The sequence below is a fragment of the Ranitomeya variabilis genome, chromosome 2, assembly GCF_051348905.1.
Source record: "Ranitomeya variabilis isolate aRanVar5 chromosome 2, aRanVar5.hap1, whole genome shotgun sequence".
Taxonomy (NCBI): Eukaryota; Metazoa; Chordata; class Amphibia; order Anura; family Dendrobatidae; genus Ranitomeya; species Ranitomeya variabilis.
This window is the reverse complement of record NC_135233.1, coordinates 229,191,203-229,257,374: the sequence shown is the minus strand read 5'-3', so window position 1 is coordinate 229,257,374 and position 66,172 is coordinate 229,191,203. Positions and strand designations below refer to the sequence as shown.

Genomic DNA, 66,172 nt, shown 5'->3' with positions numbered 1-66,172 from the left:
TACAGTTGTAATCAAAATTATTCATACCCCCCACCTCACCTCCTCCTTGCATATTTGGTTTATTAGCAAAATGTATAAACCTTTTGTCGTCTGCAATAAACTAATCAAACAAACGAAAAAGTAAATTGTCCAACAGAACTACTATAACGAGACTTCTCCAAACTCAGCGCCAAGGGCAGTCTCAATTCTTCAGTAGCTGGTGTGTTCATCGTGCGTACTGCAGGTTTTATCAGCCGAGGGGGCTTTACTAAGTACTAGTGCTTGTCTTGTAGGGGATGAATAATTTTGATTCTTCAGTAGTCAATAAAAGTGACATTTTGTGCTGACTTTGAAGAAATAACTTAGTATATTAGTTGTGGAAAGTTTAAGGGTATGTGCACACGTCAGGATTTCTTGCAGAAATTTTCCTGACAAAAACCGGACATTTCTGCCAGAAATCCGCATGCGTTTTTTTTCGCGTTTTTGTGCGGGGTTTTTTTGCGTTTTTTCCCCAATTCATAGAATAGCGGGAAAAACGCGGAAAATCAGCAAAATTAATGAACATGCTGCTTTTTTTTACCGCGATGCGTTTTTTTCACGGAAAAAACGCATCATGTACACAAAACATGCAGAATGCATTCTAAATGATAGGATGCATAATGTATGCATTTTTAATGAGGTTTTATAGCGTTTTTACCGCGAAAAACTGCAAAAAAAAAAAAAACCGCGAAAAAACCTGAACATGTGCACATAGCCTAAGGAGTAACGTTTCTCCTTATGGAGAGTGACATACCAGCTGGCTTCTCAAGGTAAGGAGGCTTATTCGAATTGAGATACTGATTTGGCTTTTATCCTAAGTCATATTGCACGACTCGTTAAAGGGTTGATTGTGACTTGTAGGATCGCTACTTCCAACAGGTGGCGCTGTTGAGGGAGGATCTAAATTGATCCTTCACGGTTAACTCAGTGATTTCCAAATTAATCTACAGGGCGTTGCCGGCAACTGAAAATGACCAGACGGAGACGTGTGCCTCTGTATGGGGGATCGAGCAGATCTCTGGCCCCCGTTTTATTGTGTATGAGTTTTCATAGTCATAGAAATTATACTTCAACCAATCAGCATAAGAACACGCTCACAGTTCTTAACCTATAAGAATACAGGAAAAACTTAACCCATGAGAATACAGGAAAAATGGAAACTACAGATATGGTCATGTCTTTTTGGCATAGTATGTGTTTTTCTAACAGATGCCTCAGTCTTGTATAGTGATACACCCCCGAATCTATTATCTGGCTCGAGTCAGAAGACTCAAGGTCTTTATACCAATTATGAACCATAGCCTAGTTGCATACCAGGCTTGTGAACAACAAGATAAAATTACTTCATGGCAGCTGTAACCTTTTACCTAATTAAATAACAGAATTTAGCTTTAAGCAACAAGAAAATGGAGTCAAAAACACAAAAATGGAGAATCTAGCACAAAATGGAGAACCTTTCATAATTTGTTCCTTCACATTCCCCCCTAGATAAATTTTGTTAATTAATGTCCAGCATCAGAGGTACTATCCCAAGCTCTAAAGGTACCTTCACACTAAACGACGCTGCAGCGATATAGACAACGATCCGACCAAAACGCGATCGCTGGAGCGTCGCTGTTTAGGTCGCTGTAGAGATGTCAAACACACCAACTTACGAACGATGCAGGAGCGATACCATGACGTAACAGCGACTCACATATCGTTCTCGCTGGTTGTTGCTCCATGTCAAACAGCAGTGGTTGTAATGATGTGATAGATAGCAAACCTAGCCAGATAGGTGTGTTTCCCCGCTGGGAGACACCCAGGATGTGATGTCCCGGCATCACGGAATATAAACCACGATGCTACAGCGATTGATTCATATTGTTTCAGAGCAGCGTCCACGTTCTATAGCCTTTCCAGCGTCCTGTCCGGAACGATCCTTCGCCAGCTACGATCCTCTTCACCCGTGAACGTTCTGTCCGGAACGCCGTACTCTATACTGCCGGCGTCTTCATTGGTTCTTTTCTTCTTATCAACGGTATGTATAGTTGTATGTATGTATGTATAGTATAGTTATGGCTATGCAGCAATGCTTATCTACGTACATGGTATAATTATGTATACACCATCTCTGGCAGCCATCTTGTGCATCTGGCAAGCGGACGCACAAGATGGAGGCACTTTACGATGCGGTTTGCAAACTCTTTTGTGCTGTCTGCCATTTTTGCCACACACTATATGGAAAGGTAAACCAACTCTTTTGTGTCTGCGTTGGCTTGGCTGGCCCTGGCCTGCTCCGCTAGTAAATAAAAACAGCACACATATTAACGGTAACAATAGTTTTTTGTATTTTTTTGAATTGTTTTTGAAAAACTTAACTTTTTTTGGGGGGTGGGGTTTGCAAACAATTAGAAAATTAGAAAAACAACAAAAAAACATTTTAAATCCTCCCGTGCCTCAACAGGTGTCGCAGCGTGCGGCCATGCTGCTGTACTTGCTGCATGAGGAGAGCAACAGTTCTCTCCATCCGCTGTTGCTTGGCCAGCAGCTCTCTCACGGTGTCCGGTTCTGTGGATAGAAGATAGAAAAAGTTGGAGAAGGGACGGTGATTAAGGCTTCTTTCACACTAGCGTCTGGCTTGGCCTGCCGCAGTGCGTTGGGTCGAGGTTACCAATGCTAGCGTTGTGTGCGCCGCAAAACGGGGGCAGCGGATGCATTTTTCCTGCGCATCCGCTGCCCCATTGTGAGGTGCGGGGAGGTGGGGGAGGAGTTCCATACCGTGCATACGCTGCCGAAAATGGCAGACCTTAACATGTAACGTTTTTTGCATCCGGCATTTTTTGCATCCGGTGGTTAGCCACAACCTGGCGCAACGGTCGCACAACTATTGAGACGTGTGGCAATTCGTCGCTAATGTGACTCAATTTAGATAAATGCATCCTGCAAGCACTTTTGCAGGGTGCGTTTTTTGTCCAAAAGGACGCATTTGCGACGTATTTCAAAAAATGCTTGTGTGAAAGTAGCCAAAGCTGCAAATACGGCATGTGTTTACATACCCAGAGATTTCAGGTACCATTAAACATAACAATTTCTGTAACGATATTGTCGTTTTTTGTGACGTTGCAATGGTATCGTTAACGAAATCATTATGTGTGACAGCGACCGAAGATAAGGCCCCTGCTGGGAGATCGTCGGTCGCTGGTAATGATCAGGACTTTTTTTTTTTTTTTTGGGTCGACAATCACCCGCTGCCATCGCTGCATTGGCGTGTGGCAAAAAAAATAAAAGCAGTACATACTCACATTGCGGTGTTGGGCAAGTTCCGCGCCGACAGCTTCCCGCTGTGCTGTGCTTTACGGCCGGCGCTCACATTCAGTGCGGGAAGCTGACGGCTAGGGACGTGACAGACACCGTAATGTGAGTATGTTTTTTTTTTTTTTAACATTTACAATGGTAACCAGGGTAAATATCGGGTTACTAAGCGCAGCCCTGCGCTTAGTAACCCGATGTTTACCCTGGTTATCCGGGGGACTTCGGCATCGTTGGTTGCTGGAGAGCTGTCTGTGCTATTTTTTTGGGTTGCTTTTGTAGTTGTCAAATGTGACATCCCACCGATAACCCCTCCCACTGTCTGTATACTTACGGAGAAAGGACGCCTGTTGCTCATCACTGGAGCCGCTGACCACCCATCCCCTCGCGTGGGCCACAGCTAACGTTGCTAAAATGAAGCAAATACGTATCTGGTTAACAAATGAATTCGGTGTGGGGAAGCGCGCGCAGTTTTGGTCACTTACGACTGCTCGCCGCAGGGGAGAAAGACGCCGACCCGGGGGAGGAAGATGGGTGGCGGAAGGGCGGGGTTGTTTGCAGCGGTGGTGTAACTGCATCTGTAATGTATACAATATTTCAGCTCCCCTCTAATGTCCGGTATACTTAAAAAAATAAAAATAAATAAAAAAAAAAAAATGGCGCCATTGACAACAAAAGTTAGGAGCCAATGGAAATTGGCATGCATTTGTTATGTATACAATATTTCAGCTCCCCTCTAATGTCCCGTAAGCTGTTATAAAATTGCAATATATGACGGTTAACTTACGGGACGGTCCGGGCTGTGGGCTGCCGCTGGTGGCCGCAGTTGTGGCTGCCGCCGATGCCCGAAGCCGGTGGCGTCTCTCTACACAAAAAAAAAGAAACGCAAGGTTTAGACACCAAAACTACAGATCTCCATACTTAAAAAAAAAAAAAAAAAAATGGCGCCATTGACAGCAAAAGTTAGGAGCCAATGGAAATTGGCATGCATTTCTTATGTATACAATATTTCAGCTCCCCTCTAATGTCCCGTAAGCTGTTATAAAATTGCAATATATGACGGTTAACTTACGGGACGGTCTGGGCTGTGGGCTGCCGCTGGTGGCCGCAGTTGTGGCTGCCGCCGATGCCCGATGCCGGTGGCGTCTCTCTACACAAAAAAAAAAGAAACGCAAGGTTTAGACACCAAAACTACAGATCTCCATACTTAAAAAAAAAAAAAAAAATGGCGCCATTGACAGCAAAAGTTAGGAGCCAATGGAAATTGGCATGCATTTCTTATGTATACAATATTTCAGCTCCCCTCTAATGTCCCGTAAGCGGTTATAAAATTGCAATATATGACGGTTAACTTACGGGACGGTCCGGGCTGTGGGCTGCTGCTGGTGGCCGCAGTTGTGGCTGCCGCCGATGCCCGTTGCCGGTGTCGTCTCTCTACACAAAAAAAAAAAAAAGAAACGCAATTTTTAGACACCAAAACTACAGGGCTACAGACCCCCCAAAAAAAACCTAGGCCATTGGCGGCAAGGAGTTTAATTAAATATTGCCTCGCCAAATGTTGGCACATATATAAAAGATAGGAAGCGCCGCACGGCAGCGTGCGTCTCCTGATTCCCCCCTCCTGGCAGGGCGCGCAGTGTTGCCGACCTCCTCGTAAAGATTTCTGGACAATGTACATAACAATAGCGGACATCCATAAAAATTAAATATGGGGGGGGAGATTCTGGAACCCATGACGTGAGCACTTTATCACGGACACCGCATTTTGCTCTCAGACAATACGGACATGAGAACAAAGTGGCATGTCCAGGACAAGTTGGCAACCACGAGCACGATTATCCCAATTCCCCCCTCTCAGTACCGTGCGTCACCCAAATACCCCATACTGGTACTTGCCTCGCCTTGTCTCCGCCAGCAACTCTGCCAGAAGAAGTGGCTGCTTGTAACGGAGATCGGCCCACTTCTTCCGCAGCTGGAGCGCACTGCGGCGTTGGCCAAATCTCCGCTCCATCATACGCCCAATGCGGCGCAGGACCTCATTTTTGTGGAGATTGGGGTGGGTAGGGCGACTCTCCCGACCCTCGTAATCGAGGGCATCCATTTCTCCCACAAAAAAACGAACCTCAGTCTGCCCCAGAGGAGCAGACCGCTGTCTCGCCGCCATTTTAAGAAAATGAGATGCTCGGCAACGCCTAACCACGCCCAGAAGACGTCCTTGACTCTGCCTCGCTGCCGCGCGATCCACATCGCTATAGCGACTCCGTTTATGCACAGCGTCGCGGTTGTGACGCTGGCTCCAGAACTCTCTTTTTGGCGTTCCCATTATCAAGCCGCAGCGCTCATCGTCCTGGTTTGTTTTTCAGCGGCTTGTACAGTAATTTTTGGGTATTATATCAGTATGGCTGTTGTGTCAACATAATGTACCTTATGTATAGAAAATGTGAATGCAGCCATAAAATCGTAGAAAAAAATAAACATGTGTGAACGCTACGTAACAGTATTGGATGTCTTGTGTCAGTTTAGCTAATCATATGTACTAATTTATTTTTTTTTTTCTTTTCAGGTTGCCATGTCTACTTCAGATGTTCCTGTGCTTGTAGCGGCTGCGTTGTTGTTAGAAGCTCACAACCAGCTTGAGGCTCAAGCGCGAAAAAATCGTGCTAAGCGTCAGCGCCGCATGTGGACCAAACAGTGGCTGCAGAAGAGGGATCAATTGTCCCATATGGGCCTAATAAGGGAACTGCAGGAGAACAACCCGCATGATTTCAGGAACTACCTTCGAATGTCGGAGGATTCCTTTAATGTGCTACTTGCTGCTGTGGATCCTTATATCAGGCGGCAAAATACGAAAATGCGAGCTGCTGTCCCTGTGGATGAGAGACTGGCTGTCACGCTGCGGTTCCTGGCGACTGGCAGGTCTATGCAAGACTTGCATTACTGCGCAGCAATTTCCCGATCCCTACTCACCGTCATCATCCCAGAGACATGTAAAGCAATTATCTCTGCTTTACACCGCAATTACATGCCTTTCCCGGATCCCGGAGACCACGGATGATTGGAAACAGATTTCCCGGGGATTTCATGAGCAATGGCACTTCCCTAATTGCGGTGGGGCCTTGGATGGGAAACATGTCCGCATCACCCAACCACCACACTCCGGCTCCTTTTATTACAACTATAAGGGATATTTCAGCGTAATTCTCATGGCCCTCGTTAATGCGAACTACGAATTTATAAGTGTTTCTGTAGGGATCAATGGTAGAGTTTCTGATGGCGGAGTTTTGGAGCACACCGATTTTGGGGAACGCTTGAAAGAACAGAAACTGGCCTTGCCGCCCAACAGCGACACTACTGAAAACCTGAACTTTGTGTTTGTCGGAGATGAGGCGTTCCCACTGCATCCCAACCTTCTGAAGCCCTTTTCCCAGAAAACTCTGACACCGGAGCGGCGCATTTTTAATTACCGACTTTCCAGAGCTCGCCGCGTTGTGGAGAATGCTTTTGGCATTATGGCAAACCGATTTCGGGTTTTCCACACTTCACTAAACATGAAACTAACGTCTATTGACTCAGTGGTGCTTGCCTGTTGCGTCCTGCACAACTTTCTCCGCCGCCGTGATGCCACTGCATACAGCCCTCCACAGTATGTTGACTCTGTTGACCCTGCAAACGGAGATGTAACCCAGGGCGAATGGCGTCTAGACGAGCACAGGGTTTCTGGCTTGGAAAGTCTGGGAGCCGGAAGGAACTCTGATGATGCTATGATCTGCAGGGAGAAGTACTGTAACTTTTTCAATGGGCCAGGGGCTGTCCCATGGCAGCATCTTCAGCAGTAGCACAACTGTTGTCATTACGTGTCATAACTTTTAGCATATATTATGCACTACATTCTGTGGGGTAGATGTGCTCTCGTGTTCCATTTGGTTGAAGACCCATTAAATTCATTTTCTGTTTCAATGTCTACATGAAGATATATCTATCTATTCACAGTACTCAACTTCTGTATCAAACATAAGAATGGAGCGGGTGCAGAGAAGAGCGACCAAGGTTATTAGAGGACTGGGGGGTCTGCAATACCAAGATAGGTTATTACACTTGGGGCTATTTAGTTTGGAAAAACGAAGACTAAGGGGTGATCTTATTTTAATGTATAAATATATGAGGGGACAGTACAAAGACCTTTCTGATTATCTTTTTAATCATAGACCTGAGACAGGGACAAGGGGGCATCCTCTACGTCTGGAGGAAAGAAGGTTTAAGCATAATAACAGACGCGGATTCTTTACTGTAAGAGCAGTGAGACTATGGAACTCTCTGCCATATGATGTTGTAATGAGTGATTCATTAATTAAATTTAAGAGGGGACTGGATACCTTTCTGGAAAAGTATAATGTTACAGGGTATATACACTAGATTCCTTGATAAGGCGTTGATCCAGGGAACTAGTCTGATTGCCGTATGTGGAGTCGGGAAGGAATTTTTTTCCCCATGGTGGAGTTACTCTTTGCCACATGGTTTTTCTTTGCCTTCCTCTGGATCAACATGTTAGGGCATGTTAGGTTAGGCTATGGGTTGAACTAGATGGACTTACAGTCTTCCTTCAACCTTAATAACTATGTAACTATGTAACTATGTAAAATATATCTATGTATGCAACATACTCTAGTTCTGTATCAGACATATGAATCTTGGGAGTCCGCAGCATTGTCTGTCCTCGTGCTTTACTGATTTTAAGATATAGCCTGGTTCACTATGTATTGATTTAGGCCTTTGCCGGAATTTTTTGGAGAGTCTGAAAACTATACATTTTTGGAAAGGTTATAGTATAAGCAATACGAAAAACAATGTTTCCATTTGCCCCGAGTCCCACGTGACCGCCATATTGGATTTTACAAAATGGCTGACGTAAAACCAATTTTCGTTAATATCTCAGCTTATAAATAACATAAAAATAAAATTTGACAGCTAAACATACATTTTAGGGCTAAGAAATGCAATATTACTAGTTGCAGATGTGTTTTAGATATTTACTACAGCAGTTTTTTATAATTATTTAGTATTGACATAATAATACATAATGACAGGAATCACATGTTTTTTTTTTTCTTTTATTACAGGAGTTGAACATGACAGACAAACCACAAGCTACTGAAGTCACTTGTGAAGGTGAGGCACCTATCAACTGGAAGCTATGTATGCTCTGTCAGTCTTCCAATGGCAATGAGAAGTTGGTGCAAAATCCTCGGATACAGTCTTACCAGCGCGTTTTGGACATAGTAGCAGAGAGGGCAAGTTTACAAGATGGCAACTATGTTGATATCCATCGACGGATTAGCAACAGGAAAGACACAATCGCTACACATCAGGCAGTCTACCATCGAAGTTGTTACACAAATGCAATTAACAACGACCAAATACAACGAGCCCGGGACCGTTATGCACATGCATTAGCTACTGGTAGCCACATTACCAAGAAACGAGGATTAAAAAGAGGACGTGCTGAAATGGACGAATCAGGTTCATTAACATCTGACTCTTCATCACCATTCACGAGGTCACATACATGGCCACTGGATAAGGAAAAATGTTTCTTTTGTCAGAACGATGAGAATGAGAAGCTTTATAATGTGAGGACAGTCAACGCAGGGAAATCGTTGAAACAAGCTATTGAAACATCAGATAATTTAACACTGAAAACAAGACTGAACACATGCATTGCACCAGGGGATGCACATTCTATTGACGTCCGGTACCACAAAAGCTGTTGGACAAAGCATGTTTTTCATGGACAACGAGAACGTAGTACCAACAGAACAGACCACAAAGAACCCTTATTACAACGTGCAAGTCTGCTAGAGTTGCTAAACCTAGTGGATATTCAAACACAGAACCAATCATATCTATCTATACAAGATATCGAAACCACTTATTTGAATATGCTTGGTATAGAAGGCGTGGAAAATCACAAACCTACATTCACTAGAAAGTGGCTCAAAGAAATTATAATGAATGCCTTGCCACATCTGAAATCCTGTCTTTCAAAAAACAGAAGGGAATCAGCAGTTCTTTATTCACCAGAAGCCTGTGAGGAAATCATGGTTAATTCTGCAATGGAATGTCGTAGTGATGATGCAGACAACATGCAGACAATCTACAAAGCAGCACAGTTAATTAGGAAAAGCATTGCTAATTTTACAACGGAAGTCAATGATAAAAACACCATAACGGTCACTAGTGACATACACGACGTTCCAGCAGAATTATATTCCGCTATCCGTTGGATCATAACAGGGCCGATTAACAGCCTTGAAACTCAAAGAAGGACCAAAATTGTTGACCGAGCAGCACTCACTATGAGTCAGAACATCATGTATGAATTCAAATCAAAACGCCAGGTCAACTACAAGCCAAAAACCGAATCATCAGTATTCAGACAACCCAACGCACGAGAAAACCCACAGGTCCTGGGGCTAGCTCTGACTGTTCATCACACCACTCGCGATAAGAAATTAATTAATCTTCTTAGTTCACATGGGTTTTGTGTTCCCTATGGCCGTACCCTACGAATGGAAACTGCTTTGGCTAATGCTGTTGTAGAAAACACCCGAGAGTTAAAAGGTCTTTACGTGCCACCATTCTTGAAGAAGGGTACCTTTGTGTTCTTTGCAGTTGATAACACAGACTTTGCAGAGGATACCCCTGATGGGAAAGGAACCACACATGGAACTATTACTGCTGTATATCAGCAAGTAGATGCTGTTGGAGAACCAGTTGCACCACCCTTGAAGATAACAGATGCCCACACTTTATCTGTCACTCCATACCATGTACATATGTTGCACTGTGACAAGCCAAAAGTACAACATACCCAAAGATCAGAACACTTTGTCACAAACAAGGAAATATCAGGTTCTTCCCAACTTTCACAATTTGGATGGATTGTTGCTACTGCTGTATCCAGAATGCAGCAACTAGAGAAAGCATCGAGCAAAATTCCTGGATGGTCAGGATACAACTCACTGTTGTCCGAAAGCAAGCGATTTACCAACGTTGGAGCCTTACCACTGCTACCAGAGCTAGCACACGAGTGGTCAACCTTGCTGACTGTGATCATGCAAGCAAGTGAACTGAGGAAGTTGACTGTTGGTGAAGATCATCCCACTGTTATTTCATTTGATATGGCTCTGTATGAGAAGGTTGTCCAACTTCTAGATGCAAGACCTGATCTGAAACGCACCGTTGTTCCACGACTGGGAGAGCTACATGTTGTAATGGCTGCCCTGCGCGCTCTGGGTACCTCTACGGAGAACTCGGGTATTGATGATGCATGGATAGAAGGTGATGTGTATGGGTCTGCAACAACAAGGCAAATACTGAAATGTACCCATTACAAGCGTGCTCTTCGTGCTCACACATATACATATGTTGCTCTGTATGAACTGTTGCTGGACGAGTTCTTCATTGATAATCCAGAACTAAAACAGGTGTGTTTGATGGCAACAGAGGGAATTGAAGCTGCCTGTTCTGAGGAAAACAAGAACACAAAAAGTAAGTCAGTGAAACAAGCAAGCACTTCCCTACTAGAGGCCTTGACCACTGCTGACATAATCACAGTCTTTCAAACATGGGTGAAACAGAGATCCAAAAATGCAATGTTCAAGTCAATGATGAACTACCTACAGCGAGTGGAAACAATCCTTTTATTTATTGCTGCAACCAGGAATGCAGACCTTGAGCTTCATCTTCAAGCCGGAGAGCAGCTCAGCAAGCTCTTCTTTGCATTTGACCGGATGAAATACAAGCGATTGTGGCCAAGGTATATCACGGACATGCATGACCTTAAAATAAATCACCCTCAAACATGGGAAGAAATGAAAGCGGGTAACATTTCAGTCACGAAAAGTGCTATCCCATTTGTATCCATTGGGGCGGACCATGCATGCGAGCATCTGAACAAGCTGATGAAAATCCATGCTGGCATAGTCGGCATCTCGAACAATGCCAATGCTCGTCAGAGATTCTTCATCGCCACACCTGAACTCTCCCGAGTTGTCAAAGAATATACCAGACAGTTTGATTTAGAACGTGACAAAACCAGAGAGCATCACGATCTTGGGCCAAGTGCAGTCAAGAAGTGTCATCATGTTATTGACAAGATTAAGGAAGCAATTTTGAAACATGGCAACCCATTTGCTGTTGTAGGTGACAAGTTGCACAATGTAATCACCCATGCCTACATCCCTGATGAGTACGTAAAAATGATCCTGAATGCAGATGAGACAGGTCAAAAGCTGTATGAAGACTATGTGTTGGCGCGAATCAATGGGGATGTTAGCCTATGGGCACCAGTAAAGAAGGAGAACAACAGGATGTTCATGTCGGCAAACAAGAAAACCACAGTAAAACTCCGAGACAAGACTGTTGATCTTAAGGAGACCAAGGACTTGTATGGAAGAATGATGGTTTTGGCAAGGTCCAACAGAGACATAAACCAGAAAGTGGCCATTGGGAACTACGAATTCACTCTGACCCCAAGAGCCTTTTTTGCTCCAGATGGTACAATGTTACCATGCCATGACAAATCAAAACTGATCAGTCTCCTTAACAAGTTGGTTATAGTAGAAACTCCACAGAAAGATCTGCAGCCAGAAGATAGGATGGACACAAGATCAGATGCTCCAAGTCGCAAGATAGCCCTGGTAGATGGAATGGTTCTTCTGCAAAAGATGGCCAAGAAACCGGCAACACTAGTGACAGTCAAAGATCTCAGTTACTGCTTCAATGACAGGCTTATGTCTCTCACAGAAAATTACGATGAAATAATCCTTGTGTTTGATACGTATAGGGAAAATTCTCTCAAGGATGCTACCAGGGATAAAAGAAGAAAAGGAAAGGCACCAATTCAGTACCAGGTCAGAGATGAAACAAACATTAATCATATTCCAATGAACAGGTTCCTTTCACATGACAAGACAAAGGCTGACCTGACCAACTATCTTGCTGCAAAGACTCTAGAGTTCAACAGTTCATCACAAAAACTGGTCATCACTTGTTCTTCAGGGTGTACCAGGAGCAACAAAAACTTAGTTTTCGACGACAACAATCACGAAGAAGCAGACACACTGTTGATCTACCAAGCTGTCTTGGCAACACAACGAAACCCACCGGATGCAAGGATGGTTTTCTTCTCCCCTGATACCGATGTACTGGTGTTGGTCATAGCTAACTATGACCTCATGCTGAAGAATACATCGATTTCAATGGTCTCTGGGATGATCGAGATAGAGCCAATAAGGCGAGTCATAGGGGCAGACAGAGCAAAGGCTTTGACAGCCTTCCATGCATTCACTGGTGCTGACACAACTGGAAGGTTCTCTCGAATTGGCAAAGCAATCTGGCTGCAAGCTTACATGAACGCAACACCAGATGTAATCAGTTCTCTGCAGATGCTTTCGACTGAAAAAGAAGTGAGCGAAACTATGTTGTCAACTCTTGCTACCTTCGTATGTTTTGCTTACTCTCCAAAAGGCATTTTTATTAAGAATATTCCCGAACTGCGATGGCATCTATTTTGCAAGCATATGGCAGAAAGTGACAGGTTACCTCCTACACTCGGAGCTCTAAAACAACATGTCCTCAGAGTCCATATCCAAGCCAGAGTGTGGGGACAAGCTAACATTGCTTTGCAGGATTCTCAGCTGGATCCCGAGAAGAATGGCGATCACAAAGGGTTGGATGGACAGTTGAAACCAACCATGACAGATGTTCTTCCAGCTCCAAAAGCAATAATCGAGATGATTAGTTGTCAATGCAAACATGACTGTTCTTCTTCAAGGTGTTCGTGCCGAAAAAATAACTTATCCTGTACCGATCTTTGTCAGTGTGACAGCGAGTGTATGAATGACGAGGACACTCAGACCAAATATGAAACTGATGATGACAGTGATGGTGGCGATATGTAAAGACACTCTGGTTGTTCAAAAGTTAAAAACATTAACTCTCTGCTTTTCGAGTTCGAAAATTTGTTCAAATATAAACCGATACAATTTGTAGTCGTATATAGAGTATTTATTTGGATACCACTGCATTTCTTAGTACTCAAAATGTATGTTTAGCTGTCAAAATTTAAGTTTTACGTTACTTACAAGCTGAGATATTAACGAAAATCGATGTAAATCAGCCATTTTGTAAAATCCAAGATGGCGGCCACTTAGGACTCGGGGCAAATGGAAACATTGTTTTTCTTATTGCTTATACCATAGCCTTTCCAAAAATGTACATATTTGAAACTCTCCAGAAAATTCCGGCGAAATTACATAGTGAACCGGACTAATACATATATAAGCACCCCTGCCACTCCATATGTATCTCTCTCCCCATCACGCTCCCTATGTGTCTCACCCCTGCCATTCCATGTGTCTCTCTCCCCATCACGCTCCCTATGTGTCTCACCCCTGCCATTCCATGTGTCTCTCTCCCCATCACGCTCCCGATGTGTCTCACCCCTGCCATTCCATGTGTCTCTCTCCCCATGACGCTCCCTATGTGTCTCACCCCTGCCATTCCATATGTATCTCTCTCCCCATCACGCTCCCTATGTGTCTCACCCCTGCCATTCCATGTGTCTCTCTCCCCATCACGCTCCCGATGTGTCTCACCCCTGCCATTCCATATGTATCTCTCTCCCCATCACGCTCCCGATGTGTCTCACCCCTGCCATTCCATGTGTCTCTCTCCCCATGACGCTCCCGATGTGTCTCACCCCTGCCATTCCATATGTATCTCTCTCCCCATGACGCTCCCGATGTGTCTCACCCCTGCCATTCCATATGTATCTCTCTCCCCATGACGCTCCCGATGTGTCTCACCCCTGCCATTCCATATGTATCTCTCTCCCCATCACGCTCCCTATGTGTCTCATCCCTGCCATTCCATGTGTCTCTCTCCCCATCACGCTCCCTATGTGTCTCACCCCTGCCATTCCATGTGTCTCTCTCCCCATCACGCTCCCGATGTGTCTCACCCCTGCCATTCCATGTGTCTCTCTCCCCATGACGCTCCCGATGTGTCTCACCCCTGCCATTCCATATGTATCTCTCTCCCCATCACGCTCCCTATGTGTCTCACCCCTGCCATTCCATGTGTCTCTCTCCCCATCACGCTCCCGATGTGTCTCACCCCTGCCATTCCATATGTATCTCTCTCCCCATCACGCTCCCGATGTGTCTCACCCCTGCCATTCCATGTGTCTCTCTCCCCATCACGCTCCCGATGTGTCTCACCCCTGCCATTCCATATGTATCTCTCTCCCCATGACGCTCCCGATGTGTCTCACCCCTGCCATTCCATATGTATCTCTCTCCCCATGACGCTCCCGATGTGTCTCACCCCTGCCATTCCATATGTATCTCTCTCCCCATGACGCTCCCGATGTGTCTCACCCCTGCCATTCCATATGTATCTCTCTCCCCATCACGCTCCCTATGTGTCTCACCCCTGCCATTCCATGTGTGTCTCTCTCCCCATCTCGCTCCCGATCTGTCTCACCCCTGCCATTCCATATGTATCTCTCTCCCCATCACGCTCCCGATGTGTCTCACCTCTGCCATTCCATGTGTCTCTCTCCCCATGACGCTCCCGATGTGTCTCACCCCTGCCATTCCATATGTATCTCTCTCCCCATGACGCTCCCGATGTCTCACCCCTGCCATTCCATATGTATCTCTCTCCCCATCACGCTCCCTATGTGTCTCACCCCTGCCATTCCATATGTATCTCTCTCCCCATCACGCTCCCGATGTGTCTCACCCCTGCCATTCCATGTGTCTCTCTCCCCATCACGCTCCCTATGTGTCTCACCCCTGCCATTCCATATATATCTCTCTCCCCATGATGCTCCCCATGTGTCTCACCCCTGCTATATATATATATATATATATATATATATATATATATATATATATATATTATATATATATATTCATTCATACATTATGTGACACAGTAAACAATAAAACAATACATCAAAATAAAATGTTACATGTAAAGCTTATAAAGTTTATTAACATATTACATCCGTAACTTGGGAAAAATGTGGCTCAGTAACCAAAAGGTAAAAAAAAAACAAAAAAAACGGGAAGGCATAAAGTGCTTATGAAACGAAAGTCTATTGGTTTCTGTCCAAGAACACTACAGCTGCTGATAGTAGTTGTCCATCTCGCTGTACGGCTGTGTGTCCGTAGAAGGTCCTTGCAAATAGTCACCAAAAGAAGGGGGTGGAGGTGGTGTACGGAACTGCAAATGAGGTGGGGCCGGTCTGCGGACAGGAGTGCTGTGAATGGGCTCCTGCTGGGGCCCCCAATAAAGCTGGCCACTGGGCTGACGGTCGCCGATTGTCATCATTGAAGTATCACTCAGTTTGCCAGCGGCTGCCGCGTTCAACACCTCAAGTATCAATCTCTCCGCGTTGCTTCGCTGGGTCTGGTCCAGACTGTTTAACCGTTCCCCTACGAAGGTTGGAAATCCGGAGAGCCAGGTTGTGGCATGCTGGATAATTATCTTGTTGGCCAGTGCCAGGAGATCCACCGGTTGACCTGCAGTTGCCTTTCTTTTGCAAGATGGCCGCTTTTCACCTGTCTGCTCCTCAACACACGGGCTTGCGGAGGAATGAGGGGTATCGCTATCGGTCCCTTCCAGTGTATCGAGCTGTTCAGGAGGCACCTGCGAGTACAGGAAAAAAAATAAAAAGTCAATAACATACAAACAACACAGCCCTAGAGAGCCCCCACCTCCCCAACACCTCTATGCCCGTGCGTGGGAAGCAATGAGGAACAGTTATTATCTAGGTAGCAAACCACAGGGGTTACAGAGCTTAACTACTTTTGCCGGCTATACTGCACGATTGTGCGGAAGACAAAAAATTTACATTATAGTAGACTTTTGCAATAAGACAGCATTGTAAGGTTGGGAAGGACTGTTTGGACATAGTTATCTGAACAGGAAGTGGCAACTGTTATTATCTGGTGGATTAAACATGAAAAACGTGAATTATTATAATTGGAAACCATGCAGTCTCACATACATATAAGACACACGGCATCCTACAAGCAGGGAAGCTAGGGGGTACTTACATGCTCGTCAGGAGACTCTTCAGCTGATGGCGCACAAAGACTTGTCACAGTCTGGGCCGGGCGAGGGATTTCCTGGTCCCGTGTGAACGCCAGCAGGTCAAAGTACCACAACTTGGGCACATACACATCGTCGGCTCCGGCCCCAGACTTCTTGGACTTTTCAACCTTGTTCAGCTCTTTTTTGTAGACTGTGCGGAGAGCCTGTATCTTTTTACGCACAATGGTTTCATCCACAGATTCTGTGGGCTGATGCTCTTTGTGGAGGGCCACCAGCTTCTCGTATGCAGCTCTCTTCATGTTGCGGTTGCTATAATCCGCAGACTTTATTTTCCACAATCAGGGCAGGGAGCGGTACATATCAATGAGTGCCCGCACAAATTCGTTGTCATTGGTAGACATCTGAAAGACAGAAATAGTTAAGTTACATTAAGAAATTGAACGGTCAAAATGGCTGCCAACAAGCGCAACAGCGTAATTGTTTAAAAACTTGCAAGCTCAAACGGATCTCTGCAGAGATCTCGTATACATCACTCTACAATACACATAAATTAGCATTGCTGCATGGCAGATGAAACAAACAGCACAAAGATATGACTTACTGTTGATGCAGTTATGGGATTCAGAATGAAGACGTTGCAGAGTTCTGGTTTAGGACGCACAGGTAGCGGAGGACGCACAAGTGATTCCAAAGGCAAGACTGTATAGAGTCGCGGTTTATATTTCAGAACGCAGCTATAGATGATCCCACTATGGCCAATCAGCGTTCACAGGTAGACGGTGTCACAGCCAGTCATTCCAGGCCCATTTTAATTAATGTAATGTATTGTTATAGAGCCCCCTTAATGTACATGACACCTTCCAGGCCGTCATCTTTTGTACTGAAAAGCGTCACCTTTCTTAATTAAATGTTTTGGAAAAGCCCCCTTTTTGTAATGTACAAAGGCGTCTCGTTTTGGTATGTACTGTTATGACATCACCTTTGTTTATGTATGTCACGATAGCATCTCCTTAAAATGAAATCCTATTAAAAGGCATCCCGTTTTATAATGTCACTATTGTATGGCGTCTCCTTTTTAATGTGATTAACATTATAGCGTCTCCTTTTTAATTGAAATTGAAATGAAAAGACGTCACCTTTTGTGGCGTAATGTAAAAGGCGGGTCGATTTGTAATTTTGTCACCTCCCTTGCCATCACAACTGAGGGTGTCTCTTTTTGTAATGTTAAACGCCTACCTGGCTAGAACGAGACGCTGCGACGCCCCCTTTGATCGTTGCTGGCGTCGTTGCTTTTAATGTCAAACATGACGATACAAGCCGACCTAACAACCAAATAATGTTCTGGACCTCTAGCCCCGACCAACGATATCACAGCGGGATCCAGATCGCTGCTGCGTGTCAAACACAACGATATCGTTATTTAGGACGCTGCAACGTCACGGATCGCTATCGTTATCGTTACAAAGTTGTTTAGTGTGAAGGTACCTTAAGCTCGAGGGGTACTGGTCTTCACATGACTGGTGCCATGTTACCAGCCATGGCTGTTGCGGCATACCCGTCCCCCCTGTATACTAGAATTTACGCAGTGGGGAACACAATTTTTTAAGAGTTAGGTCAGACAACTGTTCTTAATTAATTTTTGGATGCTGAATCCAGAAATGATCTCAGTTTTTCTCTATCACGTCAAGTTTTTGAACTATAGGATTTTTGTCTTCTCAAAAATATGTAAACTACTGTACCTAAAAAGTGTTGTTTTTTTTTAAATAGTACAAATATGAACAAAAAATGAAATATATAAGAAATAGGCATGACAAATATGTTTTTTAACACTATCATGTTTTTTACAAAGGATATATATATATATATATATATATATATATATATATATATATATATATATATATATGCAAGTATTTAAGGTAAAAATGTACATTTATAGCTTTTTCTGGAGTGTTTAACTTGAGGACAATCACGTTTGATGCTCCAGCAATAGTCAGCCATCATATGTACATCCCATCTACCCTGGTAACGGTCTTCCATAACCTTCAAATCTTTTTGGCTTATCTTGATCACCGAGTTTAACTTTAAAATATGCAAAATATGCTTGTTTGACAAATGCACTGATGTTTGCCCTTTGAACTGGAATGGTGAAAACACCACAAATATAGCAGAAGGAGTCAGGGTTGTTTAGGCATTTACGACGAGAGGAAGAAGTAGCAGACATGATCTGAAACAAAGGAAATATGTACATATGTAAATAAAACACTGAGATGGAAAGTTACAAGCTTTGAAAACTAACAAAGAAAAAAATCATAAAAGATATATAAATTACAAATAAACGCCCAATGTAAAGAGAAAAGCTATCACAAATCCTATTTATTCCTACTATGATACATTTTTTGTGTAAAGATATTGATAATTATGACGTATTGGGAGCTTCACACACCTCTCACCACACTGGCTCAGTTGTGACTACTCTTACAAGTTGCCACGTAGCTCTATATGAGTCGAATTGTAATCAGATAACAAGTCTTATTACAGATATCAGTGCAATTGTGATTCTCTGGCAGGTAAGTTGTGGAGGAAAAACTTGACGTGCTAGAAAAAAACTGACTACATTTTTGGAATCAGCATGCCAATTTTAGTATAAATCAGCTCAAAAACCTAACTCAACAGAAATTTTTTTTCAAATTGTTCCCCAGTGTTATTGATAACAGTAGTGGGGATCTTTTGAAGATAGCCATGCGCTTGGCTTCAACATCTTCATCAGGTAACTTTGTGAAATCAGTGTAGAGAAGAGCAGGGGTGGCAACACTTTTGGTTCCATCATTAATTGTCTTAGTGCAGAATTTCCTAATACATACAGAAATACACCAAAAAACAAGTTTTAGTATTACATATATAACAAAAATAAAGGCAACAATATATAACTAACTTTGCAAGATTCCAGCTATCCAGCCCCCAAGTCCCTCAAATCAATTTGCTGGATTAAGAAAGGAGAAGGTGTCTGCCCACCAACTGTCCTTATTACGGTCATTGTCTTTATTATATTAATCTCTGAGTCTTTGAATAGCCTCTAAGTTTAACTTCATTGTGCTATTGGGATCTATATAATAACAGCAAGCGGGTCCAATAACCTGACACATACCACCCTGTGCTGCTGTTAAGTAATACAGTATATTGATTAGTGACTATGATAAGTTGGTTTTGGACAACAACAGTAGTATTAAGTATATCCAATATATCCCAAATTTGATCATCTAGATAGTCTGTGGCCCTAATGTCATGAATCCCCAATGGCTAGGGATAGCACAGGACAAGCAAAGTATAACAAATATCGGACGAGCTCTAGGGTGATGGAACCTGGGCTGACCGCTGCCCTACGCCTGACAAACGCAACTAGAGATAGCCAGGGAGCGTTCCTACGTTGGTTCTAGACGCCACGCACCAGCCTAAGAGCTAACTAGTACTGCAGAGAAAACAAGACCTCACTTGCCTCCAGAGGAATTTACCCCAAAGGTATAGTTGTCCCCCACATGTATTGACGGTGAAATGAGAGGAAGGCACACACATAGAGATGATGTATATAGCTTTAGCAAATAGAGGCCCGCTGAACACTAGAAAGCAGAATGATACAAAAGGGGACTGAGCGGTCAGCAAAAAACCCTAATCAAAAAAACCATCCTGAGATTACAAGAACCCATGTGCCAACTCATGGCACATGGGGAGAACCTCAGTCCACTAGAGCAACCAGCTAGCATAGAGACATTCTAAGCAAGCTGGACCAAAAACCAAACAACTGAAAATCAGCACTTAGCTTATCCTGAAAGATCTGGGAGCAGGTAGGCAGGAACCAAACAGAGCACATCTGAACACATTGATAGCCGGCAAGGGAAATGACAGAAAGGCCAGGTAAAATAGGAAACACCCAGCCTCTGATGGACAGGTGGAAACCAAAGGCCGCAACCCACCAAAGTCACCCAGTACCAGCAGTAACCACCAGAGGGAGCCCACCAACAGAATCCACAACACCCTAACCAATGTATCCCACATTTGTGTAATCATAAGGTAAATGAAAATAGAACTGACAATTTTATTGGCTATACCCATCTGTACTACTAATCTTTCATGATATTGTACAAACTTATTATTCAAAGATATTGGGGAATTTAGGCTGTCCCATGCGGTTACCAATATTATTATATGGAAATACGAAAAACCAAAACATTATGTCCCCTTATTTGCTACTAGTCTGTTTGACCAGCTTGCAGTGCGATACGTAGATCCACGTCGGCCTTCCTTCCAGCTTTACTGACATAGGAGTGATACTGAGGACTTGGTAGGGACCGTCATACAAGGGTTCTAGTCCGTGTTTTCTGACATGGCTTTTCATGACCACAAAACCACCAAACTTTAAGTTGTAATAAATGTCGGTTTCTGCTTAATCTGGAAGGGAAGAAGAAACTAAAACATGGGTGTTAGCAAGATTTTTACTAAGCTGAATAACATATTGAACAGCACGGTCAGTTTCCTCTGATAACTACTGAGGCTGGAAATTTACAACTGGGGGCCTAGCACCAAACAATATCTCATATGGGGACAGGCCATGTTTTGCCTTAGGGGTAGTACGAATGTGGTACAGTACAATGGGTAGGAGCTCTGGCCATGGAGCCGTAGTCTCCTGCATCTTTTTGGTCAATTGTCCCTTCAGTGTGCCATTCAGCCTCTCAACTTTCCCACTGGATTATGGATAGTATGGAGGGCTACAGTGGATCCAAACATTGTCAAAACTGTTGTGAATTTACCTTTTGGCTCCCTCTAGTGGCTACTAGTGATTTGACTCTGGGTATGTCATTCATCCCTTGTATGCTCACCTGGGTCGTTAGGTCAGGGGTGTTGCTATATAAGCTCCCTGGACCTTCAGTTCAATGCCTGGCAACGTTGATATCAGAGCTAATCTGTAGTGCTCTGGTCTTCTGATCCTGGTTCCTGCTTGATTAAGCTAAGTCTGCTTTCTTGCTTTTTGCTATTTGTTTTTGTTTGCATTTTTGTCCAGCTTGTATATAATCTGTTTCCTGACCTTGCTGGAAGCTCTAGGGTGGCTGGTGTTCTCCCTCCGGGCCGTTAGACGGTTCGGGGGTTCTTGAATCTCCAGCGTGGATTTTGATAGGGTTTTTGTTGACCATATAAGTTATCTTACTACATTCTGCTATTAGTAAAGTGGGCCTCTCTTTGCTAAAATCTAGTTCATCTCTGTGTTTGTCATTTCCTCTTACCTCACCGTTATTATTTGTGGGGGGCTACTTTCCTACTTTTGGGGTCTATTCTCTGGAGGCAAGAGAGGTCTTTGTTTTCCTCTTCTAGGGGTAGTTAGTCCTCCGGCTGGCGCGAGACATCTAGCGACCAACGTAGGCATGTTCCCCGGCTACTGCTAGTGTTGGCGTTAGGAGTAGATATATGGTCAACCCAGTTACCACTGCCCTATGAGCTGGATTTTTGTACGTCGCAGACTTACTTGTTTCTCTGAGACCCTCGCCATTGGGGTCATAACAGTTTGCCAGGCCAGAATTAAATGTTAAATGCATTGCAGAAGCGGGATTATAAGAAAGAAAGTTCTGAGTTTTTTTTTCTCTCTCTCATTTTTTTTTCTTTTCCCCTTTACCTCTGAGTGGCTTGTGTTTGCTGCAGACATGAATGTCCAGACCTTGATTACAAGTGTGGACCAGCTTGCTGCTCGTGTGCAGGGCATACAAGATTATGTTATCAGAAGTCCTATGTCAGAACCTAAGATACCGATTCCTGAACCGTTTTCCGGAGACCGATTTAAATTTAGAAATTTCAGGAATAATTGTAAATTGTTTTTGTCCCTGAAACCCTGTTCATCTGGAGACTCCGCTCAGCAAGTAAAGATTGTTATTTCTTTTTTACGGGGCGACCCTCAGGATTGGGCCTTCTCGCTGGCGCCAGGAGATCCGGCATTGGCTGACATTGATGCGTTTTTTCTGGCGCTCGGTTTGCTTTATGAGGAACCCAATCTTGAGATTCAGGCTGAAAAGGCCTTGCTGGCTATGTCTCAGGGCCAGGACGAGGCTGAAGTGTATTGCCAAAAATTTCGGAAATGGTCCGTGCTGACCCAGTGGAACGAGTGTGCATTGGCTGCTAATTTTAGAAATGGCCTTTCTGAAGCCATTAAGAATGTGATGGTGGGTTTTCCCATTCCCACAGGTCTGAATGATTCTATGGCCCTGGCTATTCAAATCGACCGGCGGTTGCGGGAGCGCAAAACCGCTAATTCCCTCATGGTGTTGTCTGAACAGACACCTGATTTAATGCAATGTGATAGAATCCTGACTAGAAATGAGCGGAAAATTCATAGACGCCAGAATGGCTTGTGTTACTACTGTGGTGATTCTACACATGTTATCTCAGCATGCTCTAAACGTCTTACTAAGGTTGTTAGTCCGGTCGCCATTGGTAATTTGCAACCTAAATTTATTCTATCTGTAACTTTGATTTGCTCACTGTCATCGTATCCTGTCATGGCGTTTGTGGACTCGGGTGCTGCTCTGAGCCTTATGGATCTGTCATTTGCCAAGCGCTGCGGATTTGTTCTTGAGCCATTGGAAAATCCTATCCCTCTTAGGGGTATTGATTCTACGCCATTGGCAAAAAATAAACCGCAGTTTTGGACACAGGTTACCATGTGCATGACTCCCGAACATCGGGAGGTAATACGTTTTCTTGTTCTGCATAAAATGCATGATTTGGTTGTTTTGGGTTTGCCATGGTTACAGACCCATAATCCAGTCTTGGACTGGAAGGCTATGTCAGTGTCAAGTTGGGGCTGCCATGGAATTCATGGAGATTCCCTGCCCTTGTCTATTGCTTCTTCTACGCCTTCGGAAGTTCCGGCGTATTTGTCTGATTATCAGGATGTCTTCAGCGAGTCTAAGTCCAGTGCACTGCCTCCTCATAGGGAATGTGACTGTGCAATAGATTTGATTCCTGGCAGTAAGTTTCCTAAGGGGAGACTGTTTAATCTGTCGGTACCTGAACATACCGCGATGCGTTCATATATCAAGGAGTCTCTTGAGAAGGGGCATATCCGTCCTTCTTCTTCCCCTCTTGGTGCGGGATTCTTTTTTGTGGCCAAAAAGGACGGATCTTTGAGGCCTTGTATTGACTATCGGCTTTTAAATAAGATCACTGTTAAATTTCAGTATCCTTTGCCGCTGTTGTCAGATTTGTTTGCCCAGATTAAAGGTGCCAAGTGGTTCACCAAGATAGACCTTCGTGGTGCGTACAACCTTGTGCGCATTAGGCAGGGCGATGAATGGAAAACCGCATTCAATACGCCCGAAGGTCATTTTGAGTACTTGGTGATGCCATTCGGTCTCTCTAATGCACCTTCAGTTTTTCAGTCCTTCATGCATGACATTTTCCGGAAGTATCTGGATAAATTTTTGATTGTTTATCTGGATGATATTCTGTTTTTTTCTGATGATTGGGACTCGCATGTGGAGCAGGTCAGGATGTTTTTTGAGATTCTGCGTGAAAATTCTTTGTTTGTAAAAGGCTCAAAGTGTCTCTTTGGTGTACAGAAGGTTCCCTTTTTGGGGTTCATTTTTTCCCCTTCTGCTGTGGAGATGGATCCAGTCAAGGTCCGAGCTATTCATGATTGGACTCAACCCTCGTCAGTTAAGAGTCTTCAGAAGTTCTTGGGTTTTGCTAACTTCTACCGTCGTTTTATCGCAAATTTCTCTAGCGTTGTTAAACCGCTGACGGATATGACCAAGAAAGGCTCTGATGTAGCTAACTGGGCTCCTGCTGCCGTGGAGGCTTTCCAGGAGTTAAAACGCCGGTTTACTTCGGCGCCTGTTTTGTGCCAGCCTGACATCTCACTTCCTTTTCAGGTTGAAGTGGATGCTTCGGAGATTGGGGCAGGGGCCGTTTTGTCACAGAGAGGCCCTGGTTGCTCTACTATGAGACCTTGTGCCTTTTTCTCTAGGAAGTTTTCGCCGGCAGAGCGAAATTATGATGTGGGCAATCGGGAGTTGTTGGCCATGAAGTGGGCATTTGAGGAGTGGCGTCATTGGCTCGAGGGTGCTAAGCATCGTGTGGTGGTCTTGACTGATCACAAAAATCTGATGTATCTCGAGTCTGCTAAACGCCTGAATCCTAGACAGGCCCGCTGGTCATTGTTTTTCTCCCGTTTTGACTTTGTGGTCTCGTATTTACCAGGGTCTAAGAATGTGAAGGCCGACGCTCTGTCTAGGAGCTTTGTGCCTGATGCTCCTGGAGTCGCTGAACCTGTGGGTATTCTTAAGGAAGGAGTTATCGTGTCTGCTATTTCTCCAGATCTGCGACGTGTGTTGCAGAGATTTCAGGCTGGTAGGCCTGACTCTTGTCCACCTGACAGATTGTTTGTGCCTGCTAGATGGACCAGCAGAGTCATTTCCGAGGTTCATTCCTCGGTGTTGGCAGGGCACCCGGGAATTTTTGGCACCAGAGATCTGGTGGCCAGGTCCTTTTGGTGGCCTTCCTTGTCAAGGGATGTGCGGTTATTTGTACAGTCCTGTGGTACTTGTGCTCGAGCTAAGCCTTGCTGCTCTCGTGCCAGCGGGTTGCTCTTGCCCTTGCCTGTCCCGAAGAGACCTTGGACACACATCTCTATGGATTTCATTTCTGATCTTCCGGTGTCTCAGGGCATGTCTGTCATCTGGGTGATATGTGATCGTTTCTCCAAGATGGTCCATTTGGTTCCTTTGCCTAAGCTGCCCTCTTCTTCTGATCTGGTTCCTGTGTTCTTCCAGAACGTGGTTCGTTTGCACGGCATTCCTGAGAATATTGTGTCGGACAGAGGATCCCAGTTTGTTTCCAGGTTCTGGCGATCCTTTTGTGGTAGGATGGGCATTGAGTTGTCGTTTTCATCCGCTTTCCATCCCCAGACTAACGGACAAACGGAGCGAACTAATCAGACTCTGGAGGCTTATTTGAGGTGTTTTGTCTCTTCTGATCAGGATGACTGGGTGACCTTCTTGCCGTTGGCTGAATTTGCCCTTAATAATCGGGCTAGTTCCGCCACCTTGGTTTCGCCATTTTTCTGCAACTCTGGTTTCCATCCTCGTTTTTCCTCGGGACATGTGGAGCCTTCTGACTGTCCTGGGGTGGATTCCGTGGTGGATAGGTTGCAGCGGATCTGGGGGCATGTGGTGGACAACTTGAAGTTGTCACAGGAGAAGGCTCAGCGTTTTGCCAACCGCCGCTGCGGTGTGGGTCCCCGACTTCGCGTTGGGGATTTGGTATGGCTGTCTTCTCGATTTGTTCCTATGAAGGTCTCCTCTCCCAAATTTAAGCCTCGCTTCATTGGTCCTTACAAGATATTGGAAATCATTAATCCTGTATCCTTTCGCCTGGATCTTCCGGTGTCGTTTGCCATCCACAACGTATTTCATAGGTCCTTGTTGCGGCGGTACGTTGTGCCTGTGGTTCCTTCTGCTGAGCCTCCTGCTCCGGTGTTGGTTGAGGGCGAGTTGGAGTACGTGGTGGAGAAGATCTTAGATTCTCGTCTCTCCAGGCGGAGGCTTCAGTACCTGGTCAAGTGGAAGGGCTATGGTCAGGAGGATAATTCCTGGGTGGTCGCCTCTGATGTGCATGCGGCCGATTTAGTTCATGCCTTTCACGCCGCTCATCCTGATCGCCCTGGTGGTCTTGGTGAGGGTTCGGTGACCCCTCACTAAGGGGGGGGTACTGTTGTGAATTTACCTTTTGGCTCCCTCTAGTGGCTACTAGTGATTTTACTCTGGGTATGTCATTCATCCCTTGTATGCTCACCTGGGTCATTAGGTCAGGGGTGTTGCTATATAAGCTCCCTGGACCTTCAGTTCAATGCCTGGCAACGTTGATATCAGAGCTAATCTGTAGTGCTCTGGTCTTCTGATCCTGGTTCCTGCTTGATTAAGCTAAGTCTGCTTTCTTGCTTTTTGCTATTTGTTTTTGTTTGCATTTTTGTCCAGCTTGTATATAATCTGTTTCCTGACCTTGCTGGAAGCTCTAGGGTGGCTGGTGTTCTCCCTCCGGGCCGTTAGACGGTTCGGGGGTTCTTGAATCTCCAGCGTGGATTTTGATAGGGTTTTTGTTGACCATATAAGTTATCTTACTACATTCTGCTATTAGTAAAGTGGGCCTCTCTTTGCTAAAATCTAGTTCATCTCTGTGTTTGTCATTTCCTCTTACCTCACCGTTATTATTTGTGGGGGGCTACTTTCCTACTTTTGGGGTCTATTCTCTGGAGGCAAGAGAGGTCTTTGTTTTCCTCTTCTAGGGGTAGTTAGTCCTCCGGCTGGCGCGAGACATCTAGCGACCAACGTAGGCATGTTCCCCGGCTACTGCTAGTGTTGGCGTTAGGAGTAGATATATGGTCAACCCAGTTACCACTGCCCTATGAGCTGGATTTTTGTACGTCGCAGACTTACTTGTTTCTCTGAGACCCTCGCCATTGGGGTCATAACACAAAACCTCCTGATACACATAGGACTTGGTCACTTTCAACGACTTCTGGAACACCATATCTGCATATAACTTCCATCACCAGTTTCTTCGCTGTAGTCTTTGCAGTCATGTTGGTAACCGGGAATGCTTCCGGCCAACTGGAGAACATGTCGACAACCACCAGACAATATTCATACCTTCCAGACTTAGGCAACGTGATATGGTTCACCTGGAGCCTTTGGAACAGATAGTCGGGCTTAGCAAGATGCTTCGGGGGTACATGTTGAAGTTGACTGGGATTGCAGGTCTGACAGATATTACATGCACGGTTGTGTGCTGTCAGGACTGGAGAAATACCTGGAGCCCAGTAGAATTTTTGTACTAGGGCTATGGCCTGTTTTTTTCCTCGATGTGTGGGCCCATGTGCCCACATGGCAATAGCAGGGTACATCCGCTTAGGGAGACACACAAGTTGGTCCTTTTTCCAGAGACCATTGTCCATACGTGCTCCATCAGCCTTCCACTGCTTCACCTCTTCCTTTGGGGACATTCTCTGCAGCGTCATTAAGCGGTGTCCGACAGAAAACCTCAGTCTGGCGTGGATCATCAGCTTCCTGTAGAGTCAGTGAGTCAGTGTTTCTTGTAACTGTTTACGCTGAGAGCGTGTGGTCACCATAGCTGGTATGGTCAGTTCACCGTGTAGGAGAGCAGCAGCTTTTGCTTGCATATCCACAAAGACGTTACCAACAGTGTGTGGACTGTTCCTAGGACCGTGCGCCTTAACTTTGATAATGGCCACCTGGGTAGGTAATTTGATTGAGTCCATGAGGGTTTTAACAGCTTCAGCATTCTTCACTGGAGTCCCGGCGGTAGTAATAAACCCTCGATTGGCCCATAGGGCTCCGAAATCACGAGCAATACCAAATGCATACTGTGAGTCCGTGTAAATATTAGCCCGCCTGTCTTTGGTCAGAACACATGCAGTAGACAGAGCCTGAAGTTCTGCTTCTTGTGCTGACAGTGAGGGAGGGAGTGCAGCTCCGTGCACTACAGTATCTTCCGTAGTAACAGCGTATCAGGGTGGAATCTGCCAAAATCATCAGCATATCTTGAACCGTCTTTCAGGGCATTATAGAGAAATTGCATTATGCGGGATACATCCGGTATCCACTGACGACAATAAGTACATAGTCCAAGAAAACGCTGGAGTTCAGTCTCATCTTTTGGAAAAGGAAGGGAGCTGATGGCTATTTTTCTTTCTTTTGAGAGGTGTCTGACACCCTGAAGGAGACAGTGACCCAAAAATATCACTTGACCAAGGCAGAACGGAAGTTTCGAGGCCGAAACCTGACAGTTCAGATCTGCCAGATACTTGAGAAGACTAACAGTGGCAGCAATGGCTTCCTGCTCTGTTTGTGCACACACAAAAGATCAGCCACATTATATTCATCTGCATAGGGGTTATATAACGTAAGTACCAGCTGACCATCATCTTGGAATTGTATTCTGGAGCGGAACTGTGATAATAAATCTGCCCCCAGTAAATTTACCGGACATGAGGGAGAGATTAGGAACTGAGCCATGACTTCAGGGAAGGGTCCCACAGGGATGGGCTTTGTAAGAGTATAGTTATTGGGCCTGCCATCTACTCCAATTAAAACAAGCTCTTGATCTGAGAATTGACATAACAGGGCTTGGGAGGCAGATTCCCATACATAGGGTTAAAAAAGAATATTGGAATGTGAGACTGGACTTGTGTACGATGGGAGGAGGGCAGAGCTGGAGTCTGTTACATGGGCCACTGATAAGGAATGGAGCTGCGTCCTTGCAGCTGTGAGGGGGGGTTGTATTTGGAGCGGGGAATTGCTGTGGCTACTGGTTTAACCCTTGCCTTTAGCTTGGTCTGCTAATCTATCTTGTGCCCAAACTTTTAAAGCATTACAGAAATCAACACCACTCTCATATGTTCCCCCATCCAGGTTCACATTATACATTATGCCACCCTCAATAATTGGAAAATACCCCTTCCCAGCCTTCACTTGGAGTAAGTGTAACAGATCTCTCCGGGGAGTGGAATAAATCTCTCGATTTGCTGCTATTTATCTATAGAAAACCATGGGGGAGGTTTCTGGATCGGGTAACTGGTTACAAAGGGTGTCTATCTGGGATGGAGAAAAGGGGGTATACTTTGGCCTGTCAGGAGTAGCTTTCACATCATCTTCAAATTCTGATATTACTGACTCGGGGGCGGGAGGAGGTGGCGGTACAAGAGGCATCTGCTGCGGAAGCGGGGCAGAAGGCTCTGTTACAGTTAGAGATTGTATTGCCTAATGGGCCGTTAGGCGGCTATCAAAGACAAATCGGACCTCCTCCAATTTTATGGGGTTTTCCTGTATACAGTGCTCTATTGCTGATACTATAACCATGGCGGCATCCTTCCTGTATCATGGGTCCACCTTTCTGTGAAATCACTGCAGCCAGTCCTCCAGCATGGTGGAGTTGATTATTTGCGGCATTTACTATGGCCCCAACGTGTTGTTTTGTGAGATCCCCTGTACCTATCCTAAAGAGCACATCATGACGGTGGGGTCCAGGAATAACATTAGAATACATTTCCTAGAAATCTTCTATCTCCTCTGTATATCCTGTCTCTGACCAAATAACTAAGGTAGGTGGGGGCGGATACTCATAACCACTAGCAATACTAGGCATAACAGGAGCTGGTGCTGGCGGTGGCCGATAATAGATGCTGTCAGCGTTTAGCAAGGGAAAGGTGGGGGCTACAACCCTGGATCTCCTTGCTCCACAATTGTAACAGACCTCTCTACACTGAGAATTAGTAACTCCACATACATCACAAATCCACCCGGCAGGATCATAGGGTGGGGGCGCACTAAGTTTTGGCAACCCAGTATATATTGGTGCTTTGGGATTGAGGGGCACGGAGCTTACAGTCGGGAGAAGAGGCTTGATTTCCTGGGGAGGGACCATATCATCTAACAGGGAGCCCCCCTGTTTCAGATTATTATTTTTAATTATTTGTCTTTCTAACACATTACCCTCAATCACTTTCTCAATTCCTTCTGGTACCACAAAACATCCAGTTTTTGTCATAGTAATAGACAACTTCCCTTTTTCAACGTGACAAAACAATCAGAATTCACTTCCTCTGTTGATCCTCAATTTACTATATATTAACCACTCAACTTGAAACAGGTAAATCCTTTACCAATCTTTCAATTACACTGATAATCAAACAATCACTTACAAATTTCCTTCTAAAACTAGAGACTAGATTTCACTTTCAATTTACAATATTTCTTTGTACTTCAAAACAATATTGTCGCCTTAAACAAAACACAGATCTACCAGCGCGTACTACACCAAGAAAATACAGTGAAACTCAAGAGCGCAGCCACGAGCGTGCCCCCTCCACACCAGAAACACAGCATAGATAAGAAAATCACAGCATTCCTCAGCGCAGAAGGGAGAAAGCAACAGCGCAGCTGATCGACCCCTCCCATCGGATATTTTAGAGATAAACACAGAAACGGAATACAGCAGTTCTCAGACTTAATTAATTTCTACAAAATCTTCATCACACAATTCACATGCCAGATTGAGAATATTTTCCCTGCATTCCTGACAGATTTCTTTCCCCATCTTTGGGCTAACAATATCAAATCTTCATCACACAAATTCAAAATCTTCTTCTTCTTCCACGGAAACTGATTCTCCTTTAGAGCTAAATACCCTTACTTAGTCGTGCATAATACCGACGGCCTTACGGTTTTATTCCACTGGGTCTCTCTGTCCCCCGCTGGGACAACCCAAAAACGCGGTACTCAGTGAAAGGAGGAGGGCGTCTTAGACTTCCCTCCGGACACCTCTGGATATATTTAAATCAATATATACCTGAGTTACGTATCCTACCCAATCTTCGATCACCTCACCGCGCCTGATTCTAACAGTGATCAGGAATTCAGGATATTTTGACTGTAAAGAGAATTACATCACTGGTCAATCCGGGGTGTCCGTCCCTTATGAGGTACGGTTCGAGCACTGGGCTCCCAACGGAACTACACCTCTATATGATTCCACCCAAAAATCATCCCACCTTCGGGGACAAACCTCAGATCCTCTTTGCAGCAACAAACACAGGAAAACCACACCAAACGGTCAGTCTGGACAGTATGACTGCCAACTTACCGTGGTTGTTGTGGGGGATGATCAGTCCCAATTTTCCAGTGCCTGTGTCCGGTCCGAGGGTCCTTTGTCTTGTTGTCCTCCGGGGGGCAGAGGCGTTCCTGCTTGGGGCCCCACGTTCTCGGGCGCCAACTGTTGAGGGAGGATCTAAATTGATCCTTCACGGTTAACTCAGTGATTTCCAAATTAATCTACAGGGCGTTGCTGGCAACTGAAAATGACCAGACGGAGACATGTGCCTCTGTATGGGGGATCGAGCAGATCTCTGGCCCCCGTTTTATTGTGTATGAGTTTTCATAGTCATAGAAATTATACTTCAACCAATCAGCATAAGAACACGCTCACAGTTCTTAACCTATAAGAATACAGGAAAAACTTAACCCATGAGAATACAGGAAAAATGGAAACTACAGATATGGTCATGTCTTTTTGGCATAGTATGTGTTTTTCTAACAGATGCTTCAGTCTTGTATAGTGATACACCCCCGAATCTATTATCTGGCTCGAGTCAGAAGACTCAAGGTCTTTATACCAATTATGAACCATAGCCTAGTTGCATACCAGGCTTGTGAACAACAAGATAAAATTACTTCATGGCAGCTGTAACCTTTTACCTAATTAAATAACAGAATTTATCTTTAAGCAACAAGAAAATGGAGTCAAAAACACAAAAATGGAGAATCTAGCACAAAATGGAGAACCTTTCATAATTTGTTCCTTCACAGCGCTATAGAGTTAAGTCCGCTTTTTCTCAGAAGAGGCTATTTGCATATTGTGGAAAGTTTGTAATTCATTCTAATTATCAGAATTCACAATTGGGTAAACAAATCATTACTTTAGTCATCAAAGACCAGTCTTCAGCAATATTAGTGAACTTGTCCCCAGCATTATATGAATGACCGTTGATTTAACCCCTTTACCACCTTGAGATTTTCCGTTTTCATTTTTTCTCCCCTTCTTCCTAGAGCCATAACTTATTTTTTCTTTCTGTCAAAATGGCTGTGTGAAGGCTTGTTTTTTGCGGGACAAGTTGTACTTTTTACCATATAGCGTACTGAAAACAGGAAAAAAAATTCCAAGTGCAGTGAAATTGCAAAAAAAGTGCAATCCCATAATTTTTTTTTATTTTTTTTTTTACTATGTTCACTACATGCTAAAACTGACTTGCCATTATGATTCTCCAGGTCATTACAAGTTTTCATATACCAAACAGGTGTAGGTTCCTTTTTATTTAAGTGGTGAAAAAAAAATCAAAAGTTTCTAAAAAGAAAATAAAAATAAATAAAAAGGCATCAATTTCCAAGACCTGTAGCGTCTCAATTTTTCTGGCTCAGGAGCTGGGTGAAGCTTACTTTTTGTGCACCAAGATGACGTTTTTAGCTATATAATTTTTTGGTACATACGATGTTCTGATCGCCTGATTTTGCATTTTATTGTAATGTTGCAGCGACCCAAAAAACGTAATTCTGGCCTTTTGATTTTTTTCTTGTTACACCGTTTACTGATCGGATTCCTTATTTTTATATTTTCATAGATTGGGGGTTTCTGAACGCAACAATATCAAATATGTGGTTTTGATTTTTTTTTTCTAATTGTTGTATTTTAAATGGGGCAAAAGGGGGTGTGATTTAAACTTTTTTTAAATATTTTTTTTTAAACATTTTTTACTTGCTTCAACAGTCTCCTTCGGAGACTTGAAGCTGCGATCTTCTGATCGGCCCTGCTATGTGTAGCACAATGCTCATCTATATATAGAATTGTCCGAGGGGTACTTCCGTCTGTTTGTCTGTAACTTCCGTAACGGAAATCCCGGGTTGCTGATTCAACGATATTGGGGCGGGATTTAAACGTCGCTTCACTTTTTACTATTGGTGCTGCCTATGCAGCATCAATAGTAAAAACATATAATGTTAAAAATAATAATAAACACAAAAACATATTCTCACCTTCCGGCATCCGCGGCACCCTTTCCCGCTCCGAAACGCTCCAGTCCCAAGAATGCATTGCAGCAAAGACTCGAGATCACGTAGCGGTCTCGCGAGATGATGACGTAGCGTTCTCACGAGACCGCTACATGATTGCGAGTTATTGCCGCAAGGCATTACTGGGAACGGAGCATCGTGAGGAGCATCGCTAAAGGCCTGGGCTGGATCCGGGGCCGACGGAAGGTGAGTATATAACTATTTTTTATTTTAGTTTTTTTAACAGGGATATGGTGCCCACACTGCTATATACGACGGGGGCTGTGTTATATACTATGTTGGCTGTGTTATATACTGCGTTGGCTGTGCAATATAATACGTGGACTGTTATGTACTGCGTGGGCTGTGTTATATACTACGTCGCTGTGCTATATAGTACGTGGGGTGTTTTATTTACTACATGGCTGTGCAATATACTACGTGGGGGGCTGTGTTATATACTACGTGGGCTTTGTTATATACTGCGTGGCCTGTGTTATATACTTCGTGGGCTGTGCTATATACTACATACATATTCTAGAATACCCGATGCGTTAGAATCGGGCCACCATCTAGTCTGCTATAAATGCCAGCCACGGGGCGGCGCTTATAGCAGATCTGGAATAACAAGCATGGGGCGTCTCCTGTAGACCTCCGGATTTCATGCCAACCCATCGGCGTCCCATGATCATGTGAAAGGGGCACCGAAGGGCGGGATTAGTGTCGTGCTTCCAGTGCGACCATGTTAAATCTGAGATTGACAGTGGCATTTAAAAAATTAACAGCAGCAAGTGGATCGCGATTCCACCGGCGGCTGTTAGGGCCACAAGTCAGCTGATCAAATCATCTGTCATGTGCCTGAAAGGATGCTGGCTCAGCGCTGTAGCCTGCATCAAAGGGGAAGATATGACCTATGACATATAGGTGTGCCATAGGTTGCAAAGGGGTTAAAGGGAATCTGCAGTAGGATCAGCCTTCCTAAGCCATCTATATGGGCATGTACGAATAAGACATCAGATCACAAATATCAAGGTATCATTTTTATTCAACTAGGATACTTGTTCCATAAGGACTAACCCATATTTCTGAAGGGCAAATAGTGAAAATAGGCGTTCCAGGACCTTTTATCAGGGGTTGTTATAAATGGAATGGCAACGATAAACCCCAGAAAGGCGCCTAATATCTCTATGTTCTTCATGTACACAACTGATGGCACTGTAGTGTCTCCCTATTGACATTCCATCAGGTTGATATGGATGTAAAATATGTTCTGTATATAACACTTTTTTCCTTCCAGTCGCGTCCTTGGAAGTTAGTGCAAAGCTTGAGGCCTTCCTGTGCTGTGTATTGTAAGGAAGCCGCAGCCTGGCGTCATGCCCAGCTCTGAGCACCGCCTGCTGCCTCAATTGAGCCGTGACCCTCACACATGGCGCCATGGGGACCCCCTTTGTTGTCAATGAGCGTGAAGGGGAAACATAACTTTTTTTGTTGTTGTTTAAAAATCCTTGTGTCTGACGCAGCTGAAAATTTCATTCTGATAACGACTCTTCCTAATCTGCATTTTTTTTTTCTTCATTTTTGACCCCTCCGTTGAGTCGCCCCACACAGACGTAGAGTCTGCGCCAGATGGAAAATTCCACCTCCTGCTACGTGACTCTTCTGTTTCCCCAGTGCAGTCGGCTCTTTGATTTTCAGCCAAGATGTGGAATCAAAGCACAATTTGCACTATATATATATATATATATATATATATATATATATATATACATATATATATACACTCACTGGCCACTTTATTAGGTACACCTGTCCAACTTCTTGTTAACACTTAATTTCTAATCAGCCAATCACATGGCGGCAACTCAGTGCATTTAGGCATGTAGACATGGTCAAGACAATCTCCTGCAGTTCAAACCGAGCATCAGTATGGGGAAGAAAGGTGATTTGAGTGCCTTTGAACGTGGCATGGTTGTTGGTGCCAGAAGGGCTGGTCTGAGTATTTCAGAAACTGCTGATCTACTGGGATTTTCACGCACAACCATCTCTAGGGTTTACAGAGAATGGTCCGAAAAAGAAAAAAAATCCAGTGAGCGGCAGTTCTGTGGGCGGAAATGCCTTGTTGATGCCAGAGGTCAGAGGAGAATGGGCAGACTGGTTCGAGCTGATAGAAAGGCAACAGTGACTCAAATCGCCACCCGTTACAACCAAGGTAGGCCTAAGAGCATCTCTGAACGCACAGTGCGTCGAACTTTGAGGCAGATGGGCTACAGCAGCAGAAGACCACACCGGGTACCACTCCTTTCAGCTAAGAACAGGAAACTGAGGCTACAATTTGTACAAGCTCATCGAAATTGGACAGTAGAAGATTGGAAAAACGTTGCTTGGTCTGATGAGTCTCGATTTCTGCTGCGACATTCGGATGGTAGGGTCAGAATTTGGCGTAAACAACATGAAAGCATGGATCCATCCTGCCTTGTATGGAGCATCTTTGGGATGTGCAGCCGACAAATCTGCGGCAACTGTGTGATGCCATCATGTCAATATGGACCAAAATCTCTGAGGAATGCTTCCAGCACCTTGTTGAATCTATGCCACGAAGAATTGAGGCAGTTCTGAAGGCAAAAGGGGTCCAACCCGTTACTAGCATGGTGTACCTAATAAAGTGGCCGGTGAGTGTATATATATATATATATATATATATATATATATATATATATATATATAAAATTTTCTCTCAATACGATTACATCCAGCACAGACATGCTTAACTGCTCAATATATATGGCTGCTTTATTTTTAAAGGGGTTGTCCATTACATTGATATTGCTGATCAATAGGAACATTGTCAGACATTGTCCCGTACCAGGAGGAACCTGGTGCCATTGTAGTAATCCAAGGATTTTGTCAGGGTACTGTTAGCTATCATAATTAGCTTTGAATGACCCTCCAAATTGCACGGTTTGGCCACAGCATTTCCACACTCTTTCTCATTTTTCTCATATGTCATATCCAATTAGTGTGAATTTGCTCTCATCTGAAGAGAATGTAGCTCCAGTGGTGGGCCTGTGATGCTTAAAGGGATTGTCCAATTTAAAATAAATTATAATCTATCCATTGGGTAGGTAGTAATTTAATCGATGGTGGTCCGACTATTAGGATCCATACTGATTGGAGAGCTTATATCCAAATTACAATGTATTGTGGAAAGTCGGTTGTTTGACCGTTACTCTATTCCTTGCTTTGAAAAAGCCAAGTGAAGTACTTGGCAATCCCATAACAAATGGACATTACCGATCCAATCTAATGGGGTATAAGTGCCCCTTTCTGCTGATTAGTGCTGGTCCCAGTGGTCAGACCTCCATGATCAAGAAGTTACCAGCTATCCTGTGGATAGTTGATAACTTGTTTTAACAGGACAATCCCTTTAAGTGTTCCCTTAATGTTTTCTTAGCAGGGTATGTTTATGAAAGAGAGGAAGATCCCAAAACGTACCCTTATTTACAGGGCGTATCTGGTTTTGAAAACCAACTTGTGAATATCTTATGAGCAAATTTTGAGTTATTTGAAGGTTTGGGCAGCACGGTGGCTCAGTGGTTAGCATTGCAACCTTGCAGCGCTGGAGTTTCCACAGGACAACATCTGCAAGGAGTTTGTATGTCCTCCCCGTGTTTGCATGGGTTTCCTCCCACACTCCAAAGGCATACTGATAGGTAATCTAGATTGTGGTCCCATTGGGGACAGTGATGATAGTGTGTGCAAACTGTAAAGCCCTGTGGAATATATAGCACAAGAGAACGGAGTAATAGAATCCCAAGACTCATATTAATAAAATAGTATAAATTTTATTTAGACCAATAATAACAGATTATGTCACAGTAAAAAACAGGCACATAGCCAAAAATAGGGTGTAGAGGAAACTAAAGGTACCTTCACACGAAACGACATTATAACGATATCGCTAGCAATCCGTGACGTTGCAGCGTCCTCGCTAGCGATATCGTTTCGTTTGACACGCAGCAGCGATCAGGATCCTGCTGTGATGTCGCTGGTCGCTGAATAAAGTCCAGAACTTTATTTGGTCGTCCGATCGCTGTGTATCGTTGTGTTTGAAAGCAAAAGCAACGATACCAGCGATATTTTACACTGGTAACCAGGGTAAACATCGGGTTACTAAGCGCAGGGCCGCGCTTAGTTACCCGATGTTTACCCTGGTTACTAGCGTAAAATGTAAAAAAAACAAACAGCACATACTCACATTGCGTCCCCTGCAGTCTGCTTCCTCCTCTGACTCAGCGCCGCAAAGTGAAAGTGAAAGCAGCACAGCGGTGACGTCACCGCTCTGCTCTCACTGTACGGCGCTCAGTCAGTCAGGAAGTGGACGCAGGGGGACGTGAATGTAAGTATGTGCTGTTTGTTTTTTTTAGATTTTACGCTGGTAACCAGGGTAAACATCGGGTTACTAAGCGCGGCCCTGCGCTTAGTTACCCGATGTTTACCCTGGTTACCAGGGGACCTCGGCATAGTTGATCGCTGGAGAGCGGTCTGTGTGACAGCTCTCCAGCGACCAAACAGCGACGCTGCAGCGATCGACATCGTTGTCGCTATCGCTGCAGCGTCGCTTCGTGTGAAGGTACCTTAATGGTACATGGGGAATAAGAGGAAACAATCAAAAGTTTGCATCCCGGGTTCTGCCAGAAAGGTGTTACAATCACATTAAGGACTTGTGAAAAAATCCCACAGTCCCAAGTAACTCAGTAAAAGTAACTGAGTTTTTTGGCTATGTGCCTGTTTTTTACTGTGACATAATCTGTTATTATTGGTCTAAATAAAATTTATACTATTTTATTAATATGAGTCTTGGGATTCTATTACTCCGTTCTCTTGTGCTATATGTATGTGGGAGTTTCCTGAGTGGTCCTATAGATTTGGACAGCATTATTGGAGGAGGTATACAATTGAACTCCTGGCCACAAAGTTACCGTAAGGTTTTTGGGTTTTGTGTTAGCCCTGTGGAATATGTTGGCGCTATATAAATAAAGAGATTATTATTATTATTATTATTATTATTATTTATTAAGGATTTATTATGCAGTGCAATTTCTTTGCTTTGTTGAACACAAAATTACACAGACGGAGACAAGGCGATAAATTTTAATAGTAAATGTGTAATACTTCATTTGTCCTGTGGGGGTGCTGCAGAGAAATTGAATACCTACGGAAAAGAGACCTTAGATGATCACTGTGGATACCAGCAACACCCTGCAATCAGTTAATCATTTAATGACCCTTCTGACAAAATAGGGATTGTCCGAATGTAGCTACCCCTTTAATACAAAGGCACAATGACATTATAAAAAATAAAGATCACAGGCTATAAACCATAAACCCAACATATTTCATAAAATTTTGTCACCTTCATCATAGAACGATTGGACTTAGAACAAAGACAGCGACATTTCAGTTCCTAACTGAAAAAAATCTGCAGCGCCTGTTTCATACCATAGATTTCCGGTATAAAACAATAGTCCTCACATGAATGTGAGATGATCTCGTGAAAAACAAACATTTCGACATTTTCCAGTTTGATCACGAACTCTGGAGACATTTCTTTTATCATGCCAGGATGGAGGGCAAGGGGTTAATTAGGGCAAATAAGGGCAGAGCTGTAAACTGATCTCTCAGTTCTGGAATATTCCTACGCATTTTGCATTTAAACGGAAACTGTATGTATACTATATGTTTAATTAGATAGATACATCCCGTCAGATATATCATTTTAATTTGGTATGTTGAGAAAAAAAATATTCGCCGGCCAAATTTTTATTCCATAAAACTGTTTATAGAAACAAACAAAAGCAAAATTAAATTGCGCCAAGAACAAAGGATCAAAGCCTTACAGCGCTAGGAAGGAAATTACTGCTGTGAAGAAACCAAATTCTTATGTATTATTAACTCTCTCCCTGCCTGGGGATTTGCCACTTTTGTAGTCACAAATTCATATGAGATATTACATGAATGCAGTTATATTGAACATAAAGCTTAAAAGGGAATTCCACCCAAAATGTATCTAACCTGGAGCCTAAAATTGCTAAGTGTAATGATTTTTGCTTTATATTTTATCTCGCACCCTGTGCGTCTGGGCAGAGGGACGCGACTCATTTATGACCTTCCTTTAATATTGTGCTTGATGAAATCAAAGTACCGTAATTCTATGGGTGATTTTTGTAACCCCATATTTGTGTTTTGGCTCCAACAAGGAGATATGTAGGTTGGGTGCTTTGTTTTGCACAGACTAAGAAGCATTTGCTATAGGTTAAAAATACCAATTTGGTAACGAGATTATAATATTAGGTTAGCATCTAGGCCTCTGCAAATAATTGCATACATGCAATAATTTATATACTATATATTTATTAAAGGTCTGTAAGTTATTCTCAGTGCTTATAGCACTTAGCACAGAATCCCTCATTAGTCTCAGTACGTGAATTTCTTGATTACTTTGAGTTTGAGGTTTGATCATGCTATTTACTAGACAGAAAATTTTATTAGTTTAAGTCCTAAGTCCCTCCTTTCCTTTTTCTGCACCTTTCTTAGTAGTTTTACATCTGTATTTTATCATATTTTTGATTCAATAAAAAATAATATTTTTTGAATATGGATTTAGCTTCACTCCTTTATCCTGTGGTGCTATACTGATCTGGGATGTTGTGTTAAATTTAATTTGAGTTTGGGAGTTGGCACCTATTGTAATAGGATTAACCACTTTAAATAGGACATAGTTGTGTATTAACACCTCTATATACATAGATTACTTCAGCTCCACCATTCAGAGTAAAGCTGGAGTCACACTAAACGACTTACCAACGATCACGACCAGCGATACGACAGACAGCTCTCTCCAGCGACCAACGATGCCGAAGTCCCCCTGCAGCACCCGGGTAACCAGGGTAAACATTGGGTTACTAAGTGCAGGGCCGCGCTTAGTAACCCGATATTTACCCTGGTTACCATTGTAAAAGTAAAAAAAAAAAACACTACATACTCACATTTTGATGTCTGTCACGTCCCCCGCCGGCGTCCACAGGGTTGAAACTGCTTTCGGCAAGAGCGCTGCTAATGCACGCGCTGCTGCCGAGAGCTTCCCTGCACTGAATGTGTCAGCGCCGGCAGTAACAGCGGTGACGTCACCGCTGTGCTCTGCTTTACGGCCGGCGCTGACAGTCAGTGCAGGGAAGCTCTCGGCAGCAGCGCGTGCATTAGTAGCGCTCCTGCCGAAAGCAGTTTTAACCCTGTGCATGCCGGGGGACGTGACAGACATCAGAATGTGAGTACTGTTTTTTTCTAACTTTTACAATGGTAACCAGGGTAAGTATCGGGTTACTAAGTGCGGCCCTGTGCTTAGTAACCCGATATTTACCCTGGTTACAAGTGAACACATCGCTGGATCGGTGTCACACACGCCGATCCAGTGATGACAGCGGGTGATCAGCGACCAAAAAATGGTCCTGATCATTCCCCAACGACCAACGATCTCCCAGCAGGGGCCTGATCGTTGGTCGCTGTCACACATAATGAGATCGTTAGCGGGATCGTTGCTACGTCACCAAAAGCGTGACGTTGCAACGATATCGTTAACAATATCGTTATGTGTGACTCAGCCTTAACATAGTTATTAAGGTTGAAGGAAGACTTTAAGTCCATCTAGTTCAACCCGTAGCCTAAAGCCGGGTTCACACTGCGTTAGCAGCAGCCCGTTCAGCACATACGCTAACGGACTGCTGTAACGCAAGTGCCGACGTTACATCCCGCTAGCGCAGATAGAGCATCTGCTAGCTCTATCTGTGCTAGCAGTGACGGACCCGGAAACGCTGCAGCCGGCGTCTCAGGGTCCGTCACTCAATGACGGAACATCCCTAGCGCATTGTGGGCGTGCGCTAGCGATGCGTCCGACATTTCAGTCAATGGCGGTCGTAACGGACTACGTTACACCGCGTTTATGCCGCGGTGTAACGTAGTCCGTTAGACAGACTGCCAGGACACAATGTGAACCCAGCCTAACCAAACATGCCCTAACATGTTGATCCAGAGGAAGGCAAAAAAAAACCATGTGGCAAAGAATAAGCTCCATATTGTGGAAAAAAATTCCTTCCCGACTCCACATACGGCAATCAGACTAGTTCCCTGGATCCACACTCTATCAAGGAATCTAGTATATATACCCTGTAACATTATACTTTTCAAGAAAGGCATCCAGTCCCCTCTTAAATTTAAGTAATGAATCACTCATTACAACATCATACGGCAGAGAGTTCCATAGTCTCACTGCTCTTACAGTAAAGAATCCGCATCTGTTATTATGCTTAAACCTTCTTTCCTCCAGACGTAGAGGATGCCCCCTTGTCCCTGTCTCAGGTCTATGATTAAAAAGATCATCAGAAAGGTCTTTGTACTGTCCCCTCATATATTTATACATTAACATAAGATCACCCCTTAGCCTTCGTTTTTCCAAACTAAATAGCCCCAAGTGTAATAACCTATCTTGGTATTGCAGACCCCCCAGTCCTCTAATAACCTTGGTCGCTCTTCTCTGCACCCGCTCTAGTTCAGCTATGTCTTTCTTATACACCGGAGACCAGAACTGTACACAGTATTCTAAGTGTGGTCGAACTAGTGACTTGTATAGAGGTAAAATTATGTTCTCCTCATCTATGCCTCTTTTAATGCATCCCATTATTTTATTTGCCTTTGTAGCAGCTGCCTGACACTGGCCACTGAATAGGTGATGACACAGCTCTCCTCCTCCCCCTCCTTTGACAATGACCTTTGAACAGATTAGAGCATGCTCAGATAAAGTTTCAATACAAACACACACTGTCTCAGTCAGTCTATTGCTACTAATGTCCATGTACCCAATAGGAATCTAAGGGTACTGTCACACAGTACCATTTTGATCGCTACGACGGTACGATTCGTGACGTTCTAGCGATATCGTTACGATATCGCAGTGTCTGACACGCAGCAGCGATCAGGGATCCTGCTGAGAATCGTACGTCGTAGCAGATCGTGTGGAACTTTCTTTCGTCGCTTGATCACCCGCTGACATCGCTGGATCGTTGTGTGTGACAGCGATCCAGCGATGTGTTCGCTTGTAACCAGGGTAAACATCGGGTAACTAAGCGCAGGGCCGCGCTTAGTAACCCGATGTTTACCGTGGTTACCAGCGTAAAAGTAAAAAAAAAACAAACAGTACATACTCACATTCCGGTGTCTGTCCCCGGCGTCTCAGCTTCTCTCCACTGTGTGAGCGTCTGCCAGCCGGAAAGCGAACACAGCGGTGACGTCTGACGTCACCGCTGTGCTTTCCGGCTATGGCGCTTACACAGTGGAGAGAAGCAGAACGCCGGGGACAGACACCGGAATGTAAGTATGTACTGTTTGTTTTTTTTTACTTTTACGCTGGTAACCACGGTAAACATCGGGTTACTAAGCGCGGCCCTGCGCTTAGTTACCCGATGTTTACCCTGGTTACCGGGGACTTCGGCATCGCTCCAGCGCCGTGATTGCAACGTGTGACAGCAGTCTACGACGCTGGAGCGATAATCATACGATCGCTGCGACGTCACGGATCGTGCCGTCGTAGCGATCAAAATGGTACTGTGTGACAGTACCCTAATACTAGGTCTAGTGGCCAGTGTGAAAATTGCAAGATTTTTTTTTCTTGAATTGTCTCAGGTTGCTTTGGGCTTAATAGTTTCCCCCCCACCACCACCTCTATGCCCACCACAGTAGTAGAGTCTGTGTAGTAGAGTCTGTAGTAGTAGAGTAAATTATGCTATTCCCTTTTTCTTAAGGTACCTTCACACTAAACGACTTTGCAACGATAACGATAGCGATCCATGACGTTGCAGCGTCCTGGATAGCGATATCGTTGTGTTTGACATGCAGCAGCGATCTGGATCCTGCTGTGATATCGCTGGTCGTTGCTGAAAGTCCAGAACTTTATTTGGTCGTCAGATCGGCGTGTATCGTCGTGTTTGACAGCAAAAGCAACGATGCCAGCAATGTTTTACAATGGTAACCAGGGTAAATATCGGGTTACTAAGCGCAGGGCCGTGCTTAGTAACCCGATGTTTACCCTGGTTACCATTGTAAATGTAAAAAAAAAACAGTACATACTCACCTTCTGATGTCCGTCAGGTCCCTGGCCGTCTGCTTCCCGCACTGACTGTGAGCGCCGGCCGGCCGTAAAGCACAGCACAGCGGTGACGTCACCGCTGTGCTCTGCTTTTACTTTACGGCCGGCCGGAGCTCACAGTCAGTGCGGGAAGCAGACGGCCAGGGACCTGACGGACATCAGAAGGTGAGTATGTACTGTTTTTTTTTTACATTTACAATGGTAACCAGGGTAAACATCGGGTTACTAAGCGCGGCCCTGGGCTTAGTAACCCGATGTTTACCCTGGTTACTCGGGGACTTCGGCATCGTTGGTCGCTGGAGAGCTGTCTGTGTGACAGCTCTCCAGCGACCACACAGCGACGCTGCAGCGATCGGCATCGTTGTCGATATCGCTGCAGCGTCGCTTAATGTGACGGTACCTTTAGTAGGATCCCCTGTGGGCATTGCAGATTTCCCACTGATATCATTAGGCTATCTGTATAATGCCCTGATATCATTCCCAGGCTGCTTCCTTTATCTATACCAGCATATCAACTTGTCATCGGGGGTCTCTTCCAATAACTCTGGAGGTGTCCAAACCAGACAATTTCATTTAATTCTTCCTTTCAATATATAGACATATATTCGTCTGTAATTAGTCCAGGAAATGTTACAGCGTGTTAACTTCAAGAAAACTAACACAATTGCTTTGAAGAAACATTCCAGGATATGAGCGTCGCAAATAAAGGGGGATAACATCTCAAGAATAAGGCGCCACGTTCAGTCCACTAGGACGCAGACTGCTCCAGGAGATGTCTCTGTCAGAGTCCCGACCTCGCCAGCCGCTGAGGCTGAGTCAGCTATCAGTAAAAGTGCTGGACAGCCAAACAATGCGGCACCGGGCGTTGTGTGGTTGTGTGCGGTGCCATGACTTCACGTAGCAGCCGCAGCCAAAATACAGACTTGGCTGGACTGTGCCATCTGATGTGTGCGGAAAGTTACAACAGCAGAGGCTGGAAGAACTGAAATCTGGACTCAGGACAAGTTAGTCGTCTTGTTGATGAAGATTTATTGTTTTACTATGTATTATATCATATTACCATTATGCATTAATTATCATTATGATGTGTTAGGGAGGTATTCCTGGAAGACTTGTTTCTATAGATGAATATTTTTGTGAAGGCTGCATATGGCAGCATAACGCTTGTCCATAATACCAGTGGAATGGAAAGGATTGCCAGTGCCTGGGGCAAAGCAAGTAACTTGGTCCCTCTAGCCCGTGCACTTAATGACTCTCTTCCATCAGTCCAGTATTCAATTTAGTTGTCACTCACCTGTCCCGGCTCCAGCGCTGAGCCTTGCTCCGTTCTCCTACAGCAGACTCCATCTGTACCAGCCACTGGCAAACATCTCTGATGTCATCACCCTAGACCTTTTAAGGCTGGCTTAGGCAGCCATGTGTTGCCTGAGTATTCAGGAAAGGATAGCACATCCTTTTTGAGGAATTAATCCCATCTAATTCACACTCTGCTGCAAGCAGATGGTTATCCTGCCTGCTTTACAACAATCATCTACTACTTCTACTACTAGATCAGTACAGTGAATCCTATTGGTATTGCTCTCTCAACTGCTCATCTGGCTACAAATTGCAAATTATTATGTACCTATCTGTACATATGTAAGGGTGGTGGACAATGACTGTCGCGCTCCTACCCCTGAAGACACCAATTGTGTTACGTGTTGTAATGTGAATAATGTATAGAGTTTTTTGAAAAGTACCATGTAATATGTATTGTGTCATAATTATTATTTATTGTTATAGCGCCATTTATTACATGGCACTTTACATGTGAGGAGGCGTGTACGTAATAAAAACAAGTACAGTAATCACAAAACAAGTCACCGACTGGTACAGGATGAAAGAGCGGAACCTGCCCATGAGGGCTCACAATCTACAAGGGATGGGTGAGGATACAGTAGGTGAGGGTAGAGCTGGTCGTGCAGTGGTTTGGTGGATTGGTGGTTGCTGCAGGTTGTAGGCTTGTCGGAAGAGGTAGGTCTTCAAGTTCCTTTTGAAGGTTTCCACAGTAGGCGAGAGTCTGATATGTAGGTGTAGAGAGTTCCAAAGTAGGGGGGATGAGTGGGAGAAATCTTGTATGCGATTGTGGGAAGAGTAGATAAAAGGGGAGTAGAGAAGGAAATCTTGTGAGGATCGGAGGTTGTGTGCAGATAAGTACTGAGAGACTAGGTCAAAGATATATGGAGGAGACAGGTTGTGGATGGCTTTGTATGCCATGGTTAGAATTTTTTGAGCAGGAGTCTCTCAGCAATGGGAAGCCAGTGAAGGGATTGACAGCTATGTGTAGTTCGACTATAGGGTAAGTTAAGAGCTGATAGTTGTGAATAGCCCACAGTTGCAGGGGCTAGTGTAAGGTAAAGTGACTGCTTCCTACTAGGAAGTCAGAATGGCTAGAGAGTGCAAAGTGAGCAGACTGAGAGGTTCATAATGAGCAGTGCCGCATTAGAGGGTGATCCTGAATGAGAGGAGACTGAAGAGAAGGGATAGTGAGATCCTGAGGAAAAGTGACAGAGGGACAGAGTGGCCTTCCGGAGACTGGTCCTGGGAGATGACGCCTAGCCACAAGACCTTGGGCTTGTAATGCAGATGATAATGGGCAAAACATCTGGTCATGGCAAACCAGCAGCATTGGTTACATGCAACTTGCACAGGTGTAATGCCCTCACGGCACAAGTCCACACACCCAGCCAGGACTGTTGTGAATTCCATTTCTCGGACTCCCTCCTGTGGTCATGAATGGTACTTTGGATAGTTCTGCTCTTGGACTCCCTCTGGTGGCTTTAAGCGGAACTGCTGGTCTCTGAGGTTTGTTTTCTCAGCTGCCCTCGTTTATTGTTATGCTTGCTTCCCTATTTAACTCTACTCAGATCGTTACTTCATGCCAGCTGTCAATGTTTCAGTATTGGTTCAGATCTCTCTTGGACTTCTCTGAGGACCTGTCTACTCCAGCAGAAGCTAAGTCCCTGCTAGTTCATTTGTTGTTACTGCTGCCTGAATATATTTCTTAGTACTGCTAAATTCTAGTCCAGCTTGCTATCATGATATTTCCTTGCTAGCTGGAAGCTCTGGGGGTGCAGTGTTGCACCTCCACACCGTGAGTCGGTTTGGGGGTCTTTTTGCATACTCTGCGTGGTTTTTTGTAGTTTTTTGTGCTGACCGCATAGTTTCCTTTTCTTTCCTCTGACTATTTAGTGAAGTCTGGCCTCCTTTGCTAAAACCTGTTTCATTCCTGTGTTTGTGACTTTCCTCTTAACTCACAGTCCATATATGTGGGGGGCTGCCTTTACCTTTGGGGAATTTCTCTGAGGCAAGGTTAGGCTTCTATTTCTATCTTTGGGGGTAGTTAGCTCTTAGGCTGTGAAGAGGCGTCTAGGGAGAGTTAGGTACGCTCCACGGCTATTTCTAGTGTGTGTGATAGGAGTAGGGTTTGCGGTCAGCAGAGTTCCCACTTTCCCAGAGCTTGTTCCGATTACTAGTTTACTCATCAGGTCATTCCGGGTGCTCCTAACCACCAGGTCCATAACACAGGACCTCCACTTTCATGTAATGTGCCAGGGTTCCACACCTGAGTGCCTTCCCCACGGTTACTGCCCCGCTCTAGCTTACACATACACCTCTGCTAATACTTTGGTTAACCATATTCCTGGAGAATAATTAGAATAGGAGCCATGCATGATACATGCTGTATGACAGTTGTCTCAGAAACTGTACAGTCCTGTGTGAACTTGAGCCTCTCAACACCAATGCTGGATCTGCCAGGAGAGTATGCATGAACAACCCAATCTACATTATTATTGACTTATACAAGTTCACTTACTAGATGGAAGGTTCATCTCTTGGGACTGTAACTAGACAGTCTCATTTCCCCAGTATGCTAGCATGACATCTCCCATTTGTGTGACCTTACTAGGAATGTGTTCTATCTTTCTTTTGTGTTAGTAGATTCCCATGTACACTGTAGGTGACTTACGATGAATGGTAAGATGTCTTATAATCACTGAAGGCTGGTGAGACATGTCTTCTGCCGGAGATTGTATCTAGCATGTTAAAAGGGACTTCAAGTAATAACGATCATTGGACATTCTTCCCACCACTGGCCTCCAATATCTGCCTGACTAACACAGAGAATGGTGGGAGCTCTGTGTTGCTAAAACAACCCCTCTACAATATAAGAACAGATTGATAGTGATTTGGGACCTCTTGGGTAAAGTCCCTTCAGTCTGTAAGGCTACGTTCACATTTGCGGCTAGCGCCGCAGCGTCGGGCGCCGCAGCGGCGCCGCATGCATCATGCGCCCCTATATTTAACATGGGGGCGCATGGACATGCGGTGCACTTGCTTTTTGCGCCGCATGCGTCCCTGCGGCGCCCGCGTCGGGGCGCAGAGGACGCAGCAAGTTGCATTTTTGCTGCGTCCAAAATCAATGGAAAAAAGGACGCATGCGGCGCAAAAAGCAGCGTTGTGCATGTGTTCACATTTGCGCTGTGCGTTGCGGCGGCGACGCTGCGGCGCACACCGCAAATGTGAACGTAGCCTAAGAGGGCTGAAAATGGGCTGATGGCGTTCACCCTCTTACAGAGTACTGAAGTCCTTAAGTTGTCCATCTACACTCTCCCCACTTTCTTGTGCCCATCACGTATGTTGTTCGTTCTTTTTTTTGCCATATTTTAGGCGGATAGCCTATGGATGTACTGTATATGTTTATATGTGTTCTTGCAACATGTTTTTTTTCTGCGCACTGTATCGGGCGTTGTATATTTGGGGAAACTTGTGGGCATCTGGGGCTTGGAGACTAGCTGTGGCCCTAACTGTTCTGGAGTTGTAGGGGTTTTTAATTTGGAATAAGGCTAGGCAAAGAATGCGCCCTTTGGGTTTGTATAGGGATGCAACCAGGGCCGGCGTTAGTGGCAGGCAGACCAGGCAGCTGCCTAGGGCCCCCTGCTCCCCCAGGGGCCCCCAGCCAGTCGCCTGCCACCAGCACCGACTCCCCCCACCAGCGCCGACTGCCCCCCACCAGCGCCGACTCATTCAATTATACAGGTGTCCAAGATGCCGGTACAGTTTAATGCAATGATGGAGGAGAGAGCGTCAGCTGACGCTTCCTCTCCCATCATTCCCCTCTGCCTCTGACACTGGGTGCACGGTGCTATCACATCATCGCGTACCTGCTGTGTGCCGGGCAGACTGCAGCTGCTGAGACCGGAGCCGAGCCGGGAGCAGCGCCGGGCACGAGGAAAGGTGAGGATTGTGCTTTTTAAAAAAAAATATATGAATGAGTGAGGGGAGGGGGAGTCGGCTACATTATATTCTATGGGGGGCTGTATTAGATTCTATGGGGGCCTACATTATATTCTATGGTGGGCTGTCTTAGATTCTATGGGGGCCTACAGTATATTCTATGGGGGGCCTGTATTAGATTCTATGGGGGCCTACATTACATTCTATGGGGGGCTGTATTAGATTCTATGGGGGCCTACATTATATTCTATGGGGGCTGTATTAGATTCTGTGGGGGCCTACATTATATTCTATGGGGTGCTGCATTATATTCTATGGGGGCTGTATTAGATTCTATGGGGGGCTATATTACATTCTATGGGGGGCTGTATTATATTCTGTGGGGGCCTACATTACATTCTATGGGGGGCTGTATTATATCCTGTGGGGGCCTACATTACATTCTATGGGGGGGCTGTATTATATTCTATGGGGGGCTGTATTATATTCTATGAGAGGGCTGTATTATATTCTATGGGGGGCTGTATTATATTCTATGGGGGAGGATTGCATCAAACTCTTTGAAGAGGCTACATTATATTCTATGGGTAGGTGGGCAGTATTATATTCTCTGGGGGCTACATTATATTCTATGTATTACATTTATTTATTACATTTATTATATTCTATGAGGGGTGATTGCATCATACTCTATGAGGGGGCTGCATTGTATTCTATGGGGGCTTCATTATACTCTGAGGGGGTACATTATATTCTATGTGGGGCTGCATTATACTATATGAGGAGGGCTACATTGTATTCTATGGAGGGGCTACATTATATTCTATAGGGGCTGCAGTATACTCTATGAGTTGGCAACTTATATTCTATGGAGGGGCTGCATTATACTATATGAGTGGGCTGCATTATATTCTATGGGGGGTTACATTATATTGTATGGCGGGGCTGCATTATACTCAGGGGGCTGCATTATATTCTGTGGGGTGGCTGCATTATACTCTGTGGGGTGACAGCATTACACTATATGTGGGCTGCATTATACTGTATCGAGAACTATGGGGAATACATTATACTATATGAAGAACTATGGGATGCATTATACTATGGGAAGTGAATTGTACTACATGGATGACTATGGCAGTGCATTATACTTTTTGGAGCACTATGATGAGTTTATTATACTACATGGAGGACTGAGCAGTGTATTATACTATATGGATGATTGAGGGGTGTATTATGCTATATAGAGGACTGAGGAGTTTATTATACTATATGGAGGACTGAGGAGTGTATTATACTATATGGAGGACTATGTTATATTATATGAAGGATTGAGGAGTGTATTATATTATATGGATGACTGAGAAGTGTATTATACTATATGGAGGACTGAGGAGTGTATTATACTATATGAAGGACTGAGCAGTGTATTTTAATATATGGAGAACTATGAGGAGTGTGTTGTACTATATGGAGGACAGAGTGGTGTATGATACTATATGGAGTATAATATAGAACACAGGGTGCACCCTTGCCAAAAAAATGTAAAAAAATGTAAAAAAAGGAGGAAGGGGTGCAAGGCCAAGTCCACTAAATTAAAGCACAAAGAACAAAGACAAAAAGAATGGACTAAAGGAGGCCTGCACAACCATATAACAAAGATACCAGAACAAGTTTATTGGACACCACAAAAACAACATTAAAAACATCTAAAATACAACTGTGTGTACAACACCCCAATGTATCCTGATATATAAACAGCAGTGTATATAATATATAACAACCGACCATCCTAAATAGAGGTACAATAGCATATGCCGATAGATCTAAACATATCTAAGAGAGGAGCAATATATTATAAGATTTTATGCAACCCAAGTATATGAAATGCAATACAAAAATCAAAATACATTACCAACGGATGATAAAATGAATGGCGAATGTACCACCGAGAAACATATCTCGGGTAAAAGGGAATGACCCTGGTAAATAGAGCAAAGTTCCCCTCAGAGAGACCTATATAGCTGGTACGCCGTCAATGCCAGTACCCAGCTAGATCCGAAGTCATGGTGCATAGAAATCAGAAGGTCGGAGGATAGAGCTACCGCTGCAAAGCCACATGCCATAAATGGCCAGTAAGTGGTCAGGAGAGGGTGTAAAGAACAAGACCCCACGCGTATCGCCGCCGCAGCGGCTTCGTCAGGGGAAGTGGGGTATGTGGTGTACAACTCACATATAAATAGGATCATAAATACATAAGATGACATACCGGTGTGCTACTCCATGGAATGGCGGGCGGGAGGCGGGATGAAAGTCCAGCCGCATGTGGAGAAAAAGAAGATGTACGGAGGCCTCCGTAGGACAAGGGCGGCGCATGCGCAGATGCGGTTCAGCGTCCGAGCCACATCGCGCATGCGTCAATATCGCAGAACTATAATGGAACCGGCCAAATGCCGGAATTGACGAAGTGTGGCGAGAAGGGAAGTATCCCTCACCTATCTTGTAGATACTGGAGAGAGCATTGAATATGGGCATAAACAGGCATCCCTGAAAGGGGCCCACTATGATAAATGGTAGATCTTGAAAAATGAATGACAATGTGTCATAGAGGACAACTACTGTGCAGAGGAACCAAACCTGAAAAAGAAGGCAAATTATCAAAAGACACACATATTCGTACTGTTGGATCAATAAAGTCTAGTTGAAACCTCTATGCTAGTAAAAAAGAAGAAGAAACTCAAAATATGAGTCCAAAAAGTGTATCCTGCATATATCCATGAAGGCGATCCTTCGTCCGGACTGTAGTCCTCCATAGAATATCAAAAAGTAAGATGATAGATGTCCTTATTAAATACTCCCATACACTTGAGGCTCCTAAGGCATTGAGGACAACAATAGACCAAAGCAAAAGAACACCAGTCATGTATAGGAGAAGTCCAATAACCCATATATGCAGATGGTGGTATAGATGGCATAATCCGGATGAAGTTGTTGCAAACATCCCATGGGATGTCCATGTTTTTGGACTCATATTTTGAGTTTCTTCTTCTTTTTTACTAGCATAGAGGTTTCAACTAGACTTTATTGATCCAACAGTACGAATATGTGTGTCTTTTGATAATTTGCCTTCTTTTTCAGGTTTGGTTCCTCTGCACAGTAGTTGTCCTCTATGACACATTGTCATTCATTTTTCAAGATCTACCATTTATCATAGTGGGCCCCTTTCAGGGATGCCTGTTTATGCCCATATTCAATGCTCTCTCCAGTATCTACAAGATAGGTGAGGGATACTTCCCTTCTCGCCACACTTCGTCAATTTCGGCATTTGGCCGGTTCCATTATAGTTCTGCGATATTGACGCATGCGCGATGTGGCTCGGACGCTGAACCGCATCTGCGCATGCGCCGCCCTTGTCCTACGGAGGCCTCCGTACATCTTCTTTTTCTCCACATGCGGCTGGACTTTCATCCCGCCTCCCGCCCGCCATTCCATGGAGTAGCACACCGGTATGTCATCTTTTGTATTTATGATCCTATTTATATGTGAGTTGTACACCACATACCCCACTTCCCCTGACGAAGCCGCTGCGGCGGCGATACGCGTGGGGTCTTGTTCTTTACACCCTCTCCTGACCACTTACTGGCCATTTATGGCATGTGGCTTTGCAGCGGTAGCTCTATCCTCCGACCTTCTGATTTCTATGCACCATGACTTCGGATCTAGCTGGGTACTGGCATTGACGGCGTACCAGCTATATAGGTCTCTCTGAGGGGAACTTTGCTCTATTTACCAGGGTCATTCCCTTTTACCCGAGATATGTTTCTCGGTGGTACATTCGCCATACATTTTATCATCCGTTGGTAATGTATTTTGATTTTTGTATTGCATTTCATATACTTGGGTTGCATAAAATCTTATAATATATTGCTCCTCTCTTAGATATGTTTAGATCTATCGGCATATGCTATTGTACCTCTATTTAGGATGGTCGGTTGTTATATATTATATACACTGCTGTTTATATATCAGGATACATTGGGGTGTTTTACACACAGTTGTATTTTAGATGTTTTTAATGTTGTTTTTGTGGTGTCCAATAAACTTGTTCTGGTATCTTTGTTATATGGTTGTGCAGGCCTCCTTTAGTCCATTCTTTTTGTCTTTGTTCTTGATACTATATGGAGGACTGAGTGTATTTTAATACATGGAGGACTATTAGGAGTGTATTATACTATATGGAGGACTATGAGGAGTGTATTATACTATATGGAGGACTATGGGGCACATTATATTACATGGAGGACTATGGGGTTTGCATTTTACAATATGGAGGACTGTGGTGCACATTATACTATGTGGAAGACTATGGGGTGTATTCTACTAAACAAGCAAAATGCTGCACATTCATCAAGTGATTGTTTATGAGGGAACAAAAATCATTGTTCTCAGCAGCACATTGCGGGTGTAAACTGTAGATATGCTGCTGATAACATGATACTGTATGGGGACAGATTGATCTAATAGTGTTCTGTTTCCATCATTCTTTCTCAGTTGGTGTAAAGAGGCCAGGAAACAAGCGAACAACTTCAATATTGTTGATCACACTCGTTTAGCGGTCTGAACTTCATACCTCCCAACTTTTGAAGAAAGCAAAGAGGGACAAAGGTAGAGGCGCGCAGCGGCTAATTTTAGGCCACACCCTGGCCACACCCATTTCACAACTAGTCACACCCATATCCACGCCCCAACCACACCCATTTAGCACTGCTGATCACACTGTTTCATAAACAATAATTATAAACAGAAAAAAAATATGGCCACACAGTGCTCCATACTGTGTAATGGCCACATAGTGCTCCATACTGTATAATGGCCACACATGGTGCTCAATACTGTATAATGGCCACACAGTGCTCCATACTGAATAATGGCCACACAGTGCTTCAGACTGAATAATGGCCACACAGTGCTCCATACTGTATAATGGCCACACAGTGCTCCATACTGTATAATGGCCACACATTATGCTCCATACTGTATAATGGCCACACAGTGCTCCATACTGTATAATGGCCACAGTACTCCTTACTGTATAATGGTCCCACATGATGCTCCATACTGTATAATGGCCACACAGGTGCTCCATGCTGTATAATGGTCCCACATGATGCTCTATACAGTATAATGGCCACACAGTGCTCCATACTGTATAATGGCCCCACAGTGCTCCGTACTGTATAATGGCCCCACTTGATGCTCAATACTGTATAATGGCCACACAGTGCTTCATACTGTATAATGGCCACACAGTGCTCCATACTGTATAATGGCCCCACATGATGCTCAATACTGTATAATGGCCACACAGTGCTCCATACTGTATAATGGCCACACAGTGCTTCAGACTGTATAATGGTCCCACATGATGCTCCATACTGCATAATGGCCACACAGTGCTCCATACTGTATAATGGCACCACATGATGCTCCATACTGTATAATGGCCACACAGTACTCCATACTGTATAATGGCCACACATAATGCTCAATACTGTAAAATGGCCACACAGTGCTCAATACTGTATAATGGTCCCACATGATGCTCCATACTGCATAATGGCCACACAGTGCTCCATACTGTATAATGGCCCCACATTATGCTCCATACTGTATAATGGCCACACAGTGCTCCATACTGTATAATGGCCACAGTACTCCTTACTGTATAATGGTCCCACATGATGCTCCATACTGTATAATGGCCACACAGGTGCTCCATGCTGTATAATGGTCCCACATGATGCTCTATACAGTATAATGGCCACACAGTGCTCCATACTGTATAATGGCCCCACAGTGCTCCGTACTGTATAATGGCCCCACTTGATGCTCAATACTGTATAATGGCCACACAGTGCTTCATACTGTATAATGGCCACACAGTGCTCCATACTGTATAATGGCCCCACACGATGCTCAATACTGTATAATGGCCACACAGTGCTCCATACTGTATAATGGCCACACAGTGCTTCAGACTGTATAATGGTCCCACATGATGCTCCATACTGCATAATGGCCACACAGTGCTCCATACTGTACAATGGCCCCACATGATGCTCCATACTGTATAATGGCCACACAGTACTACATACTGTATGATGGCCACACATAATGCTCAATACTGTAAAATGGCCACACAGTGCTCAATACTGTATAATGGCCTCACATGATGCTGTGTACAGTTTAATGGCCACACATGATGCTCCATACTGTGTAATGGCCACACAGTGCTCCATACTGTATAATGGCCACACAGTGCTCCATACTGTATAATGGTCCCACATGGTGCTACATACTGTATAATGGCCACACAGTGCTCCATACTGTATAATGGCCCCACATGATGCGCCATACTGTATAATGGCCATACAGTACACCATACTGTATAACGGCCACACATGGTGCTCAATACTGTATAATAGCCACACAGTGCTCCATACTGTATAATGGCCAGTGTTCCATACTGTATAATGGCCTCACATGATGCTGCGCACAGTATAATGGCCACACATGATGCTCCATACTGTGTAATGGCCACACATGATGCTCCATACTGTGTAATGGCCACACATGATGCTCCATACTGTGTAATGGCCACACAATGCTCCATACTGTATAATGGCCACACATGATGCTCCATACTGTATAATACCCACACATGCTCCATACTGTATAATGGCCACACATGATGCTCCATACTGTATAATGGACAAACATGATGCTCAATGCTGTATAATGGCCACACATGATGCTCCATACTGTATAATGGCCACACAGTGCTCCATACTGTATAATGGCCACTGCTCCATACTGTATAATGGCCACACATGATGCTCAATACTGTATAATGGCCCCACATGATGCTCCATACTGTATAATGGTCCCACATGATGCTCAATACTGTATAATGGCTCCATATGAGGATGCCAGTGTACAGTCGGGCTGTAGATGTGTCCCAGCAGCTGTGCTCACAATGCAGGCAACGATTTCACCACCTGTCGCTGTCCACACTGCTGCCTCACAGATCCTGCACATTGCAATGTAGCCCAGCTCTGCGAAATCTGAATGCACTCAGACAACACCACTATCTACTGGCTCCACTCCATAACTGCTGTAGTATAGAAAGGATACATACACACACATATATATATATGTATATATATATATATATATATATATATATATACTGTGCCTATGACTAACAGGCTGCACTGGATTGCTCTAACTGCTGCCACTACTCCTGGATATAATGTCCTCTCTCCCTCTCTGAACCACCGCCCCGAAAGAAGAATATACTGAGGAGCGTGGCCTAATACAAGGGGTGTGTCAGTTGCTTCTCCTGCTGGCTGTGCGGGACTACAGGGCTTTTACAGGCTGGATTCACCTCATCTATGTTCAGTTGCAGATATAACCCACAAATACATTGTGTTGCTTCAGGTTACGCTGTAGAGTCTGCATCTGTCTGTACAGAATGGAGGAAAATCATTGTCTACTGTGAAGAGCCACCCCCATAGCAAGTCAGGGCCAAGGAAAAATTTGCTGTAATGTCTGTCTCAGTGAAAGGTCACGGTCAGACCGTCAGTATTTTACATCAGTATTTGTAAGCGAAAACCAGGAGCCGGTGAAAAATACAGAAGTGGTGACGTGTTTCTATTTTTCCTCCTGATTTTGGCTTACCAATACTGATATAAAATACTGACCAAATACTGAATGTGGCCAAAAGGAGACAAAACTGCCAGGGGGCGATGAGAACTGATGATCTGTGATAGTGAGGTGTGGCACCAAGAGTGTGGTGTGAGGTTGCCGCCTGAAGTACAGGCTAGTTGATGGTCCCACGACTAGACCAGGGAGGGCCAGGCCAAGGAGCTGTTCTGCAAGTGTGGAAGAGCCATGGCAGGGAAAGAAGGCCAGGGCTAAGAATTAGTTGCTGAGAGAGCAAGTGACTGGGATGTGCCCATCCCGAGGACCGAGAGGGACCCATTCACTTAGATTGGCGAGTTCTGTACGCAAAATAGACCAGAGCAAAAAATGCACCTGTCTTTTTATGTGTTCACATGCTGACACGTGTACCACAAGCCCTTTTTTTTTCTTCATGTTGATGCTGTCGTCTATATGATATTTTTTTAGGATGTATATAAGAGATACGTGACCTTTTTCTATATACAGGAATTAAATTGTATATCTTGGTTGTAATGGTCTTGGGTAGAGCATTTCCTGGCAGACGAGAGAGAGACCGCAAAGGAAAGAAAGTGCCTATTATTTCGGAGTACTACTATAAACTGGTAACAATTAGAAAATAACACGATAAACATCTGCAGAAATGTTTCAAAGTTTCACCCTGTTGATTGAAATCTTCAGGAGGTCAGAAGGGGACGTACCAGCCGTCAAGTCCAATCTATACATCCGAGCTGGTTCAAAGAGATTGTATATGAACATAGATAGTGAATAATAAATAATATAGCATAACTCTTCCTGTCACTACTTAAGTTTGTTATTCTTATCAGGATTTACGTGGGGGATAAAAAAAATGTAGCGTAATTGTTCTTGTCTTCCACCATGTCAGCATCAGCAGTCTAAAGGGGTTTCTGCATCATGTCTCCATCGCTGTTTATAATGCACCCCCACGTCGCTCCTCATCCAATCTACTGTTAATGATGGGCATTCAGGTGGAATTATTGTTTATAGGAGAAACTGCTGGCACTGCTGTGTTCAGTGGGCAGTGGGCACTCGGCTACTACTGATACATGATAACTTTAACTTTTAAAGGCGCTATCTGCTGATCATTGGGGGTCCATCCTTGGGATTTGGGCTGTAAGAAGTTGGAAATGGGGGAAAGTGTACCTGCTGTAGCCCACTTACCACCCTCCCCTATATGATTGTGGGTGCTGATGGCACCTTAATGGCCGCCAGTAAGCCTACTAAAAACACCCTTTGTCTGCCATATTTGTTAAAAAAAATGTTTAAATATATACTGTATATATTTTTTATAATCAAACAAATGTAAAAATTTCCCCTCCCACATTGTTTAACAAGCAAATAGATAAAATCTATAAAAAAAGATAATAACATATTTGGATTTGGTACTTCTGTTTGCATAACTGTCCAAACTGATAAAATATCATAATATTTATCCCTAGGGTAAAAAATTTTTTTTTTTCCGTCAATTAATGTTTTGGGGGTCAATTTGCTTCACAAAAAAAAAATAAAAGAGAGGAATCAGAAAATTATATGGACCCCAAAATGCTAAATCGAAAGCAAAGAGGGATCTATTGGGACTCTGTCACTAAAGGGCCTGAATATACCTGAAGCTGAGCTTGGATATATAAATAGTCATTGCTATGAACTCCCATGATGAGTCTTGTGGACAAACCTCGCAACATGACCAACTTGAGAGATTCCTGCAGGTGGTGATTGGGTTGCCCATTGCTGAGACAACCAGGGCATGACTATAAGAGGTGGCTAGTGGGCCAGTGATCACGGCCGGACTGGCCATCGGGCACTTCTGGCAAATGCCAGAAGGGCCGGTGGCAGTAGTGGGCCGCTCGCCAGCGCCGACTCCCCCCCCCCAGCACCGACTTACCCCCTCTGCTAGCGCCGCCACATTCAACTATACCGGCGTCTATGATGCCGGTACAGTTGAATGCAATGATGGAGGAGAGAGCGTCTGCTGACGCTCCCTCTCCCATCATTCCCCGCTCTGCCTCTGACACTGCGGGAGCGCGATGACGTCATATCATCGCGCACCTGCTGTGTCCCGGGCAGACTGCAGCCGCTGAGTCCGGAGCCGGGAGCAGCACGGGGCGCGAGGAGAGGTGAGGAGAGTGTTTTGTTTTTTTTAAATATATCAATGAGTGATAACTGGATTGGGGGGCTATTGGGGGGGGGGCTGTATTACATTCTATGGGGGCTGTGCTGTATTATATTCTATGGGGGAGGAGTTATTACATTCTGTTGGGGCTGGCTGCATTACATTCTATGGGGGGGCTGTGTTGTGAACTCTGTTCTTGGGCTCCCTCTTGTGATCACAACTGGTACTGTGTGAGTGCTGTCTTTGGGCACCCTCTGGTGGTTCTTTGTGTCATTCTGCAGGTCTGAGGCAGGATCAGCTGTCTCGTTATCTCTTAGCTGGTTTCCTATTTAGTTCACCTGGACTCTCAGTTGTTGCCTGCTGTCAATGTCTTCAGTGCTATTTTGGAGCTCTCCTGCAGTCCTTCGTTATCAGTCTCTTCAAAGGAAGCTAAGTTTTGCTTGGTTCATTTTTTGACTATCAGTGGTCACATGTTTCTTGGTTTATTTTTGTCCAGCTTGCTAATATGTGATTTCCTTGCTTGCTGGTAGCTCTAGGGGGCTGAGTTTCTCCCCTCACACCGTTAGTTGGTGTGGGGGTTCTTGTATTCTCAGCGTGGATATTTTGCATAGGGTTTTTTACTGACCGCACAGTTCCCTATCTGTCTTCTGCTATCTAGTATTAGCGGGCCTCATTTGCTTAATCTGTTTTCATTTCTACGTTTGTGTTTTCCCCTTACCTCACCGTTATTATTTGTTGGGGGCTTCCTATATCTTTGGGGTGATTTCTCTTGAGGCAAATGAGGTCTTACTTTCCCTCCAGGAGTAGATAGTTTCTCAGGCTGCGTCGAGACGTCCAGGATTTTAGGCATGTTCACCGGCTTCCTTTAGTGTGTTGGTTAGGATCAGGTTTGCGGTCAGTCCAGTTACCACCTCCCTAGAGCTCGTGTCTATGTTCAAAAACTTAGCTAGTCCGTTTTGCTATCCTCAGCCACTAGGATCATAACAGTACAGCAGGCCAAAAAAGTGTTTAATGCATTGCAGAAGTGGGATAAGAGAAGCCCTGAGTACAATTTTTTTTTTTTCTCTCTATCTTTGCTGCAGTCTGTCCAGCTTCTCTCATCCCCTTAATCTCTGGGTGGTTTTGTGTTCAGCTGCAGACATGGATATTCAGAGTCTGACTTCTAGTGTGGATCATCTTGCTGCAAGGGTGCAAAGCATTCAGGATTTTGTTGTTCATAGCCCTATGTCAGAGCCAAAAATACCTATTCCTGAGTTGTTTTCTGGAGATAGATCTAGGTTTCTGAATTTTAAGAATAATTGTAAATTATTTCTATCTTTGAGACCTCGTTCCTCTGGTGTTTCCGCTCAGCAAGTTAAAATTGTTATCTCCTTGTTACGTGGCGACCCTCAAGATTGGGCCTTCTCTCTGGTGCCAGGAGATCCTGCATTGCTGAATGTGGATGCGTTTTTTCTGGCGCTTGGACTGCTTTATGAGGAACCTAATCTTGAGAACCAGGCAGAAAAGGCCTTGCTGGCTCTTTCTCAGGGCCAGGATGAAGCTGAGGTGTATTGTCAAAAATTTCGGAAATGGTCGGTGCTTACTCAATGGAATGAGTGTGCCCTGGCTGCAAATTTCAGAGAAGGTCTTTCTGAAGCCATTAAGAATGTTATGGTGGGGTTCCCCACTCCTGCAAGTCTGAGTGACTCAATGGCTTTGGCCATTCAGATTGATCGGCGTTTGCGGGAGCGCAAATCTGCGCACCATCTGGCGGTGTTTTCTGAACAGAGACCTGAGTCTATGCAATGTGACCGAGTTCTGACCAGAATTGAGCGGCAAAATCATAGACGTCAAAATGGGTTGTGCTTTTACTGTGGTGATTCAACTCATGTTATCTCAGCATGCTCTAAGCGCGTTAAAAAAAATCGCTAAACCTGTCACCATTGGTACTATACAGCCTAAATTCATTTTGTCTGTTACTTTAATTTGTTCTTTGTCATCCTACTCGGTTATGGCTTTTGTGGATTCAGGTGCTGCCCTGAATCTGATGGATTTGTCGTTTGCCAGGCGCTGTGGTTTTGTCCTGGAGCCTTTGGAATTCCCTATTCCACTGAGGGGAATTGATGCTACACCATTGGCTGAGAATAAGCCTCAATATTGGACTCAAGTGACCATGTGCATGACTCCTGTACATCAGGAGGTGATTCGCTTTCTTGTGCTGCATAATTTGCATGATGTTGTCGTGTTGGGTCTGCCATGGCTGCAGGCCCATAATCCAGTTCTGGATTGGAAAGCTATGTCTGTGTCAAGTTGGGGTTGCCAGGGGATTCATGGCGATGCTCCTTTGGTATCAATTGCTTCTTCCACTCCTTCTGAGGTCCCTGAGTTTTTGTCGGACTACCAGGATGTATTTGATGAGCCCAGATCCGGTGCCCTGCCTCCTCACAGGGATTGTGATTGTGCTATAAATTTGATTCCTGGTAGTAAGTTCCCTAAGGGACGACTTTTTAATTTGTCTGTACCAGAACATGCCGCAATGCGGAGCTATATAAAGGAGTCTTTAGAGAAGGGACATATTCGCCCGTCCTCCTCCCCTCTTGGTGCAGGATTCTTTTTTGTGGCCAAGAAGGATGGTTCTCTGAGACCTTGTATAGATTATCGTCTTCTAAATAAAATCACGGTCAAATGTCAGTATCCTTTGCCATTGTTGTCTGATCTGTTTGCTCAGATTAAGGAGTCCAGTTGGTTCACCAAGATAGATTTTCGTGGTGCGTATAACCTTGTGCTCATTAAGCAGGGGGATGAATGGAAAACAGCATTTAATACGCCCGAAGGCCATTTTGAGTACTTGGTGATGCCTTTTGGACTCTCTAATGCTCCTTCTGTGTTCCAGTCCTTCATGCATGACATCTTCCGAGAATATCTGGATAAATTTATGATTGTGTATCTGGATGACATTTTGGTCTTTTCTGAGGACTGGGAGTCCCATGTGAAGCAGGTCAGGATGGTATTTCAGGTCCTGCGTGCTAATGCCTTAGGCTACGTTCACATTTGCGTTGTGCGCCGCAGCGTCGGCGCCGCAGCGCACAACGCAAACAAAAACGCGGCAAAACGCACGCTAAAACGCTGCGTTTTGCGCCGCATGCGTCGTTTTTGCCCGCAAGTTGGACGCAAAAAAAATGCAACTTGAAGCGTTTCTTGCGTCCAACGCTTGCGGCCATGCGGCGCAAAACGCAGCACAACGCATGTCCATGCGCCCCCATGTTAAGTATAGGGGCGCATGACGCATGCGGCGCCGCTGCGGCGCCCGACGCTGCGGCGCTGACCGCAAATGTGAACGTAGCCTAATTTGTGAAGGGCTCTAAATGTCTCTTCGGAGTACAGAAGGTTTCCTTTTTGGGTTTTATTTTTTCTCCTTCTACTATTGAGATGGACCCAGTCAAGGTCCAGGCTATTCATGATTGGACTCAGCCTACATCTGTTAAGAGTCTTCAGAAGTTCTTGGGTTTTGCTAATTTTTACCGTCGCTTCATTGCTAATTTTTCTGGCATGGTTAAACCCTTGACGGATTTGACCAAGAAGGGTTCTGATGTGACTAATTGGTCTCCTGCGGCCGTGGAAGCCTTTCGGGAGCTGAAGCGCCGGTTTTCTTCGGCTCCAGTTTTGTGTCAGCCTGATGTCTCTCTTCCTTTTCAGGTCGAAGTTGATGCTTCTGAGATTGGAGCAGGGGCTGTTTTGTCGCAGAGAAGCTCTGATTGCTCTGTGATGAAGCCTTGTGCTTTCTTTTCAAGAAAGTTTTCGCCTGCCGAGCGAAATTATGATGTTGGTAATCGGGAGTTGTTGGCTATGAAGTGGGCATTTGAGGAGTGGCGACATTGGCTTGAGGGAGCTAAGCATCGTGTAGTGGTCTTAACTGATCACAAAAATCTGATTTATCTCGAGTCTGCCAAACGGCTGAATCCTAGACAGGCTCGTTGGTCGTTGTTTTTCTCCCGTTTCGATTTCGTGGTCTCGTACCTGCCTGGTTCGAAGAACGTGAAAGCTGATGCTCTTTCTAGGAGTTTTGTGCCTGACTCTCCGGGAGTTTCAGAGCCGGCTGGTATCCTCAGAGAGGGAGTGATTTTGTCTGCCATTTCCCCAGATTTGCGACGAGTGCTGCAGAAATTTCAGGCGGATAGACCGGACCGTTGCCCACCAGAGAGACTGTTTGTCCCAGATAGATGGACCAGCAGAGTTATGTCCGAGGTTCATTCTTCGGTGTTGGCAGGACATCCTGGGATTTTTGGTACCAGAGATTTGGTGGCTAGGTCCTTCTGGTGGCCTTCCTTGTCGCGGGATGTGCGTTCCTTTGTGCAGTCCTGTGGGATTTGTGTTTGGGCTAAGCCTTGCTGTTCTCGTGCCAGCGGTTTGCTTTTCCCTTTGCCTGTCCCGAAGAGGCCTTGGACGCACATTTCCATGGATTTTATTTCGGATCTTCCAGTCTCTCAGAGAATGTCTGTCATCTGGGTGGTGTGTGATCGTTTTTCCAAAATGGTCCATTTGGTGCCCTTGCCTAAGTTGCCTTCCTCCTCCGATTTGGTTCCTCTATTTTTTCAGAATGTGGTTCGCTTGCACGGCATCCCTGAAAATATTGTGTCTGACAGAGGATCCCAGTTTGTGTCCAGATTTTGGCGGATCTTTTGTGCTAAGATGGGCATTGATTTGTCTTTTTCGTCAGCCTTCCATCCTCAGACGAATGGTCAAACCGAGCGAACTAATCAGACCTTGGAAACTTATTTAAGATGTTTTGTTTCTGCTGATCAGGATGATTGGGTGACTTTTTTGCCATTGGCCGAGTTTGCCCTTAATAATCGGGCTAGTTCTGCTACTTTGGTTTTGCCTTTTTTCTGCAATTCTGGTTTTCATCCTCGTTTTTTCCTCAGGTCAGGTTGAGCCTTCTGACTGTCCTGGGGTGGATTCTGTGGTGGATAGGTTGCAGCAGATTTGGAACCATGTGGTGGACAATTTGAAGTTGTCACAGGAGAAGGCTCAGCGCTTTGCCAACCGCCGTCGCGGTGTGGGTCCCCGACTTCTTGTTGGGGATTTGGTATGGCTGTCTTCTCGGTATGTTCCTATGAAGGTTTCCTCTCCTAAATTCAAGCCTCGCTTCATCGGTCCTTATAAGATTTTGGAAATCCTTAACCCGGTGTCATTTCATTTGGACCTCCCAGCGTCGTTTGCCATTCATAACGTGTTCCATAGGTCTTTGTTGCGGAGGTATGTGGTGCCTGTGGTTCCTTCTGTTGAACCCCCTGCTCCGGTGCTGGTTGAGGGCGAATTGGAGTACGTGGTGGAGAAGATCTTGGATTCTCGTATTTCTAGACGGAGGCTTCAGTATTTGGTTAAGTGGAAGGGCTATGGTCAGGAGGATAATTCCTGGGTTGTCGCCTCTGATGTTCATGCGGCCGATTTGGTTCATGCCTTCCATGTGGCTCATCCTGATCGCCCTGGGGGTTTTGATGAGGGTTCGGTGACCCCTACTCAAGGGGGGGGTACTGTTGTGAACTCTGTTTTTGGGCTCCCTCTTGTGGTCACAACTGGTACTGTGTGAGTGCTGTCTTTGGGCTCCCTCTGGTGGTTCTTTGTGTCATTCTGCAGGTCTGAGGCAGGATCAGCTGTCTCGTTATCTCTTAGCTGGTTTCCTATTTAGTTCACCTGGACTCTCAGTTGTTGCCTGCTGTCAATGTCTTCAGTGCTATTTTGGAGCTCTCCTGCAGTCCTTCGTTATCAGTCTCTTCAAGAGAAGCTAAGTTTTGCTTGGTTCATTTTTTGACCATCAGTGGTCACATGTTTCTTGGTTTATTTTTGTCCAGCTTGCTAATATGTGATTTCCTTGCTTGCTGGTAGCTCTAGGGGGCTGAGTTTCTCCTCTCACACCATTAGTTGGTGTGGGGGTTCTTGTATTCTCAGCGTGGATATTTTGCATAGGGTTTTTTACTGACCGCACAGTTCCCTATCTGTCTTCTGCTATCTAGTATTAGCGGGCCTCATTTGCTTAATCTGTTTTCATTTCTACGTTTGTGTTTTCCCCTTACCTCACCGTTATTATTTGTTGGGGGCTTCCTATATCTTTGGGGTGATTTCTCTTGAGGCAAGTGAGGTCTTACTTTCCCTCCAGGAGTAGATAGTGCAGCACCCCAGAGTCCTGGTCGTTGCAGTACTGTGGCTCCGCCGCTAAGGGGGGCTATGGTACGTCTGATGGCACTGAAGGAGTTCATCTGACCAGGTATCACAGACACCAATACATTTCACAGTCGGGCCTCCAGGGGGAGCTAAGGGTACTATTAATTAGGCCACTCCTCACATACTGGTAAAACTGGGGGTCAGGCAGGAAGTGAGAGAGAAAGCTGACTGAGTTGGAACCAGGCAACACCTTGTGGCAGAGGGTGTTGTGGGGGAAGATTCGGTAGGGTCTCTGTCAGGTTTGGGACCCTGACAGAGGCCTGGCAACAAGGAAGAACGTCACGGGACCGTGCCTGCTCAGCATAGCGGCGGTGCCCTAAGAAAGGATTAGAAGCGAGATATATTGTGCTGAGTGAGAAACGAGATCAAAGCAAGGGGAGAAATACCAGTAGGAGTCGTGCTGTAAGAACGAGGCAACATCCTACTGAGGCGCACAACCGGCGGCCGGAACGCCGAGGAAGTATTTATATTTTTTTTAGCTCCAAGCAATACTTCAAACCAACGGCAGGTGTTGTGAATTAGACTTTTTGGCTCCCTCTTGTGGTCACTGTTGTGTATCTGCTTTTTGGGCTCCCCTGGTGGTTGCTGGTGGTACTGGTGACTTGTTTGCACTTTGCTGTTTCTGTTCACCTGCTTCCATCAGTGTTTGGGAGTTTCCTATTTAGCCTTGCTCTCCAGTCATTTCCTTGCCGGTCATCATTGTAACCAGAGCCTTCGGTTACATGTTCCTGCTACTAGTCTGCTGATCAGCTAAGTGGACTTTGTCCTTTGTTTTGTATCTTTGTCCAGTTTGCAGTTTTTGTTATCCTCTGTAGCTGGAAGCTCTTGCGGGCTGAAATTGCCACTCCTGTGTCATGAGTTGACACAGGAGTCTTAAAGTAATTTCAGGATGGTTTTTGAAAGGGTTTTCAGTTGACCGTGAAGTCCTCTTTTGTATCCTTCTGCTATCTAGTAAGTGGACCTCACTTTGCTAAATCCACCTTCATACTGTGTATGTCTTTTCCTCTTAACTCACCGTTATTACATGTGGGGGGCTACTATCATCTTTTGGGGGATTTCCCTAGAGGTAAGCCAGGTCTGTTCCTTCCTCTACCAGGCGTAGTTAGTCCTCCGGCTGGCGCGTGGCATCTAGGAAGTCGTAGGTATGCTCCCTGGCTACTATTAGTTGTGTGGTAGATTTAGCTCACGGTCAGCTCAAGATTCCATCACCCAGAGCTCGTCCGTTATTTTTGTGTTCTGATGTTTCCCTGCCATTGCGAAACATGACAGTATGACCGGCCAGTGTTAAACTTATTGGCAGAAGAAAGGAGAGAAAAAAGAAGTCTGTAAATTTTTTTTTTTTTTTTTCCCTCTATGTTTGCTCCATAGTTGGATCAGTTGTATTTCAGCTCTAATTACAGCCTTTGCCTTTCTCTCCTTATAATCCTTGAATGGCTCTGAGCTCACCTGTTTAAAGATGGATCCTCAGAGTTTGGCTGCAGGTTTAAATAATCTTGCTACGAAGGTTCAAAATTTACAAGATTTTGTTATACA

At 44.6% G+C, this 66,172-nt stretch overlaps 1 protein-coding gene across 1 annotated transcript; it reads right to left on the bottom strand.

The window, feature by feature from the left end:
• Positions 1 to 15,342: 15,342 nt before the first annotated feature.
• On the bottom strand, positions 15,343 to 17,467 carry LOC143805075 (uncharacterized). Its single transcript, XM_077283893.1, has 2 exons — positions 16,440 to 17,467; positions 15,343 to 16,029 (listed from the first exon to the last, which is right to left on the bottom strand). Exons 1-2 carry the CDS (start codon positions 16,734 to 16,736, stop codon positions 15,499 to 15,501), a joined length of 828 nt encoding a protein of 275 aa, XP_077140008.1. The 5' UTR covers positions 16,737 to 17,467; the 3' UTR covers positions 15,343 to 15,498.
• Positions 17,468 to 66,172: the final 48,705 nt, after the last annotated feature.

Excerpts from the sequence above, each read along its gene's own strand:
- LOC143805075 (XM_077283893.1), bottom strand. The coding sequence starts at position 16,736 with ATGAAGAGAGCTGCATACGAGAAGCTGGTGGCCCTCCACAAAGAGCAT. Across the intron at positions 16,030-16,439 it reads AAGAGTCTCCTGACGAGCAT|GTGCCTCCTGAACAGCTCGA; the intron begins GTAAGTACCCCC and ends CTGTACTCGCAG.